Source organism: Mesoplodon mirus, assembly GCF_964341445.2.
Source record: "Mesoplodon mirus genome assembly, chromosome: 3".
Lineage (NCBI taxonomy): Eukaryota > Metazoa > Chordata > Mammalia > Artiodactyla > Ziphiidae > Mesoplodon > Mesoplodon mirus.
Genome location: NC_138978.1, coordinates 81728448 through 81800536, shown reverse-complemented (window position 1 = coordinate 81800536; position 72089 = coordinate 81728448). Strand labels below are relative to the sequence as shown.

Below are 72089 nucleotides of genomic sequence, written 5' to 3'. Positions count from 1 at the left end.
GAGGGACATTGGCACGACATAGCTATGTCGTGAGCTTGGTGTCTGTTGGCCGTAGGACGGAGTGGTGTATCTGGTGTCATCTGTGGGCTTTTCATGTGCGTGGGGGGGGATACTGGAGCGGTGTCTGTATACAGGGGTGTGGAGTATGGTGGTGAGGGCTGTAGTATGTGAGGGATGCGGCTGGATGCGTGTACGACGAGGAGTGTGAGTTTGGGAATATCGGTGGTGCATTCCTTGTGGAATGGTGCTGTGGTGCAGGAGAGTACTGTGGAGCACGTGCTTGGGGTTGATGTGCACTGAGAAGGGCTGTGCCTGGAGGGCACGTGTATGTGTGAGCTGTGTGCAGCTGAGCTGGATGGTCCTGCTCTCAGGCTGGAGGTGTATGATGCAGAACTCTGTCCTTCTCTGGAAGCAAAGGCAAAGACAAAGCCTACATTTTCCTCTGAAGATGCTTAATCTGGTCCCTCTTCCCTCCACCTCAAGCCCAGACCTTTCCGGCCCCTGCTCCTTGACTTCCCCACCATGGTAGTCGCAGTATTCACTCACACACACCCAGACTCAGCTGGCATCCACGCCCTCGGAACAGCTCAGCCATCCTGCCCAGGCTCCTCCACAGAGCCCTCATCACCTCTGATGACCCTGGATTTCCTCTCAGCCTCCCTGGGATCTGTGTGCCTCCTGCCTCACAGCCAAGCACCCCCTCACCTGAGGAGCCCCGCGCCCTTACCAGCGTAGCTGAGCTTGCGCAGATTAGAAGTACGGAAGAAGTATTTAGAGGCAGAGGAGACCTCCCCTGCCCCTGGGCTGCAGCCTTGGGCCACCACAGTGGATCCAAGCCGAGGGGGATCCTCTTGTGACTTCGAGATTCCTGAGGGCGGAATGAAAGGCTCAGGGTGGGTTCATCAGTCCTCTGTCCACAAATATTTACTGAGTGTGTGACACGTGTCAGGTGCAGTGAATACACACAGTTGAGAGTGTGGTTCCCAGTGGATCCTCCAGGATTTAATTCCAATCAATACTTATTCTCTCACTGTCTAGTTGGTAATGTAGGCCTCGGTGGTGACTGTGAGTGTGTGGGAAGAGTGAGTGATGTGTATCAGTTAAGTCTGTGGTAATTGTGGGGTTGGCATGGGGAGCACAGTGCAGACGTGTCTATCTGTGTCTGTGGCCTTTGTGTGCATGGTTTCTGTTCACAAGTCAGTAATTCTGGGACATGTAACTTTTCCTCATTACATGGTGTGGCTTGTATTTATGGTGCGTGTTCATTCATTCATTCACCAAGATTCAGTAAGCAGCTACTCCTGTGTATCCGGCACTCTTCCATTGTTGTAGTCTTTGGTAACGCTGCACATTCTAGTAGGGGAAGACACACACTAAACAAAACTACAATAACTATATAATACATCAGCTGGTGGTAAGTATATAAGGGTTGCGAGACTTAGCGAACAAGAATACAAGGCACCCAGTTAAATTTCACTTTCAGATAAACCCAGAATAATTTTTTAATGTAAGTATTCCCATGCAGTATTTGGCCTGACTTAGTTTTAGTGTAAGTATGGCCCATACAATATGTGGGACATACGGATACTGAAAAATTACTTGTTGTTTATCTGGAATTCAAATTGAACTGGATAGCCCATATTTTCTCTGGCAATCCTGACATGGGTTACTGAGACTGTGGTTTACTGTGGTTTGTACAAAGCAGGTCTGGCATTACTCGAGAATGTGTTATAAGTGTGGTGTGTAAGACACGTGACTGGTTCTTACAGAGGTATTTAGAGATGGCTGAAGTTAGCTGTGTTTGTGCAAGAGTTGAGGAGATACATGTATATATAGTGTGTGTTTGTGTGTGTGTCCTATATATATAGTGTGTGTGTCTATATATATATCTCATCTCCAGCGTTTGGTGTTGGAGGAGAGGATTGTGATACAGGTGGGTTGTATGAGAACGTAGTACAGGAGGGATCCGTGTATATACCTCCATGTGCTGTGTGTGGTTTAGTAAGGAAGTTATATGTGGGGTGTGTGATATTTTTGCTGCATCAGAGTGTACATGGGTGTATGAGTTACTGTCTCATAAAACACCCCTAACAAGAATTCTGTATACACTCTTACGTACACCGAGTGTCAGCCAGGTCCAGGCAGGGTGACAAGAATTTTACCATGCAGACTTTATATCTGGTAAGCACTCTACCCCCATTCATCTCGCTCTTCTCTGCACTACCACACACACACACACACACACACACACAGACACACACACACACTCACACACACACACACACACACAGGAACATAGAGCAAAATATTCTGAATGGTCAGGGGCAGTCATTGCCTTCCCCAGCCTGTCCCAGCCACTGCCTGGAAATCTGCCTGCTGTCTAGAGCTCCATTCCCAGGGCCCATCGTACAGTCTCCAGGGCCCTGGGCCTGGTAGGAGCTACTGGGCTCTAATCTGGGGCAGAGGCCTCTAGCTGGAGCTCTGGGGTGACCACCCCTCTCCCAGGGCAAGCTACTCGCCTACATTTAATGCACGCAGGTACCACGTGGCCCGTGGCTCTCAGAGCTCCCCGCAGGACCCTGAGGACATTTCTCACCCCCACTCACGCGGTCTCAGTCTCTGGAAAACCCTTCCCTTCCCTTGATCTCCTTTGGGAAATTCTTCCTGTTGAAGGAATAAAACCTCCTTGCTTTCAATAGGACACCATCCCTAGACAAACAATCTTCTTTCAAAGTGCATTCCACTTGTCAAGATATTTTTCAACAGGGCCTTCAACTCATGGGGCTTCTCTTTCCACTTTGGTAAAAGAGGCCAAGCAACTCATGGGTCTCTCTCAGCATCCTTGCATCCTTCACATCCCCCACCTCATGACCCCAGGCAAAGATCCAAGAGAATAAGAGAGAAATCGGGGACTGAGAAAAGCTGCACCTCTAGGTCTGTGCAAGCAGGATGCAGCCTGCTATGAGTCCGACAAAGCTCCAGGCCCGGCTGCCCCAGGAGAGAGTCCTCAGAGCAGCGGAGCTGACCTCCCATCTCCCAGGGGGCATCTGGCCGTTCTGTGCCGTCTCACACCACAGGGACCCTCCGGATAGATACGGCAGCATCAGTGAGACAAGGTCTCTCGCTCCCTGCTTCACAGGTGACACGTTCTCAGTCCCCCGCTTCCTAGAGAAGCTTCAGTTTGGCAGAAACCCATGTGCCCCAGACAAGTTGCCCCCCACATACCTCCTCCGTTCTCGGCAGTTTCCTGGGACTCTTCATTTCCCAGATGTTTCCTCTTTTGTCGCCGTTCCATCATACCAACTAGAAGTCTCCCTTAGAAGATGCCTCAAGAGATGTCCAACTCCTCCTCTTCCCTACAGGTTGGCCCTTCTTGGCTCTTGGGCAATCCGTTGAAATGATTCAATACAAATACAAATGGTCAAGTCTCCTAAATGGCTGAAAAACTTGTACCACTTGGTGAACCACCAGTACTGCCTAGTGCTCACCACGGCTGTTATGTTTGCAAGGTTGCCAGGCGCACAGTGGAATTCTGTGACCTCAGTGATGACATCAGAGCATTCGGTGGACCTAGGTTGAGCACAGTGTCTGCAGTAGCACAGGCCCCATTTTCAAGAACAATTCCTTTTTCCCAGCCGAAGCTTTCCCGTGAAAGGGAAAGGTTCATACCATATCTATTATAAATTGTATCATACCATGTCTATTATAAAATTCACATTTTGATTGGAGATCTTTTAATGTCTTTTCTAGAGAGCTTTAATATGAATATTTTAAATGGTCTCCAGTTTCCCTGTGGATTATTGACATTTTAAACTCTGCACTTCAATTTTCCCTCAATACGTGTAATTTTGTCACGGCTATTTCTGTACTTAAAGATGAGGAACTATATAATTGATGTCTTCATTTTTTCCCCATCTCTTTCCAAGGTGCTGCATTTGATTGTGTCTTGCGACTGAGTGAAAAATGCTAGTCCTTGAGTCAGGACATTGGGCCCTTTAGCAAGTAACTCAACCTATCTGGGCTTCAGCTTCTGTATGTGTGATCAAGAGGCTTGGACTAGCTGACTTTTCAAATGCTGTGTTTCTTTGATCCACTCTCACTTACTGATCTGCTCCTTAAGAAGAGGGTCTGTTCTCATAAAGTAACAACAGTCTTTTCCTAACCTTAGGTTGGGCGGAGTTTATCTGTTCGTACTCAGTTTGTTAGTTATATTGCCTTCTACGTATGCTTAGCTCTAAATAATTTATATGGCTCTTGTGAAAATTTTTAGATCTTCTTTTTTTCTTATTTTCTTTTACAGTTTCTAATTTGTTATCGCCAGTGTAGAGGAGCCTGATTGACTTTTAAAATTTAGTGATCTTGTATGTGTGTGCCTTGTTGAACCGTCTTATTAGTTCCTGCTAGTTTATCTGTGGGTTCTTTTGGGTCTCCTAGATAAATGAGCCTATTAAATGTAAATAATGTGTTCTTTGGATAAAGTTTATTTTCTTGCATCTCTCTATATAGAAGCAATATGTTGAATTGATTTAAATATTTAAATACTTACATACCTGTTATCACAATCTAACATTCTTTATCTTATTTTCTTTCAATCAATATTATGTTTTCAAGATTTATCCACGTGAATCCATATAGATCTAGGTCTTTGATTTTTGACTGTTTGATATTATTTGATCACATGCATATAGCATCATTTATTTTCCATTCAAGCATTATTGGACAATTGGATTGTTTCCCTCCCTTCTCTAGAACAAACAACATTTCCTAGAATATCCCTGAAGATGTCTGACAGTCGAGAAGGGCCAGGCTGCCCGAAGGATTGCTACTTGCTTTTAGCCACCTTCCAACAGGCCGTCTCCAGCCAGCAATTTGAAGCACAGCTGAAATGAGAACTGCCCCAAATGTGAAGATCTTAGGAGCTTCCTAGAAGGTGGGAGGTTCATGATAGGCATCCTGCTGGGATCCCAGGGGAGTCTGAGCTGGCCTGAAGCTCATCTTCCTCCTCCACCTCGCAAGAGAAATGTGGAGGAAAGAAGACTTCAAAAACTGTGAGCAGGCAGAGGGAGAGATATTGGGGGCCGAAGCTGTAACTGAGGTCTTGGAGTGGGCTGTGAGCACGCAGAGCCTCTAGAGAGCCAGGCTCTGCCTTCTGAGAACTTCTCCCCTAAGGCTGCTCATAATTCACGTGATACCAGCCATATAGATCCGACTTGGCCCACACTGTCACAGAAAGCCTTATCAGAATCTCTTCTTCTTCATACACTCTTGTGTCTGTTACTTGGTTATTGCCTTTGGTACTCCACTGATGTGATCCACAGTCACCAGGGGATGGAGGACACTAGTGACCCATCTTGCTCTGTGGCCTCAGTCCACAGCTTGAGGGTAAGGGAAGAGGCCAAATGAAGGTCAAGAAGGAAAGATGGAGTTTGAAGAGAAGACCTGAGTTAAGGGTGTCTTCTCAAGTCTTGATGAATGAAATGTAGCTCCAGTACCTGAAGTCCTGCTTGTTCTCAAGGCTGACCACGGGGCTGGGTGCACTCAGTGAAGGAACCGTATACACTTAGTAATTCCTTGCTTGCTCACACTTGCCCTCCTCTGATACACCCTCTGCAAGACTGATCTTCCCCTGAAACAACTTTCCACCTGCCACTGTCATCTCATGAACATTTGCTTCCCCTTCCTAGTGTCCCCCTAGAATGCCATTGCAGCCAATTCCTAATTTGATAATCATGCTGCTTAGCATATTCTCAGCAACTTCTGATAAATTTTATTCACTTTATTCCATAGTCTTCACCCATCAATAATCTTCCTTAACTTCCTAGCTGCAGGTTAACCCATTCGGAATCATTTCTTTTTCTTTCTCTTCTTTGGCAAATCCTTTCTATCTTTTAAGGTCTTTTTCTTGTCTCTCTACCATCCTGCCTTCCTGAACTTCTTTTTTTTTCCGTTTAAGTAACCTTTCAATCTCCTTCCCCAGTTTCCTCATACACATTGAGAGTTTATTCCTCACACGTTAGACAGCGGTTTATGAATGGCCAGGCATAACGGACTCAGAATGAGTTGGCACCCCCGAGGTACCTGTCTTGCTGGGGAACCACAGGTGAAGGGCTGGCTGCTGGACACATGTTTGCATGGAGTCAGGCTGAGTGGCCTCAGGGTGTTTGCCCTGCACTTGTGTGTGTTTCTCCCTTGTTGGTTTCCTTGTCCAGCAACCTGTGACCTCCCTCCATCCAGCCCAGGGAATCCTTCTCATCACAGGGGTAGGATGTTTGTCTCATTTTCCATCACATCCTTTCCCCAAAGTTTGGTTGTGAGTTGTTCCCATTCCAAAGACCTTTCCTCTTTGAAGAGAAAAGAGAAAATCTTGTCTCTCCTTTCCTCTCACTTCACTTCTGCTCTATTATCTCCTCCGTCCAGAATGGCCCACTGACTCACATGGGTGTAGTTCCGAAGATGGCAAGAACTGCCAGCAATTCTGAGATAATAATACGGATGGATCAGGAAAACTTGAAAACCTTTATCCCGCCACATTAAAAAAAATTGCACTTCCAGTGTATTCAGAGTCTCAGTGTAGAAACACAAATGATAGAGAAATGGAATTACACTCAAGTTTTTCTTTCCTCCTTTCCTGATTTATTCTAATCCTCCATGCTAACATGATGAACTATTTGTTAGGTAAAGTTTCAGACATTTTCTACCCATGCACACTTTTCTTCTTTTCACATAAGAGTGTGAACTAGGTCACTTTCAACATGCTGTGATTCTGTGATTCCCTGTCTCCCACCGAGTCATCCACTGATAAAGTCATCTGTTTCACGGCGAACTATTTCCAATAGCTAATAGCCAATGTCTGTGGAGTGCTTACTCTGTGTCGGTTTCTTCTAACTACTTTACAGATCATTTGTACAACGTAGCCATGGACCAGGTACAATTATAAATCCCAAGGGACAGAAAAGGGCAGATAAGTACAAATAAATACAGAGGCCAAGTGACTTGCCCAAGACACTGGAGCAAATCAAAATCCATGCCTCTGTAATCATTTTGCTCTATTGCCTCTGTCTGGGAGGCTTGATGATTTGGCAACTAAAACCTTAAATATCATGTTCCATTTTTATATCTGTGACACAAGCGTGGGCTGTGATATGGGGTAACTAACCTGACTACTTTTGAAAACCCTTATGCACCTGGATGAAAGTAAGCCAGGGACTGCAAGCTATAGATTTAAGGTTTCCTACCAACTTTTAAAAATAGCTTCTTGAATGCAATTTACGTAGTGTCAAGTCTAGGATGTAGTCCAAATAGTAACAGAAAAATGGAGATATGTAGAAAAATACTTAAAGTTGACAAGTATTGGGAGTGTAGTATTTTTGGGGCCAGCGTGTAGACCACAGGAAAACTTGCTGTTTCCATCCCAAAGGGAAGAGCCCTACGTTGCAACTGCCAAGGTCCCTGGGGCAGCAAGTGTGCTCACTGCTTAGTAAAGAAGCATCCTCAGTTTGATAGAATCATATGGGAGCCTTACATTTGGTTAGCAGTTCTACATTCTTGATGTAATAATATTTTCAGGGTGTGGGAGGGTATCAAGCTCTGAAAATACCCTTGGAGAGATTTGCTTATTAAGTTTGGCTTTTTCAATCTCCCTACTACTTCTTGACTAAACACCAGGCGGTTTCCTTCACTTTTCAGAACCATGTTGTTTTTCCCTTGTCTAATGAGCTTTGAAAGACTTTTGATTGAGCTATTAAGTTTGGGGAAAAATAAACATCTCTTTAAAATAAGGCAGATAATAACAATGACAAGTAGAAAAAGCTCTAAAACAGAGAATATCCTCCATTCTAGCCAATGACTGGGAGTGGAAGGTGCGTGCTCGCTGTCCAGGACGTAGAAGTAAAAGCTGAGGAGGCGCTGAGGCGACTCCTGGATCTCTATGAGCCTCCATCATTTCTGCTGAGTAGGGTTGACAGATAAAAAATAGGCTGTTTAGTTAAATATGAATGTTTGAAAAACAACGAGTACATTTTGAAGATAAGTATGCCCCAAATAGTTCATAGGATCTACTTATACTAAAAATAATGACTTATTATTCATGTGAAGTTCAAGTTTAACTGGGTATCCTGTATTTTTATTTACTAAATCTGACAGCCCTACTGATGATCCACAATGGAGGCAGTTGAGGAGCGGTACATGCTGGCTCTCGGACAGTCAGAAATGGCTTCAGCAGATCCAGGTACAGTATGAAATTCTTTTTGGATGTAGCTCAGAAGCCATGGCCAGCCCTTGACTGCAAGTACTGCCTCGGGTTTCCCTGAGGTGGGGTAAACCTTCCTCTTAATGGCCTTTTGGTAAGTCTGGAAGACCATATCCAAGGGGAGCCCCAAAGTCAGTTTCATCCTCACAACCATGTTTCCAATTCCTGGAATTGGCTGCATGTGACTCACAAGAGCTGAGGGGGTTTGTGGAAATTGGGAGTGTCATAGCTTGAACCCTTTGTAGGTAAAGTTTTGCTGTTGTGAGAGTTTTAACAGGAGCAATGTGAAAGACTCCAGGTCCCCAGGTAGATAGAAATAATCCTGTTCTACCTGTGTGTATGTGACAAGTCTCTAATAGTTCAGAGAGCAAGTATCTGGTCTTAGAAAGACTGATCCAAGCTTGGATGTTTCTGGTGACAAGGCAAGGTCCTGAGTTTCAAGTTCACCTTTTATGGTTGAGGAGACAATAAGGTGGTCAGAAGGGAAATCATGGAGGAGACCTTGGCTTCATCCATCGTGCAGGCTTGTATATGTGGTTCTATGTAGATTGTGTTTCAAAGGTGGAGCTTGTTTACAACTATGAACATTCTCCGATGTGCTTTTTGGACCTTCATTCCCAGAGCGAGAGCAGTGCCGAGGCTCTAGAAATGCCATGGATATTCTGAGCTGTCAGTGGCATTTCCCCGGTACTGTTCCCTTGGTGCCGCTCCTTGAAATGTCCAAAGGGATTATCATGTGTCTTGTGGCGGGTCCTAGCATTGTGAAAGGAAGCTGCTGCACCTGGCTCAGAGGATTTCGGATGTGGTGGGAGGAGTAGTAGTACTACGACTATAAATTGTATCACAGCATATCAATTCCATCTTGAGAGTGGAGTTGGGGGGTTATGAAGGGGGGCTTTTATTGTACTTTTATACATTGTACCCTTGAAACTAATTCAATTTTTTAAAATTAATTAATTTATTTTGGGCTGCATTGGGTCTTTGTTGCTGCTAGCAGGCGTTCTCTAGTTGCAGTGAGCCGGGGCTCCTCTTGGCTGTGGTGCACGGGCTTCTCATTGCAGTGGCTTCTCTTGTTGCGGAGCATGGGCTCTAGGCACGCAGGCTACCATAGTCGTGGCACGTGGACTCGGTTGATGTGGCACACGGGCTCTAGAGCGCAGGCTCAGTAGTTGTCGCGCACGGGCTTATTTACTCCGTGGCACGTGGGATCTACCCAGACCAGGGCTCGAACCCATGTCCCCTGCATTCGCAGGCATATTCTTAACTACTGCTCCACCAGAGAAGCCCAATAATTCAGTTTTTTATAAAGAGAAGATTCCTAATATTATTCCAAAATTTTAAAAATATGTAGTTGGATAACACTATGAAAAATTAACTGATATATTCTTTTATTATTTCTCTTTGCTCCCTGGATTTCTTTTCCTCATCCAGTCAGCTAGGCACTGTGAGCTCACTGCATTAGGAAGGTAAAGACTCAGCAGAAATGAGGCAGAAAAAGAGAAAATTCTCAGCTTTGGAATGTTCACAACGGAGGCCACAGTAAAACAGGTGAGAATTCTGTGAACAAAAAATAAATCTCGTCTCAAATGCAAAAAAGTATTCTCTGCACCGGGAGGCAGGAGAGGGAGGGAGGGAAGGACTGAAGGAGAGAGATCAGTGTGGCCAGGGACATGGAAACTGTGCTTGAGGACGATATGCCCAGGAAGAGAATCAGAATCTGGAGAAGATTCAGCCTGCACGTGATCATTGCCTCCAGCCAGCACCCTCATCTCAGACGTTGGGAAATTCAGAGAGAGAGTGGGAGTACGTCAGGAGGGCCACGCGCAGAGTCTGTGTGGCAGGGGTTGTGGCCGTTCCCTATTTGTGAGGAGTCCCCAGCAATTTGCAGGCCTCTTCTGGAAAATGCTGGCGGACGTCTCTAGTGCTTATGTGAAAGCTTGTTCACAAACCTTGAAAGATACAGATGTAGATGACAGATAGATGCATAGATAGAAAAATGTCATTAAATAAAAGCTCCAGGAAAGGTTTGGAAAATGCCCTTTATTGCATAGGACGCTTCTATTGTCATATGATGTTAGACTGAGTGCCGTTCCCTTCATCCTCCTTCAGACCATGTCATTCTGTCTGCTACTCTCCCGAGGGTCCTTTCTTCTCCCTGGAAGGGATAAAACAAATGAGGTAGAACAGGAAGAGACAAGAAGCACTCCAAGCTCTGCTGGTCAGGGTTACCCTCCAGCATTGCCTTAATGCTCAGAGCCACACACACCACAGTGAGCTTGGCTCCAGATCAACTACCACGCAACGAAGGTTCTGGAACATTTCCATATCTCGGGGGACCTCATTTCCACGTGACTCTCTTTCATATTCCCCTTTGTCACAGCAGGCTAGGTACAGTGGTCAGGGTGAGATCTCGGCTCAGGCCCAAGGCTCTCAGACCTCAAAGTTATGGTCCTGCAAGGGCCCCTGTCCTCTCTTGAGACCACTCCTGGCTCTCTCTGCCGAGAAGGAGCTGCTGGCAGTACGTCCTCTAAGAGTTGAGGTCCATCGTGCAGACCCTGAGAAAACTCCTAGGAAAAGGCTCCACCTTCTTGTTTACATCAACAGAGGTCAATGCCTTTGTTAGTGCTGGGTGTGTCCCATTTGATGCAACTGCAGAGCCATTAGGTAAACCAGCACATGTGTGCGGCCCCTTCCCTTAGACTCCTCTGGGCCCTCGTGACATAGGCTCAGAAGACTGCCAGCCTCAAGCCTTACCTCTTCCAAGGGACGGCCACACCGTCTTCCAGGATCTTCTGTCCCATGAATCTCAGTTGCTGTTTGGAACTCAAAGGAGAGAAAAGACCCTGCCTGCGGGGTCTCTTTGGGCTGGGGCCTTCCCCCGTGGGCTGCTCTCCCTCATTCTCCTTTTCTTCTTGCTTCTCTTCCTCTTCCTCCTCCTCCTCCTCCTCCTCCTCGTTCTCCTCCTCCTCCTCCTCGTCCTCCTCCTCAGGGGTGCTCTCGGATTCCACATTGCCCATCCACTGGGCCATGTTGAGATGAAAGACACGGCAGCTGAAGCCCTGCAGGACGCCGAACTTCACGTGCTGCTGGAGGATCTCCAAGGTGTGGAAGACCCGGCAGCAGGCCATGCACCTGAAGCCGGTCTCCATGGTCAGCATCCAGTCCGCTGTCTTGGCGCTGGGTCTCTCCTCGACGGCAGGGGGCCCTGATGGGCTGCCTGGCTCTGCCCTTTCCTCATACTCTTTCTCCTCCCCAGTGGGCTCACTGTCAGACAGGAGGCTTTCGGTGGACACATCAGAAGAGGGGTCAGTGGCTACTGCGCACACATCCTCAGGAAGGGTCACTTCTTCTATCCTCAGCTGCTTTTCAGGCAACTCCAAGGGTTTCTTTGTCTTCCAGGAGACAGCGACACCCTTGTTCACTTGTACCTGCATGTAGTATATTTTCATGCCCCTTTCCTCTTTGTCTGGGTGCAGATAGTTCTTACAGGGTGAAGAGGGTGAGGAGGAGACACAGTGTGATGGGGAAGCGGTCTCTCCTTCTTCCTGATCCTGGGCTAGGGGTGGTCTAGGCTGGGCAGTGTCTCGATGAAATCTCCGGATTCCTGAAAAAGGAAATTAAAATCATAATAACATGCATGGGCCCTGCCGGAAGCTGAGGGAGCAGGTGTGGTAGACGAGAGAGGGACATTGGCACGACATAGCTATGTCGTGAGCTTGGTGTCTGTTGGCCGTAGGACGGAGTGGTGTATCTGGTGTCATCTGTGGGCTTTTCATGTGCGTGGGGGGGGATACTGGAGCGGTGTCTGTATACAGGGGTGTGGAGTATGGTGGTGAGGGCTGTAGTATGTGAGGGATGCGGCTGGATGCGTGTACGACGAGGAGTGTGAGTTTGGGAATATCGGGGGTGCATTCCTTGTGGAATGGTGCTGTGGTGCAGGAGAGTACTGTGGAGCACGTGCTTGGGGTTGATGTGCACTGAGAAGGGCTGTGCCTGGAGGGCGCGTGTATGTGTGAGCTGTGTGCACCTGAGCTGGATGGTCCTGCTCTCAGGCTGGAGGTGTATGATGCAGAACTCTGTCCTTCTCTGGAAGCAAAGGCAAAGACAAAGCCTACATTTTCCTCTGAAGATGCTTAATCTGGTCCCTCTTCCCTCCACCTCAAGCCCAGACCTTTCCGGCCCCTGCTCCTTGACTTCCCCACCATGGTAGTAGCAGTATTCACACACACACCCCCAGACTCAGCTGGCATCCACGCCCTCGGAACAGCTCAGCCATCCTGCCCAGGCTCCTCCACAGAGCCCTCATCACCTCTGATGACCCTGGATTTCCTCTCAGCCTCCCTGGGATCTGTGTGCCTCCTGCCTCACAGCCAAGCACCCCCTCACCTGAGGAGCCCCGCGCCCTTACCAGCGTAGCTGAGCTTGCGCAGAGTAGAAGTACGGAAGAAGTATTTAGAGGCAGAGGAGACCTCCCCTGCCCCTGGGCTGCAGCCTTGGGCCACCACAGTGGATCCAAGCCGAGGGGGATCCTCTTGTGACTTCGAGATTCCTGAGGGAGGAATGAAAGGCTCAGGGTGGGTTCATCAGTCCTCTGTCCACAAATATTTACTGAGTGTGTGACACGTGTCAGGTGCAGTGAATACACACAGTTGAGAGTGTGGTTCCCAGTGGATCCTCCAGGATTTAATTCCAATCAATACTTATTCTCTCACTGTCTATTTGGTCATGTAGGCCTCGGTGGTGACTGTGAGTGTGTGGGAAGAGTGAGTGATGTGTATCAGTTAAGTCTGTGGTAAGTGTGGGGTTGGCATGGGGAGCACAGTGCAGACGTGTCTCTCTGTGTCTGTGGCCTTTGTGTGCATGGTTTCTGTTCACAAGTCAGTAATTCTGGGACATGTAACTTTTCCTCATTACATGGTGTGGCTTGTATTTATGGTGCGTGTTCATTCATTCATTCACCAAGATTCAGTAAGCAGCTACTCCTGTGTATCCGGCACTCTTCCATTGTTGTAGTCTTTGGTAACGCTGCACATTCTAGTAGGGGAAGACACACACTAAACAAAACTACAATAACTATATAATACATCAGCTGGTGGTAAGTATATAAGGGTTGCCAGACTTAGCGAACAAGAATACAAGGCACCCAGTTAAATTTCAGTTTCAGATAAACCCAGAATAATTTTTTAGTGTAAGTATTCCCATGCAGTATTTGGCCTGACTTACTTTTAGTGTAAGTATGGCCCATACAATATGTGGGACATACGGATACTGAAAAATTACTTGTTGTTTATCTGGAATTCAAATTGAACTGGATAGCCCATATTTTCTCTGGCAATCCTGACATGGGTTACTGAGACTGTGGTTTACTGTGGTTTGTACAAAGCGGGTCTGACATTACTCAAGAATGTGTTATAAGTGTGGTGTGTATGACACGTGACTGGTTCTTACAGAGGTATTTAGAGATGGCTGAAGTTAGCTGTGTTTGTGCAAGAGTTGAGGAGATACATGTATATATATTGTGTGTTTGTTTGTGTGTCCAATATATATAGTGTGTGTGTCTATATATATATCTCATCTCCAGCGTTTGGTGTTGGAGGAGAGGATTGTGATACAGGTGGGTTGTATGAGAACGTAGTACAGGAGGGATCCTTGTATATACCTCCATGTGCTGTGTGTGGTTTAGTAAGGAAGTTATATGTGGGGTGTGTGATATTTTTGCTGCATCAGAGTGTACATGGGTGTATGAGTTACTGTCTCATAAAACACCCCTAACAAGAATTCTGTATACACTCTTACGTACACCGAGTGTCAGCCAGGTCCAGGCAGGGTGACAAGAATTTTACCATGCAGACTTTATATCTGGTAAGCACTCTACCCCCATTCATCTCGCTCTTCTCTGCACTACCACACACACACACACACACACACACAGACACACACACACACTCACACACACACACACACACACAGGAACATAGAGCAAAATATTCTGAATGGTCAGGGGCAGTCATTGCCTTCCCCAGCCTGTCCCAGCCACTGCCTGGAAATCTGCCTGCTGTCTAGAGCTCCATTCCCAGGGCCCATCGTACAGTCTCCAGGGCCCTGGGCCTGGTAGGAGCTACTGGGCTCTAATCTGGGGCAGAGGCCTCTAGCTGGAGCTCTGGGGTGACCACCCCTCTCCCAGGGCAAGCTACTCGCCTACATTTAATGCACGCAGGCACCACGTGGCCCGTGGCTCTCAGAGCTCCCCGAAGGACCCTGAGGACATTTCTCACCCCCGCTCACGCGGTCTCAGTCTCTGGAAAACCCTTCCCTTCCCTTGATCTCCTTTGGGAAATTCTTCCTGTTGAAGGAATAAAACCTCCTTGCTTTCAATAGGACACCATCCCTAGACAAACAATCTTCTTTCAAAGTGCATTCCACTTGTCAAGATATTTTTCAACAGGGCCTTCAACTCATGGGGCTTCTCTTTCCACTTTGGTAAAAGAGGCCAAGCAACTCATGGGTCTCTCTCAGCATCCTTGCATCCTTCACATCCCCCACCTCATGACCCCAGGCAAAGATCCAAGAGAATAAGAGAGAAATCGGGGACTGAGAAAAGCTGCACCTCTAGGTCTGTGCAAGCAGGATGCAGCCTGCTATGAGTCCGACAAAGCTCCAGGCCCGGCTGCCCCAGGAGAGAGTCCTCAGAACAGCGGAGCTGACCTCCCATCTCCCAGGGGGCATCTGGCCGTTCTGTGCCGTCTCACACCACAGGGACCCTCCGGATAGATACGGCAGCATCAGTGAGACAAGGTCTCTCGCTCCCTGCTTCACAGGTGACACGTTCTCAGTCCCCCGCTTCCTAGAGAAGCTTCAGTTTGGCAGAAACCCATGTGCCCCAGACAAGTTGCCCCCCACATACCTCCTCCGTTCTCGGCAGTTTCCTGGGACTCTTCATTTCCCAGATGTTTCCTCTTTTGTCGCCGTTCCATCGTACCAACTAGAAGTCTCCCTTAGAAGATGCCTCAAGAGATGTCCAACTCCTCCTCTTCCCTACAGGTTGGCCCTTCCTGGCTCTTGGGCAATCCGTTGAAATGATTCAATACAAATAAAAATGGTCAAGTCTCCTAAATGGCTGAAAAACTTGTACCACTTGGTGAACCACCAGTACTGCCTAGTGCTCACCAGGGCTGTTATGTTTGCAAGGTTGCCAGGCGCACAGTGGAATTCTGTGACCTCAGTGATGACATCAGAGCATTCGGTGGACCTAGGTTGAGCACAGTGTCTGCAGTAGCACAGGCCCCATTTTCAAGAACAATTCCTTTTTCCCAGCCGAAGCTTTCCCGTGAAAGGGAAAGGTTCATACCATATCTATTATAAATTGTATCATACCATGTCTATTATAAAATTCACATTTTGATTGGAGATCTTTTAATGTCTTTTCTAGAGAGCTTTAATATGAATATTTTAAATGGTCTCCAGTTTCCCTGTGGATTATTGACATTTTAAACTCTGCACTTCAATTTTCCCTCAATACGTGTAATTTTGTCACGGCTATTTCTGTACTTAAAGATGAGGAACTATATAATTGATGTCTTCATTTTTTCCCCATCTCTTTCCAAGGTGCTGCATTTGATTGTGTCTTGCTACTGAGTGAAAAATGCTAGTCCTTGAGTCAGGACATTGGGCCCTTTAGCAAGTAACTCAACCTATCTGCGCTTCAGCTTCTGTATGTGTGATCAAGAGGCTTGGACTAGCTGACTTTTCAAATGCTGTGTTTCTTTGATTCACTCTCACTTACTGATCTGCTCCTTAAGAAGAGGGTCTGTTCTCATAAAGTAACAACAGTCTTTTCCTAACCTTAGGTTGGGCGGAGTTTATCTGTTCGTACTCAGTTTGTTAGTTATATTGCCTTCTACGTATGCTTAGCTCTAAATAATTTATATGGCTCTTGTGACTCTTTTTAGATCTTCTTTTTTTCTTATTTTCTTTTACAGTTTCTAATTTGTTATCGCCAGTGTAGAGGAGCCTGATTGACTTTTAAAATTTAGTGATCTTGTATGTGTGTGCCTTGTTGAACCGTCTTATTAGTTCCTGCTAGTTTATCTGTGGGTTCTTTTGGGTCTCCTAGATAAATGAGCATATTAAATGTAAATAATGTGTTCTTTGGATAAAGTTTATTTTCTTGCATCTCTCTATATAGAAGCAATATGTTGAATTGATTTAAATATTTAAATACTTACATACCTGTTTTCACAATCTAACATTCTTTATCTTATTTTCTTTCAATCAATATTATGTTTTCAAGATTTATCCACGTGAATCCATATAGATCTAGGTCTTTGATTTTTGACTGTTTGATATTATTTGATCACATGCATATAGCATCATTTATTTTCCATTCAAGCATTATTGGACAATTGGATTGTTTCCCTCCCTTCTCTAGAACAAACAACATTTCCTAGAATATCCCTGAAGATGTCTGACAGTCGAGAAGGGCCAGGCTGCCCGAAGGATTTCTACTTGCTTTTAGCCACCTTCCAACAGGCCGTCTCCAGCCAGCAATTTGAAGCACAGCTGAAATGAGAACTGCCCCAAATGTGAAGATCTTAGGAGCTTCCTAGAAGGTGGGAGGTTAATGATAGGCATCCTGCAGGGATCCCAGGGGAGTCTGAGCTGGCCTGAAGCTCATCTTCCTCCTCCACCTCTCAAGAGAAATGTGGAGGAAAGAAGACTTCAAAAACTGTGAGCAGGCAGAGGGAGAGATATTGGGGGCCGAAGCTGTAACTGAGGTCTTGGAGTGGGCTGTGAGCACGCAGAGCCTCTAGAGAGCCAGGCTCTGCCTTCTGAGAACTTCTCCCCTAAGGCTGCTCATAATTCACGTGATACCAGCCATATAGAGCCGACTTGGCCCACACTGTCACAGAAAGCCTTATCAGAATCTCTTCTTCTTCATACACTCTTGTGTCTGTTACTTGGTTATTGCCTTTGGTACTCCACTGATGTGAACCACAGTCGCCAGGGGATGGAGGACACTAGTGACCCATCTTGCTCTGTGGCCTCAGTCCACAGCTTGAGGGTAAGGGAAGAGGCCAAATGAAGGTCAAGAAGGAAAGATGGAGTTTGAAGAGAAGACCTGAGTTAAGGGTGTCTTCTCAAGTCTTGATGACTGAAATGTAGCTCCAGTACCTGAAGTCCTGCTTGTTCTCAAGGCTGACCACGGGGCTGGGTGCACTCAGTGAAGGAACCGTATACACTTAGTAATTCCTTGCTTGCTCACACTTGCCCTCCTCTGATACACCCTCTGCAAGACTGATCTTCCCCTGAAACAACTTTCCACCTGCCACTGTCATCTCATGAACATTTGCTTCCCCTTCCTAGTGTCCCCCTAGAATGCCATTGCAGCCAATTCCTAATTTGATAATCATGCTGCTTAGCATATTCTCAGCAACTTCTGATAAATTTTATTCACTTTATTCCATAGTCTTCACCCATCAATAATCTTCCTTAACTTCCTAGCTGCAGGTTAACCCATTCGGAATCATTTCTTTTTCTTTCTCTTCTTTGGCAAATCCTTTCTATCTTTTAAGGTCTTTTTCTTGTCTCTCTACCATCCTGCCTTCCTGAACTTCTTTTTTTTTCCGTTTAAGTAACCTTTCAATCTCCTTCCCCAGTTTCCTCATACACATTGAGAGTTTATTCCTCACACGTTAGACAGCGGTTTATGAATGGCCAGGCATAACGGACTCAGAATGAGTTGGCACCCCCGAGGTACCTGTCTTGCTGGGGAACCACAGGTGAAGGGCTGGCTGCTGGACACATGTTTGCATGGAGTCAGGCTGAGTGGCCTCAGGGTGTTTGCCCTGCACTTGTGTGTGTTTCTCCCTAGTTGGTTTCCTTGTCCAGCCACCTGTGACCTCCCTCCATCCAGCCCAGGGAATCCTTCTCATCACAGGGGTAGGATGTTTGTCTCATTTTCCATCACATCCTTTCCCCAAAGTTTGGTTGTGAGTTGTTCCCATTTCAAAGACCTTTCCTCTTTGAAGAGAAAAGAGAAAATCTTGTCTCTCCTTTCCTCTCACTTCACTTCTGCTCTATTATCTCCTCCATCCAGAATGGCCCACTGACTCACATGGGTGTAGTTCCGAAGATGGCAAGAACTGCCAGCAATTCTGAGATAATAATACGGATGGATCAGGAAAACTTGAAAACCTTTATCCCGCCACATTAAAAAAAATTGCACTTCCAGTGTATTCAGAGTCTCAGTGTAGAAACACAAATGATAGAGAAATGGAATTACACTCAAGTTTTTCTTTCCTCCTTTCCTGATTTATTCTAATCCTCCATGCTAACATGATGAACTATTTGTTAGGTAAAGTTTCAGACATTTTCTACCCATGCACACTTTTCTTCTTTTCACATAAGAGTGTGAACTAGGTCACTTTCAACATGCTGTGATTCTGTGATTCACTGTCTCCCACCGAGTCATCCACTGATAAAGTCATCTGTTTCACGGCGAACTATTTCCAATAGCTAATAGCCAATGTCTGTGGAGTGCTTACTCTGTGTCGGTTTCTTGTAACTACTTTACAGATCATTTGTACAACGTAGCCATGGACCAGGTACAATTATAAATCCCAAGGGACAGAAAAGGGCAGATAAGTACAAATAAATACAGAGGCCAAGTGACTTGCCCAAGACACTGGAGCAAATCAAAATCCATGCCTCTGTAATCATTTTGCTCTATTGCCTCTGTCTGGGAGGCTTGATGATTTGGCAACTAAAACCTTAAATATCATGTTCCATTTTTATATCTGTGACACAAGCGTGGGCTGTGATATGGGGTAACTAACCTGACTACTTTTGAAAACCCTTATGCACCTGGATGAAAGTAAGCCTGGGACTGCAAGCTATAGATTTAAGGTTTCCTACCAACTTTTATAAATAGCTTCTTGAATGCAATTTACGTAGTGTCAAGTCTAGGATGTAGTCCAAATAGTAACAGAAAAATGGAGATATGTAGAAAAATACTTAAAGTTGACAAGTATTGGGAGTGTAGTATTTTTGGGGCCAGCGTGTAGACCACAGGAAAACTTGCTGTTTCCATCCCAAAGGGAAGAGCCCTACGTTGCAACTGCCAAGGTCCCTGGGGCAGCAAGTGTGCTCACTGCTTAGTAAAGAAGCATCCTCAGTTTGATAGAATCATATGGGAGCCTTACATTAGGTTAGCAGTTCTACATTCTTGATGTAATAATATTTTCAGAGTGTGGGAGGGTATCAAGCTCTGAAAATACCCTTGGAGAGATTTGCTTATTAAGTTTGGCTTTTTCAATCTCCCTACTACTTCTTGACTAAACACCAGGCGGTTTCCTTCACTTTTCAGAACCATGTTGTTTTTCCCTTGTCTAATGAGCTTTGAAAGACTTTTGATTGAGCTATTAAGTTTGGGGAAAAATAAACATCTCTTTAAAATAAGGCAGATAATAACAATGACAAGTAGAAAAAGCTCTAAAACAGAGAATATCCTCCATTCTAGCCAATGACTGGGAGTGGAAGGTGCGTGCTCGCTGTCCAGGACGTAGAAGTAAAAGCTGAGGAGGCCCTGAGGCGTCTTCTGGATCTCTATGAGCCTCCATCATTTCTGCTGAGTAGGGTTGACAGATAAAATATAGGCTGTTTAGTTAAATATGAATGTTTGAAAAACAACGAGTACATTTTGAAGATAAGTATGCCCCAAATAGTTCATAGGATCTACTTATACTAAAAATAATGACTTATTATTCATGTGAAGTTCAAGTTTAACTGGGTATCCTGTATTTTTATTTACTAAATCTGACAGCCCTACTGATGATCCACAATGGAGGCAGTTGAGGAGCGGTACATGCTGGCTCTCGGACAGTCAGAAATGGCTTCAGCAGATCCAGGTACAGTATGAAATTCTTTCTGGATGTAGCTCAGAAGCCATGGCCAGCCCTTGACTGCAAGTACTGCCTCGGGTTTCCCTGAGGTGGGGTAAACCTTCCTCTTAATGGCCTTTTGGTAAGTCTGGAAGACCATATCCAAGGGGAGCCCCAAAGTCAGTTTCATCCTCACAACCAGGTTTCCAATTCCTGGAATTGGCTGCATGTGACTCACAAGAGCTGAGGAGGTTGGTGGAAATTGGGAGTGTCATAGCTTGAACCCTTTGTAGGTAAAGTTTTGCTGTTGTGAGAGTTTTAACAGGAGCAATGTGAAAGACTCCAGGTCCCCAGGTAGATAGAAATAATCCTGTTCTACCTGTGTGTATGTGACAAGTCTCTAATAGTTCAGAGAGCAAGTATCTGGTCTTAGAAAGACTGATCCAAGCTTGGATGTTTCTGGTGACAAGGCAAGGTCCTGAGTTTCAAGTTCAACTTTTATGGTTGAGGAGACAATAAGGTGGTCAGAAGGGAAATCATGGAGGAGACCTTGGCTTCATCCATCGTGCAGGCTTGTATATGTGGTGCTATGTAGATTGTGTTTCAAAGGTGGAGCTTGTTTACAACTATGAACATTCTCCGATGTGCTTTTTGGACCTTCATTCCCAGAGCGAGAGCAGTGCCAAGGCTCTAGAAATGCCATGGATATTCTGAGCTGTCAGTGGCATTTCCCCGGTAATGTTCCCTTGGTGCCACTCCTTGAAATGTCCAAAGGGATTATCATGTGTCTTGTGGCGGGTCCTAGCATTGTGAAAGGAAGCTGCTGCACCTGGCTCAGAGGATTTCGGATGTGGTGGGAGGAGTAGTAGTACTACGACTATAAATTGTATCACAGCATATCTATTCCATCTTGAGAGTGGGGTTGGGGGTTATGAAGGGGGGCTTTTATTGTACTTTTATACTTTGTACCCTTGAAACTAATTCAATTTTTTAAAATTAATTAATTTATTTTGGGCTGCATTGGGTCTTTGTTGCTGCTAGCGGGCGTTCTCTAGTTGCAGTGAGCCGGGGCTCCTCTTGGCTGTGGTGCACGGGCTTCTCATTGCAGTGGCTTCTCTTGTTGCGGAGCATGGGCTCTAGGCACGCAGGCTACCGTAGTCGTGGCACGTGGACTCGGTTGATGTGGCACACGGGCTCTAGAGCGCAGGCTCAGTAGTTGTGGCGCACGGGCTTAGTTACTCCGTGGCACGTGGGATCTTCCCAGACCAGGGCTCGAACCCATGTCCCGTGCATTCGCAGGCATATTCTTAACTACTGCTCCACCAGAGAAGCCCAATAATTCAGTTTTTTATAAAGAGAAGATTCCTAATATTATTCCAAAATTTTAAAAATATGTAGTTGGATAACACTATGAAAAATTAACTGATATATTCTTTTATTATTTCTCTTTGCTCCCTGGATTTCTTTTCCTCATCCAGTCAGCTAGGCACTGTGAGCTCACTGCATTAGGAAGGTAAAGACTCAGCAGAAATGAGGCAGAAAAAGAGAAAATTCTCAGCTTTGGAATGTTCACAACGGAGGCCACAGTAAAACAGGTGAGAATTCTGTGAACAAAAAATAAATGTCGTCTCAAATGCAAAAAAGTATTCTCTGCACCGGGAGGCAGGAGAGGGAGGGAGGGAAGGACTGAAGGAGAGAGATCAGTGTGGCCAGGGACATGGAAACTGTGCTTGAGGACGATATGCCCAGGAAGAGAATCAGAATCTGGAGAAGATTCAGCCTGCACGTGATCATTGCCTCCAGCCAGCACCCTCATCTCAGACGTTGGGAAATTCAGAGAGAGAGTGGGAGTACGTCAGGAGGGCCACGCACAGAGTCTGTGTGGCAGGGGTTGTGGCCGTTCCCTATTTGTGAGGAGTCCCCAGCAATTTGCAGGCCTCTTCTGGAAAATGCTGGCAGACGTCTCTAGTGCTTATGTGAAAGCTTGTTCACAAACCTTGAAAGATACAGATGTAGATGACAGATAGATGCATAGATAGAAAAATGTCATTAAATAAAAGCTCCAGGAAAGGTTTGGAAAATGCCCTTTATTGCATAGGACGCTTCTATTGTCATATGATGTTAGACTGAGTGCCGGTCCCTTCATCCTCCTTCAGACCATGTCATTCTGTCTGCTACTCTCCCGAGGGTCCTTTCTTCTCCCTGGAAGGGATAAAACAAATGAGGTAGAACAGGAAGAGACAAGAAGCACTCCAAGCTCTGCTGGTCAGGGTTACCCTCCAGCATTGCCTTAATGCTCAGAGCCACACACACCACAGTGAGCTTGGCTCCAGATCAACTACCACGCAACGAAGGTTCTGGAACATTTCCATATCTCGGGGGACCTCATTTCCACGTGACTCTCTTTCATATTCCCCTTTGTCACAGAAGGCTAGGTACAGTGGTCAGGGTGAGATCTCGGCTCAGGCCCAAGGCTCTCAGACCTCAAAGTTCTGGTCCTGCAAGGGCCCCTGTCCTCTCTTGAGACCACTCCTGGCTCTCTCTGCCGAGAAGGAGCTGCTGGCAGTACGTCCTCTAAGAGTTGAGGTCCATCGTGCAGACCCTGAGAAAAGTCCTAGGAAAAGGCTCCACCTTCTTGTTTACATCAACAGAGGTCAATGCCTTGGTTAGTGCTGGGTGTGTCCCATTTGATGCAACTGCAGAGCCATTAGGTAAACCAGCACATGTGTGCGGCCCCTTCCCTTAGACTCCTCTGGGCCCTCGTGACATAGGCTCAGAAGACTGCCAGCCTCAAGCCTTACCTCTTCCAAGGGACGGCCACACCGTCTTCCAGGATCTTCTGTCCCATGAATCTCAGTTGCTGTTTGGAACTCAAAGGAGAGAAAAGACCCTGCCTGTGGGGTCTCTTTGGGCTGGGGCCTTCCCCCGTGGGCTGCTCTCCCTCATTCTCCTTTTCTTCTTGCTTCTCTTCCTCTTCCTCCTCCTCCTCCTCCTCCTCCTCGTTCTCCTCCTCCTCCTCCTCGTCCTCCTCCTCAGGGGTGCTCTCGGATTCCACATTGCCCATCCACTGGGCCATGTTGAGATGAAAGACACGGCAGCTGAAGCCCTGCAGGACGCCGAACTTCACGTGCTGCTGGAGGATCTCCAAGGTGTGGAAGACCCGGCAGCAGGCCATGCACCTGAAGCCGGTCTCCATGGTCAGCATCCAGTCCGCTGTCTTGGCGCTGGGTCTCTCCTCGACGGCAGGGGGCCCTGATGGGCTGCCTGGCTCTGCCCTTTCCTCATACTCTTTCTCCTCCCCAGTGGGCTCACTGTCAGACAGGAGGCTTTCGGTGGACACATCAGAAGAGGGGTCAGTGGCTACTGCGCACACATCCTCAGGAAGGGTCACTTCTTCTATCCTCAGCTGCTTTTCAGGCAACTCCAAGGGTTTCTTTGTCTTCCAGGAGACAGCGACACCCTTGTTCACTTGTACCTGCATGTAGTATATTTTCATGCCCCTTTCCTCTTTGTCTGGGTGCAGATAGTTCTTACAGGGTGAAGAGGGTGAGGAGGAGACACAGTGTGATGGGGAAGCGGTCTCTCCTTCTTCCTGATCCTGGGCTAGGGGTGGTCTAGGCTGGGCAGTGTCTCGATGAAATCTCCGGATTCCTGAAAAAGGAAATTAAAATCATAATAACATGCATGGGCCCTGCCGGAAGCTGAGGGAGCAGGTGTGGTAGACGAGAGAGGGACATTGGCACGACATAGCTATGTCGTGAGCTTGGTGTCTGTTGGCCGTAGGACGGAGTGGTGTATCTGGTGTCATCTGTGGGCTTTTCATGTGCGTGGGGGGGGATACTGGAGCGGTGTCTGTATACAGGGGTGTGGAGTATGGTGGTGAGGGCTGTAGTATGTGAGGGATGCGGCTGGATGCGTGTACGACGAGGAGTGTGAGTTTGGGAATATCGGTGGTGCATTCCTTGTGGAATGGGTCTGTGGTGCAGGAGAGTACTGTGGAGCACGTGCTTGGGGTTGATGTGCACTGAGAAGGGCTGTGCCTGGAGGGCGCATGTATGTGTGAGCTGTGTGCACCTGAGCTGGGTGGTCCTGCTCTCAGGCTGGAGGTGTATGATGCAGAACTCTGTCCTTCTCTGGAAGCAAAGGCAAAGACAAAGCCTACATTTTCCTCTGAAGATGCTTAATCTGGTCCCTCTTCCCTCCACCTCAAGCCCAGACCTTTCCGGCCCCTGCTCCTTGACTTCCCCACCATGGTAGTAGCAGTATTCACACACACACACCCAGACTCAGCTGGCATCCACGCCCTCGGAACAGCTCAGCCATCCTGCCCAGGCTCCTCCACAGAGCCCTCATCACCTCTGATGACCCTGGATTTCCTCTAAGCCTCCCTGGGATCTGTGTGCCTCCTGCCTCACAGCCAAGCACCCCCTCACCTGAGGAGCCCCGCGCCCTTACCAGCGTAGCTGAGCTTGCGCAGAGTAGAAGTACGGAAGAAGTATTTAGAGGCAGAGGAGACCTCCCCTGCCCCTGGGATGCAGCCTTGGGCCACCACAGTGGATCCAAGCCGAGGGGGATCCTCTTGTGACTTCGAGATTCCTGAGGGCGGAATGAAAGGCTCAGGGTGGGTTCATCAGTCCTCTGTCCACAAATATTTACTGAGTGTGTGACACGTGTCAGGTGCAGTGAATACACACAGTTGAGAGTGTGGTTCCCAGTGGATCCTCCAGGATTTAATTCCAATCAATACTTATTCTCTCACTGTCTAGTTGGTCATGTAGGCCTCGGTGGTGACTGTGAGTGTGTGGGAAGAGTGAGTGATGTGTATCAGTTAAGTCTGTGGTAAGTGTGGGGTTGGCATGGGGAGCACAGTGCAGACGTGTCTCTCTGTGTCTGTGGCCTTTGTGTGCATGGTTTCTGTTCACAAGTCAGGAATTCTGGGACATGTAACTTTTCCTCATTACACGGTGTGGCTTGTATTTATGGTGCGTGTTCATTCATTCATTCACCAAGATTCAGTAAGCAGCTACTCCTGTGTATCCGGCACTCTTCCAGTGTTGTAGTCTTTGGTAACGCTGCACATTCTAGTAGGGGAAGACACACACTAAACAAAACTACAATAACTATATAATACATCAGCTGGTGGTAAGTATATAAGGGTTGCCAGACTTAGCGAACAAGAATACAGGGCACCCAGTTAAATTTCAGTTTCAGATAAACCCAGAATAATTTTTTAGTGTAAGTATTCCCATGCAGTATTTGGCCTGACTTAGTTTTAGTGTAAGTATGGCCCATACAATATGTGGGACATACGGATACTGAAAAATTACTTGTTGTTTATCTGGAATTCAAATTGAACTGGATAGCCCATATTTTCTCTGGCAATCCTGACATGGGTTACTGAGACTGTGGTTTGTACAAAGCGGGTCTGGCATTACTCAAGAATGTGTTATAAGTGTGGTGTGTAAGACACGTGACTGGTTCTTACAGAGGTATTTAGAGATGGCTGAAGTTAGCTGTGTTTGTGCAAGAGTTGAGGAGATACATGTATATATAGTGTGTGTTTGTGTGTGTGTCCTATATATATAGTGTGTGTGTCTATATATATATCTCATCTCCAGCGTTTGGTGTTGGAGGAGAGGATTGTGATACAGGTGGGTTGTATGAGAACGTAGTACAGGAGGGATCCGTGTATATACCTCCATGTGCTGTGTGTGGTTTAGTAAGGAAGTTATATGTGGGGTGTGTGATATTTTTGCTGCATCAGAGTGTACATGGGTGTATGAGTTACTGTCTCATAAAACACCCCTAACAAGAATTCTGTATACACTCTTACGTACACCGAGTGTCAGCCAGGTCCAGGCAGGGTGACAAGAATTTTACCATGCAGACTTTATATCTGGTAAGCACTCTACCCCCATTCATCTCGCTCTTCTCTGCACTACCACACACACACACACACACACACACACACACAGACACACACACACACTCACACACCCACACACACACAGGAACATAGAGCAAAATATTCTGAATGGTCAGGGGCAGTCATTGCCTTCCCCAGCCTGTCCCAGCCACTGCCTGGAAATCTGCCTGCTGTCTAGAGCTCCATTCCCAGGGCCCATCCTACAGTCTCCAGGGCCCTGGGCCTGGTAGGGGCTACTGGGCTCTAATCTGGGGCAGAGGCCTCTAGCTGGAGCTCTGGGGTGACCACCCCTCTCCCAGGGCAAGCTACTCACCTACATTTAATTCACGCAGGCACCACGTGGCCCGTGGCTCTCAGAGCTCCCCGCAGGACCCTGAGGAAATTTCTTACCCCCGCTCACGCGGTCTCAGTCTCTGGAAAACCCTTCCCTTCCCTTGATCTCCTTTGGGAAATTCTTCCTGTTGAAGGAATAAAACCTCCTTGCTTTCAATAGGACACCATCCCTAGACAAACAATCTTCTTTCAAAGTGCATTCCACTTGTCAAGATATTTTTCAACAGGGCCTTCAACTCATGGGGCTTCTCTTTCCACTTTGGTAAAAGAGGCCAAGCAACTCATGGGTCTCTCTCAGCATCCTTGCATCCTTCACATCCCCCACCTCATGACCCCAGGGAAAGATCCAAGAGAATAAGAGAGAAATCGGGGACTGAGAAAAGCTGCACCTCTAGGTCTGTGCAAGCAGGATGCAGCCTGCTATGAGTCCGACAAAGCTCCAGGCCCGGCTGCCCCAGGAGAGAGTCCTCAGACCAGCGGAGCTGACCTCCCATCTCCCAGGGGGCATCTGGCCGTTCTGTGCCGTCTCACACCACAGGGACCCTCCGGATAGATACGGCAGCATCAGTGAGACAAGGTCTCTCGCTCCCTGCTTCACAGGTGACACGTTCTCAGTCCCCCGCTTCCTAGAGAAGCTTCAGTTTGGCAGAAACCCATGTGCCCCAGACAAGTTGCCCCCCACATACCTCCTCCGTTCTCGGCAGTTTCCTGGGACTCTTCATTTCCCAGATGTTTCCTCTTTTGTCGCCGTTCCATCGTACCAACTAGAAGTCTCCCTTAGAAGATGCCTCAAGAGATGTCCAACTCCTCCTCTTCCCTACAGGTTGGCCCTTCTTGGCTCTTGGGCAATCCGTTGAAATGATTCAATACAAATAAAAATGGTCAAGTCTCCTAAATGGCTGAAAAACTTGTACCACTTGGTGAACCACCAGTACTGCCTAGTGCTCACCACGGCTGTTATGTTTGCAAGGTTGCCAGGCGCACAGTGGAATTCTGTGACCTCAGTGATGACATCAGAGCATTCGGTGGACCTAGGTTGAGCACAGTGTCTGCAGTAGCACAGGCCCCATTTTCAAGAACAATTCCTTTTTCCCAGCCGAAGCTTTCCCATGAAAGGGAAAGGTTCATACCATATCTATTATAAATTGTATCATACCATGTCTATTATAAAATTCACATTTTGATAGGAGATCTTTTAATGTCTTTTCTAGAGAGCTTTAATATGAATATTTTAAATGGTCTCCAGTTTCCCTGTGGATTATTGACATTTTAAACTCTGCACTTCAATATTCCCTCAATACGTGTAATTTTGTCACGGCTATTTCTGTACTTAAAGATGAGGAACTATATAATTGATGTCTTCATTTTTTCCCCATCTCTTTCCAAGGTGCTGCATTTGATTGTGTCTTGCGACTGAGTGAAAAATGCTAGTCCTTGAGTCAGGACATTGGGCCCTTTAGCAAGTAACTCAACCTATCTGCGCTTCAGCTTCTGTATGTGCGATCAAGAGGCTTGGACTAGCTGACTTTTCAAATGCTGTGTTTCTTTGATTCACTCTCACTTACTGATCTGCTCCTTAAGAAGAGGGTCTGTTCTCATAAAGTAACAACAGTCTTTTCCTAACCTTAGGTTGGGCGGAGTTTATCTGTTCGTACTCAGTTTGTTAGTTATATTGCCTTCTACGTATGCTTAGCTCTAAATAATTTATATGGCTCTTGTGAAAATTTTTAGATCTTCTTTTTTTCTTATTTTCTTTTACAGTCTGTAAATTGTTATCGCCAGTGTAGAGGAGCCTGACTGACTTTTAAAATTTATTGATCTTGTATGTGTGTGCCTTGTTGAACCGTCTTATTAGTTCCTGCTAGTTTATCTGTGGGTTCTTTTGTGTCTCCTAGATAAATGAGCATATTAAATGTAAATAATGTGTTCTTTGGATAAAGTTTATTTTCTTGCATCTCTCTATATAGAAGCAATATGTTGAATTGATTTAAATATTTAAATACTTACATACCTGTTATCACAATCTAACATTCTTTATCTTATTTTCTTTCAATCAATATTATGTTTTCAAGATTTATCCACGGGAATCCATATAGATCTAGGTCTTTGATTTTTGACTGTTTGATATTATTTGATCACATGCATATAGCATCATTTATTTTCCATTCAAGCATTATTGGACAATTAGATTGTTTCCCTCCCTTCTCTAGAACAAACAACATTTCCTAGAATATCCCTGAAGATGTCTGACAGTCGAGAAGGGCCAGGCTGCCCGAAGGATTGCTACTTGCTTTTAGCCACCTTCCAACAGGCCGTCTCCAGCCAGCAATTTGAAGCACAGCTGAAATGAGAACTGCCCCAAATGTGAAGATCTTAGGATCTTCCTAGAAAGTGGGAGGTTAATGATAGGCATCCTGCAGGGATCCCAGGGGAGTCTGAGCTGGCCTGAAGCTCATCTTCCTCCTCCACCTCTCAAGAGAAATGTGGAGGAAAGAAGACTTCAAAAACTGTGAGCAGGCAGAGGGAGAGATATTGGGGGCCGAAGCTGTAACTGAGGTCTTGGAGTGGGCTGTGAGCACGCAGAGCCTCTAGAGAGCCAGGCTCTGCCTTCTGAGAACTTCTCCCCTAAGGCTGCTCATAATTCACGTGATACCAGCCATATAGAGCCGACTTGGCCCACACTGTCACAGAAAGCCTTATCAGAATCTCTTCTTCTTCATACACTCTTGTGTCTGTTACTTGGTTATTGCCTTTGGTCCTCCACTGATGTGAACCACAGTCGCCAGGGGATGGAGGACACTAGTGACCCATCTTGCTCTGTGGCCTCAGTCCACAGCTTGAGGGTAAGGGAAGAGGCCAAATGAAGGTCAAGAAGGAAAGATGGAGTTTGAAGAGAAGACCTGAGTTAAGGGTGTCTTCTTAAGTCCTGATGACTGAAACGTAGCTCCAGTACCTGAAGTCCTGCTTGTTCTCAAGGCTGACCGCGGGGCTGGGTGCACTCAGTGAAGGAACCGTATACACTTAGTATTTCCTTGCTTGCTCACACTTGCCCTCCTCTGATACACCCTCTGCTAGACTGATCTTCCCCGAAACAACTTTCCACCTGCCACTGTCATCTCATGAACATTTGCTTCCCCTTCCTAGTGTCCCCCTAGAATGCCATTGCAGCCAATTCATAATTTGATAATCATGCTGCTTACCATATTCTCAGCAACTTCTGATAAATTTTATTCACTTTATTCCATAGTCTTCACCCATCAATAATCTTCCTTAACTTCCTAGCTGCAGGTTAACCCATTCGGAATCATTTCTTTTTCTTTCTCTTCTTTGGCAAATCCTTTCTATCTTTTAAGGTCTTTTTCTTGTCTCTCTACCATCCTGTCTTCCTGAACTTCTTTTTTTTCCGTTTAAGTAACCTTTCAATCTCCTTCCCCAGTTTCCTCATAAACATTGAGAGTTTATTCCTCACACGTTAGACAGCGGTTTATGAATGGCCAGGCATAATGGACTCAGAATGAGTTGGCACCCCCGAGGTACCTGTCTTGCTGGGGAACCACAGGTGAAGGGCTGGCTGCTGGACACATGTTTGCATGGAGTCAGGCTGAGTGGCCTCAGGGTGTTTGCCCTGCACTTGTGTGTGTTTCTCCCTAGTTGGTTTCCTTGTCCAGCCACCTGTGACCTCCCTCCATCCAGCCCAGGGAATCCTTCTCATCACAGGGGTAGGATGTTTGTCTCATTTTCCATCACATCCTTTCCCCAAAGTTTGGTTGTGAGTTGTTCCCATTCCAAAGACCTTTCCTCTTTGAAGAGAAAAGAGAAAATCTTGTCTCTCCTTTCCTCTCACTTCACTTCTGCTCTATTATCTCCTCCGTCCAGAATGGCCCACTGACTCACATGGGTGTAGTTCCGAAGATGGCAAGAACTGCCAGCAATTCTGAGATAATAATACGGATGGATCAGGAAAACTTGAAAACTTTTATCCCGCCACATTAAAAAAAATTGCACTTCCAGTGTATTCAGAGTCTCAGTGTAGAAACACAAATGATAGAGAAATTGAATTACACTCAAGTTTTTCTTTCCTCCTTTCCTGATTTATTCTAATCCTCCATGCTAACATGATGAACTATTTGTTAGGTAAAGTTTCAGACATTTTCTACCCATGCACACTTTTCTTTTTTTCACATAAGAGTGTGAACTAGGTCACTTTCAACATGCTGTGATTCTGTGATTCACTGTCTCCCACCGAGTCATCCACTGATAAAGTCATCTTTTTCATGGAGAAATATTTCCAATAGCTAATAGCCAATGTCTGTGGAGTGCTTACTCTGTGTCGGTTTCTTCTAACTACTTTACAGATCATTTGTACAACGTACCCATGGACCAGGTACAATTATGACCCCCAAGTGACAGATAAGTGCAGATAAGTACAAATAAATACAGAGGCCAAGTGACTTGCCCAAGACACTGGAGCAAATCAAAATCCATGCCTCTGTAATCATTTTGCTCTATTGCCTCTGTCTGGGAGGCTTGATGATTTGGCAACTAAAACCTTAAATATCATGTTCCATTTTTATATCTGTGACACAAGCGTGGGGCTGTGATATGGGGTAACTAACCTGACTACTTTTGAAAACCCTTATGCACCTGGATGAAAGTAAGCCAGGGACTGCAAGCCATAGATTTAAGGTATCCTACCAACTTTTAAAAATAGCTTCTTGAATGCAATTTATGTAATGTCAAGTCTAGGATGTAGTCCAAATAGTAACAGAAAAATGGAGATATGTAGAAAAATACTTAAAGTTGACAAGTATTGGGAGTGTAGTATTTTTGGGGCCAGCGTGTAGACCACAGGAAAACTTGCTGTTTCCATCCCAAAGGGAAGAGCCCTAAGTTGCAACTGCCAAGGTCCCTGGGGCAGCAAGTGTGCTCACTGCTTAGTACAGAAGCATCCTCAGTTTGATAGAATCATATGGGAGCCTTACATTTGGTTAGCAGTTCTACATTCTTGATGTAATAATAATTTCTGGGTGTGGGAGGGTATCAAGCTCTGAAAATACCCTTGGAGAGATCTGCTTATTGAGTTTGGCTTTTTCAATCTCCCTACTACTTCTTGACTAAACACCAGGCGGTTTCCTTCACTTTTCAGAACCATGTTGTTTTTCCCTTGTCTAATGAACTTTGAAATACTTTTGGATGAGCTATTAAGTTTGGGAAAAAATAAACATCTCTTTAAAATAAGGAAGATAATAACAATGACAAGTAGAAAAAGCTCTAAAACAGAGAATATCCTCCATTCTAGCCAATGACGGAGTGGAAGGTTCATGCTCGCTGTCCAGGATGTAGAAATAAAAGCTGAGGAGGCGCTGAGGTGTCTTCTGGATCTCTATGAGCCTCCATCATTTCTGCTGAGTAGGGTTGACAGATAAAATATAGGCTGTTTAGTTAAATATGAATGTTTGAAAAACAACGAGTACAGTTTGAAGATAAGTATGCCCCAAGTAGTTCATAGGATCTACTTATACTAAAAATAATGACTTATTATTCATGTGAAGTTCAAGTTTAACTGGGTATCCTGTACTTTTATTTACTAAATCTGACAGCCCTACTGATGATCCACAATGGAGGCAGTTGAGGAGCGGTACATGCTGGCTCTCGGACAGTCAGAAATGGCTTCAGCAGATCCAGGTACAGTATGAAATTCTTTTTGGATGTAGCTCAGAAGCCATGGCCAGCCCTTGACTGCAAGTACTGCCTCGGGTTTCCCTGAGGTGGGGTAAACCTTCCTCTTAATGGCCTTTCGGTAAGCCTGGAAGACCATATCCAAGGGGAGCCCCAAAGTCAGTTTCATCCTCACAACCAGGTTTCCAATTCCTGGAATTGGCTGCATGTGACTCACAAGAGCTGAGGAGGTTTGTGGAAATTGGGAGTGTCATAGCTTGAACCCTTTGTAGGTAAAGTTTTGCTGTTGTGAGAGTTTTAACAGGAGCAATGTGAAAGACTCCAGGTCCCCAGGTAGATAGAAATAATCCTGTTCTACCTGTGTGTATGTGACAAGTCTCTAATAGTTCAGAGAGCAAGTATCTGGTCTTAGAAAGACTGATCCAAGCTTGGATGTTTCTGGCGACAAGGCAAGGTCCTGAGTTTCAAGTTCACCTTTTATGGTTGAGGAGACAATAAGGTGGTCAGAAGGGAAATCATGGAGGAGACCTTGGCTTCATCCATTGTGCAGGCTTGTATATGTGGTTCTATGTAGATTGTGTTTCAAAGGTGGAGCTTGTTTACAACTATGAACATTCTCCGATGTGCTTTTTGGACCTTCATTCCCAGAGCGAGAGCAGTGCCGAGGCTCTAGAAATGCCATGGATATTCTGAGCTGTCAGTGGCATTTCCCCGGTACTGTTCCCTTGGTGCCGCTCCTTGAAATGTCCAAAGGGATTATCATGTGTCTTGTGGCGGGTCCTAGCATTGTGAAAGGAAGCTGCTGCACCTGGCTCAGAGGATTTCGGATGTGGTGGGAGGAGTAGTAGTACTACGACTATAAATTGTATCACAGCATATCTATTCCATCTTGAGAGTGGGGTTGGGGGGTTATGAAGGGGGGCTTTTATTGTACTTTTATACATTGTACCCTTGAAACTAATTCAATTTTTTAAAATTAATTAATTTATTTTGGGCTGCATTGGGTCTTTGTTGCTGCTAGCGGGCGTTCTCTAGTTGCAGTGAGCAGGGGCTCCTCTTGGCTGTGGTGCACGGGCTTCTCATTGCAGTGGCTTCGCTTGTTGCGGAGCATGGGCTCTAGGCACGCAGGCTTCCGTAGTCGTGGCACGTGGGCTCGGTTGATGTGGCACACGGGCTCTAGAGCGCAGGCTCAGTAGTTGTGGCGCGCGGGCTTAGTTACTCCGTGGCACGTGGGATCTTCCCAGACCAGGGCTCGAACCCATGTCCCCTGCATTCGCAGGCATATTCTTAACTACTGCTCCACCAGAGAAGCCCAATAATTCAGTTTTTTATAAAGAGAAGATTCCTAATATTATTCCAAAATTTTAAAAATATGTAGTTGGATAACACTATGAAAAATTAACTGATATATTCTTTTATTATTTCTCTTTGCTCCCTGGATTTTTTTTCCTCATCCAGTCAGCTAGGCACTGTGAGCTCACTGCATTAGGAAGGTAAAGACTCAGCAGAAATGAGGGAGAAAAAGAGAAAATTCTCAGCTTTGGAATGTTCACAACGGAGGCCACAGTAAAACAGGTGAGAATTCTGTGAACAAAAAATAAATGTCGTCTCAAATGCAAAAAAGTATTCTCTGCACCGGGAGGCAGGAGAGGGAGGGAGGGAAGGACTGAAGGAGAGAGTTCAGTGTGGCCAGGGACATGGAAACTGTGCTTGAGGACGATATGCCCAGGAAGAGAATCAGAATCTGGAGAAGATTCAGCCTGCACGTGATCATTGCCTCCAGCCAGCACCCTCATCTCAGACGTTGGGAAATTCAGAGAGAGAGTGGGAGTACGTCAGGAGGGCCACGTGCAGAGTCTGTGTGGCAGGGGTTGTGGCCGTTCCCTATTTGTGAGGAGTCCCCAGCAATTTGCAAGCCTCTTCTGGAAAATGCTGGCGGACGTCTCTAGTGCTTATGTGAAAGCTTGTTCACAAACTTTGAAAGATACAGATGTAGATGACAGATAGATGCATAGATTAAAAATGTCATTAAATAAAAGCTCCAGGAAAGGTTTGGAAAATGCCCTTTATTGCATAGGACGCTTCTATTGTCATATGATGTTAGACTGAGTGCCGGTCCCTTCATCCTCCTTCAGACCACGGCATTCTGTCTGCTACTCTCCCGAGGGTCCTTTCTTCTCCCTGGAAGGGATAAAACAAATGAGGTAGAACAGGAAGAGACAAGAAGCACTCCAAGCTCTGCTGGTCAGGGTTACCCTCCAGCATTGCCTTAATGCTCAGAGCCACACACACCACAGTGAGCTTGGCTCCAGATCAACTACCACGCAACGAAGGTTCTGGAACATTTCCATATCTCGGGGGACCTCATTTCCACGTGACTCTCTTTCATATTCCCCTTTGTCACAGAAGGCTAGGTACAGTGGTCAGGGTGAGATCTCGGCTCAGGCCCAAGCCTCTCAGACCTCAAAGTTCTGGTCCTGCAAGGGCCACTGTCCTCTCTTGAGACCACTCCTGGCTCTCTCTGCCGAGAAGGAGCTGCTGGCAGTACGTCCTCTAAGAGTTGAGGTCCATCGTGCAGACCCTGAGAAAACTCCTAAGAAAAGGCTCCACCTTCTTGTTTACATCAACAGAGGTCAATGCCTTTGTTAGTGCTGGGTGTGTCCTATTTGATGCAACTGCAGAGCCATTAGGTAAACCAGCACATGTGTGCGGCCCCTTCCCTTAGACTCCTCTGGGCCCTCGTGACATAGGCTCAGAAGACTGCCAGCCTCAAGCCTTACCTCTTCCAAGGGACGGCCACACCGTCTTCCAGGATCTTCTGTCCCATGAATCTCAGTTGCTGTTTGGAACTCAAAGGAGAGAAAAGACCCTGCCTGCGGGGTCTCTTTGGGCTGGGGCCTTCCCCCGTGGGCTGCTCTCCCTCATTCTCCTTTTCTTCTTGCTTCTCTTCCTCTTCCTCCTCCTCCTCCTCCTCCTCCTCGTTCTCCTCCTCCTCCTCCTCGTCCTCCTCCTCAGGGGTGATCTCGGATTCCACATTGCACATCCACTGGGCCATGTTGAGATGAAAAACACGGCAGCTGAAGCCCTGCAGGACGCCGAACTTCACGTGCTGCTGGAGGATCTCCAAGGTGGGGAAGACCCGTCAGCAGGCCATGCACCTGAAGCCGGTCTCCATGGTCAGCATCCAGTCCGCTGTCTTGGCGCTGGGTCTCTCCTCGACGGCAGGGGGACCTGATGGGCTGCCTGGCTCTGCCCTTTCCTCATACTCTTTCTCCTCCCCAGTGGGCTCACTGTCAGACAGGAGGCTTTCGGTGGACACATCAGAAGAGGGGTCAGTGGCTACTGTGCACACATCCTCAGGAAGGGTCACTTCTTCTATCCTCAGCTGCTTTTCAGGCAACTCCAAGTGTTTCTTTGTGTTCCAGGAGACAGCGACACCCTTGTTCACTTGTACCTGCATGTAGTATATTTTCATGCCCCTTTCCTCTTTGTCTGGGTGCAGATAGTTCTTACAGGGTGAAGAGGGTGAGGAGGAGACACAGTGTGATGGGGAAGCGGTCTCTCCTTCTTCCTGATCCTGGGCTAGGGGTGGTCTAGGCTGGGCAGTGTCTCGATGAAATCTCCGGATTCCTGAAAAAGGAAATTAAAATCATAATAACATGCATGGGCCCTGCCGGAAGCTGAGGGAGCAGGTGTGGTAGACGAGAGAGGGACATTGGCACGACATAGCTATGTCGTGAGCTTGGTGTCTGTTGGCCGTAGGACGGAGTGGTGTATCTGGTGTCATCTGTGGGCTTTTCATGTGCGTGGGGGGGATACTGGAGCGGTGTCTGTATACAGGGGTGTGGAGTATGGTGGTGAGGGCTGTAGTATGTGAGGGATGCGGCTGGATGCGTGTACGACGAGGAGTGTGAGTTTGGGAATATCGGTGGTGCATTCCTTGTGGAATGGGGCTGTGGTGCAGGAGAGTACTGTGGAGCACGTGCTTGGGGTTGATGTGCACTGAGAAGGGCTGTGCCTGGAGGGCGCGTGTATGTGTGAGCTGTGTGCACCTGAGCTGGATGGTCCTGCTCTCAGGCTGGAGGTGTATGATGCAGAACTCTGTCCTTCTCTGGAAGCAAAGGCAAAGACAAAGCCTACATTTTCCTCTGAAGATGCTTAATCTGGTCCCTCTTCCCTCCACCTCAAGCCCAGACCTTTCTGGCCCCTGCTTCTTGACTCCCCCACCATGGTAGTAGCAGTATTCACACACACGCACCCAGACTCAGCTGGCATCCACGCCCTCGGAACAGCTCAGCCATCCTGCCCAGGCTCCTCCACAGAGCCCTCATCACCTCTGATGACCCTGGATTTCCTCTCAGCCTCCCTGGGATCTGTGTGCCTCCTGCCTCACAGCCAAGCACCCCCTCACCTGAGGAGCCCCGCGCCCTTACCAGCGTAGCTGAGCTTGCGCAGAGTAGAAGTACGGAAGAAGTATTTAGAGGCAGAGGAGACCTCCCCTGCCCCTGGGATGCAGCCTTGGGCCACCACAGTGGATCCAAGCCGAGGGGGATCCTCTTGTGACTTCGAGATTCCTGAGGGCGGAATGAAAGGCTCAGGGTGGGTTCATCAGTCCTCTGTCCACAAATATATACTGAGTGTGTGACACGTGTCTGGTGCAGTGAATACACACAGTTGAGAGTGTGGTTCCCAGTGGATCCTCCAGGATTTAATTCCAATCAATACTTATTCTCTCACTGTCTAGTTGGTAATGTAGGCCTCGGTGGTGACTGTGAGTGTGTGGGAAGAGTGAGTGATGTGTATCAGTTAAGTCTGTGGTAAGTGTGGGGTTGGCATGGGGAGCACAGTGCAGACGTGTCTATCTGTGTCTGTGGCCTTTGTGTGCATGGTTTCTGTTCACAAGTCAGGAATTCTGGGACATGTAACTTTTCCTCATTACATGGTGTGGCTTGTATTTATGGTGCGTGTTCATTCATTCATTCACCAAGATTCAGTAAGCAGCTACTCCTGTGTATCCGGCACTCTTCCATTGTTGTAGTCTTTGGTAACGCTGCACATTCTAGTAGGGGAAGACACACACTAAACAAAACTACAATAACTATATAATACATCAGCTGGTGGTAAGTATATAAGGGTTGCCAGACTTAGCGAACAAGAATACAAGGCACCCAGTTAAATTTCAGTTTCAGATAAACCCAGAATAATTTTTTAGTGTAAGTATTCCCATGCAGTATTTGGCCTGACTTAGTTTTAGTGTAAGTATGGCCCATACAATATGTGGGACATATGGATACTGAAAAATTACTTGTTGTTTATCTGGAATTCAAATTGAACTGGATAGCCCATATTTTCTCTGGCAATCCTGACATGGGTTACTGAGACTGTGGTTTACTGTGGTTTGTACAAAGCGGGTCTGGCATTACTCAAGAATGTGTTATAAGTGTGGTGTGTATGACACGTGACTGGTTCTTACAGAGGTATTTAGAGATGGCTGAAGTTAGCTGTGTTTGTGCAAGAGTTGAGGAGATACATGTATATATATTGTGTGTGTGTGTGTGTGTCCTATATATATAGTGTGTGTGTCTATATACATATCTCATCACCAGCGTTTGGTGTTGGAGGAGAGGATTGTGATACAGGTGGGTTGTATGAGAACGTAGTATAGGAGGGATGCGTGTATATACCTCCATATGCTGTGTGTGGTTTACTAAGGAAGTTATATGCGGGGTGTGTGATATTTTTGCTGTATCAGAGTGTACATGGGTGTATGAGTTACTGTCTCATAAAACACCCCTAACAAGAATTCTGTATACACTCTTACGTACACCGAGTGTCAGCCAGGTTCAGGCAGGGTGACAAGAACTTTACCACGCAGACTTTATATCTGGTAAGCACTCTACCCCCATTCATCTCGCTCTTCTCTGCACTACCACACACACACACACACACACACACACACACACACAGGAACATAGAGCAAAATATTCTGAATGGTCAGGGGCAGACATTGCCTTCCCCAGCCTGTCCCAGCCACTGCCTGGAAATCTGCCTGCTGTCTAGAGCTCCATTCCCGGGGCCCATCCTACAGTCTCCGAGGCCCTGGGCCTGGTAGGAGCTACTGGGCTCTAATCTGGTACAGAGTCCTCTAGCTGAAGCTCTGGGGTGACCACCCCACTCCCAGGGCAAGCTACTCGCCTACATTTAATGCACGCAGGCACCACGTGGCCCGTGGCTCTCAGAGCTCCCCACAGGACCCTGAGGACATTTCTCACCCCCGCTCACGTGGTCTCAGTCTCTGGAAAACCCTTCCCTTCCCTTGATCTCCTTTGGGAAATTCTTCCTGTTGAAGGAATAAAACCTCCTTGCTTTCAATATGACACCATCCCTAGACAAACAATCTTCTTTCAAAGTACATTCCACTTGTCAAGATATATTTCAACAGGGCCTTCAACTCATGGGGCTTCTCTTTCCACTTTGGTAAAAGAGGCCAAGCAACTCATGGGTCTCTCTCAGCATCCTTGCATCCTTCACATCCCCCACCTCATGACCCCAGGGAACGATCCAAGAGCATAAGAGAGAAATCGGGGACTGAGAAAAGCTGCACCTCTAGGTCTGTGCAAGCAGGATGCAGCCTGCTGTGAGTCCGACAAAGCTCCAGGCCCGGCTGCCCCAGGAGAGAGTCCTCAGAGCAGCGGAGCTGACCTCCCATCTCCCAGGGGGCATCTGGCCGTTCTGTGCCGTCTCACACCACAGGGGCCCTCCGGATGGATACGGCAGCATCAGTGAGACAAGGTCTCTCGCTCCCTGCTTCACAGGTGACACGTTTTCAGTCCCCCGCTTCCTAGAGATGGTTCAGTTTGGCAGCAACCCATGTGCCCCAGAAAAATTTCCCCCCACATACCTCCTCCGTTCTCGGCAGTTTCCTGGGACTCTTCATTTTCCAGATGTTTCCTCTTTTGTCACCGTTCCATCGTACCAACTAGAAGTCTCCCTTAGAAGATGCCTCAAGAGATGTCCAACTCCTCCTCTTCCCTACAGGTTGGCCCTTCTTGGCTCTTGGGCAATCCGTTGAAATGATTCAATACAAACAAAAATGGTCAAGTCTCCTAAATGGCTGAAAAACTTGTACCACTTAGTGAACCAGCAGTACTGCCTAGTGCTCACCAGGGCTGTTATGTTTGCAAGGTTGCCAGGCACACAGTGGAATTCTGTGACGTCAGTGCTGACATCAGAGCATTCGGTGGACCTAGGTTGAGCACAGTGTCTGCAATAGCACAGGCCCCATTTTCAAGAACAATTCCTTTTTCTCAGCCGAACCATTCCCGTGAAAGGGAAAGGTTCATACCATGTCTATTATAAATTTTATCATACCATGGCTAATATAAAATTCACATTTTGATTGGACATCTCTTAATGTCTTTTCTAGAGAGCTTTAATATGAATATTTTAAATGGTCTCCAGTTTCCCTGTGGATTATTGACATTTTAAACTCTGCACTTCAATTTTCCCTCAATACGTGTAATTTTGTCACGGCTATTTCTGTACTTAAAGATGAGGAACTATATAATTGATTTCTTCATTTTTTCCCCATCTCTTTCCAAGGTACTGCATTTGATTGTGTCTTATGAATGAGTGAAAAATGCTAGTCCTTGAGTCAGGACATTGGGCCCTTTAGCAAGTAACTCAACCTATCTGGGCTTCAGCTTCTGTATGTGCGATCAAGAGGCTTGGACTAGCTGACTTTTCAAATGCTGTGTTTCTTTGATTCACTCTCACTTACTGATCTGCTCCTTAAGAAGAGGGTCTGTTCTCATAAAGTAACAACAGTCTTTTCTAACCTTGTGTTGGGCGGTGTTTATCTGTTCGTACTCACTTTGTTAGTTATATTGCCTTCTACGTATGCTTAGCTCTAAATAATTTATATGGCTCTTGTGACTATTTTTAGATCTTCTTTTTTTCTTATTTTCTTTTAGAGTTTCTAATTTGTTATCGCCAGTGTAGAGGAGCCTGATTGACTTTTAAAATTTATTGATCTTGTATGTGTGTGCCTTGTTGAACCGTCTTATTAGTTCCTGCTAGTTTATCTGTGGGTTCTTTTGGGTCTCCTAGATAAATGAACATATTAAATGTAAATAATGTGTTCTTTGGATAAAGTTTATTTTCTTGCATCTCTCTATATAGAAGCAATATGTTGAATTGATTTAAATATTTAAATACTTACATACCTGTTATCACAATCTAGCGTTCTTTATCTTATTTTCTTTCAATCAATATTATGCTTTAAAGATTTATAAACGTGAATCCGTACAGATCTAGGTCTTTCATATTTGAGTGTTTGATATTATTTGATCACATGCATATAGCATCATTTATTTTCCATTCAAGCATTATTGGACAATTGGATTGTTTCCCTCCGTTCTCTAGAACAAACAATATTTCCTAGAATATCCCTGAAGATGTCTGACAGTCGAGAAGGGCCAGGCTGCCCGAAAGATTGCTCCTTGCCTTTAGCCACCTTCCAACATGCCATCTCCAGCCAGCAATTTGAAGCACAGCTGAAATGAAAACTCCCCCAAATGTGTAGATGTTAGGGGCTTCCTAGAAGGTGGGAGGTTAATGATAGGCATCCTGCTGGGATCCCAGGGGAGTATGAGCTTGCCTGAAGCTCATCTTCCTCCTCCACGTCTCAAGAGAAATGTGGAGGAAAGAAGACTTCAAAAACTGTTAGTAGGCAGAGGGAGAGAGATTGGAGGCTGAAGCTGTAACTGAAGTCTTGGAGTGGGCTTTGAGGACACAGAGCCTCTAGAGAGCCAGGCCCTGCCTTCTGAGAACTTCTCCCCTAAGTCTGCTCATAATTCAGGTGATACCAGCCATATAGAGCCGACTTGGCCCACACTGTCACAGAAAGCCTTATCAGAATCTCTTCTTCTTCATACACTCTTGTGTCTGTTACTTGGTTACTGCCTTTGGTGCTCCACTGATGTGAACCACAGTCTCTCAGGGATGGAGGACACTAGTGATCCATCTTGCTCTGTGGCCTCAGTCCACAGCTTGAGGGTAAGGGAAGAGGCCAAATGAAGGTCAAGAAGGAAAGATGGAGTTTGAAGAGAAGACCTGAGTTAAGGGTGTCTTCTCAAGTCTTGATGACTGAAATGTAGCTCCAGTACCTGAAGTCCTGCTTGTTCTCAAGGCTGACCACGGGGCTGGGTGCACTCAGTGAAGGAACCGTATACACTTAGTATTTCCTTGCTTGCTCACACTTGCCCTCCTCTGATACACACTCTGCAAGACTTATCTTCCCCTGAAACAACTTTCCACCTGCTACTGTCATCTCAGGAACATTTGCTACCCCTTCCTAGTGCCCCCCTAGAATGCCATTGCAGCCAATTCATAATTTGATAATCATGCTGCTTACCATATTCTCAGCAATTTCGGATAAATTTTTTTCGCTTTATTCCATAGTCTTCACCCATCAATAATCTTCCTTAACTTCCTAGCTGCAGGTTAACCCATTCGGAATCATTTCTTTTTCTTTCTCTTCTTTGGCAAATCCTTTCTATCTTTTAAGGTCTTTTTCTTGTCTCTCTACCATCCTGCCTTCCTGAACTTCTTTTTTTTCGTTTAAGTAACTTTTCAATCTCCTTCCCCAATTTCCTCATACACATTGAGAGTTTATTCCTCACACTTTAGACAGCGGTTTATGAATGGCCAGGCATAATGGACTCAGAATGATTTGGCACCCCCGAGGTACCTGTCTTGCTGGGGAGCCACAGGTGAAGGGCTGTCTGCTGGACATATGTTTGCATGGAGTCAGGCTGAGTGGCCTCAGGGTGTTTACTCTGCACTTGTGTGTGTTTCTCGCTAGTTGGTTTCCTCGCCAGCCACCTGTGACCTCCCTCCATCCAGCCCAGGGAATCCTTCTCATCACAGGGGTAGGATGTTTGTCTCGTTTTCCATCACATCCTTTCCCCAAAGTTTGGTTGTGAGTTGTTCCCATTCCAAAGACCTTTCCTCTTTGAAGAGAAAAGAGAAAATCTTTTCTCTCCTTTCCTCTCACTTCACTTTTGCTCTATTATCTCCTCCGTCCAGAATGGCCCACTGACTCAAATGGGGGTAGATCCGAAGATGGCAAGAAATGACAGCAATTCTGAAATAATAATATGGATGTATCAGGAGAACTTGTAAACCTTTATCCCGCCACAGTAAAAAAAATTGCACTTCCAGTGTATTCAGAGTCTCAGTGTAGAAACACAAATGATAGAGAAATTGAATTACACTCAAGTTTTTCTTTCCTCCTTTCCTGATTTATTCTAATCCTCAAAGTTAACATGATGAACTATTTGTTATGTAAACTTTCAGACATTTTCTACCCATGCACACTTTTCTTTTTTTCACATAAGAGTGTGAACTAGGTCACTTTCAACATGCTGTGATTCTGTGATTCACTGTCTCCCACCGAGTCATCCACTGATAACGTCATCTGTTTCATGGAGAAATATTTCCAGTAGCTAATAGCCAATGTCTGTGGAGTGCTTACTCTGTGTCACTTTCTTGTAACTACTTTACAGATCTTTTGTACAACTTACCCATGGACCAGGTACAATTATAACCCCCAAGTGACAGATAAGTACAAATAAATACAGAGGCCAAGTGACTTGCCCAAGATACTGGGAAGGGCTTCATGTGGAGCCTGAACCTCGACATGCATCGGAAGGTCCCCACAGGAGAGAAACCATATAAGTGTGGGGAGCGAGGTAAGCACTTCAGTCAGGCCTCAAGTCTTCAGCTTCATCAGAGCATCCACACTGGAGAGAAGCCTTACAGATATGATGTGTGTGGTAAAGTCTTTAGTCGGTGTTCACAGCTTCAGTATCACAGGCGAGTTCATACAGGGGAGAAACCTTACCAGTGTGAGACGTGTGGTAAAAGCTTCAGTTGGCGCTCCAATCTTATAAGTCATCACAAAATGCATTCTGGGGATACATTTTATGAAAGCAGCGAGAGTGGTAAGAACATCAAGGAACTGTCAGAGGATAGAAGTTCTACAAAATGTTGTTTTCAAAAAACTCACGTGCAACGTGAATTCTTGCAAGCGTCAGGTCTCATAGGAGAGAAAGTATTTTAAATTAGTTGGTGTTGAAGCAGTAGCTAAACAGATCCTAGTGTTCAGCAGAGCACACAGCAGAGATCCCTTCTGAGTGGTGCAGTAAGGGCTGCATTCAGAACTTTGACATTTATCAGATGTCACTTAGGAGATAGCACTTAGAAAGGAAAAGAGTTTGGTCTGGGCCTTAACAAAAGTGTAAGGATGAGCTAGTCAAAATTGATGTCCATGAGAATGTGCACTCCATGAGGGCAGGGACTTGGCTGCTGAATCTACACAACCTTATCATTGACTAGTGCTTTTAGGTGTGCTCAGTACTTGTGTTTTAAATAAACCAAAAGGGGGAAATGTATAATATATGAAAGTTGTATCCAGATGGGGAAACCTGCAAAATAAAATTAATTCAGGACATGAACTTTTGTTGAAATACTGAAAACCACTGCAGAAAACCAATCTGCAATATATATTTTTTTAAATTTATTTTTGGCTGCCTTGGGTCTTTATTGCTGCACGCAGGCTTTCTCTAGTTGCAGTGAGTGGGGGCTACTTTTCATTGAAGTGTGTGGGCTTCTCATTGCAGTGGCTTCTCTTTGTGGAGCACGGGCTCTAGGTGTGCAGGCTTCAGTAGTTGTGGCATGCGGCTGAGCTGCTGTGCAGCATGTGGGATCTTCCTGGACCAGGGCTCAAACCCGTGTCCCCTGCATTGGCAGGCAGATTCTTAACCACTACGCCACCAGGGAAGGGAAGCCCCCCAATCTTCAATATTAATATGCTATTAGCCTATTGCAACTGGCTCCTTGCCTCCCGCAGCCTCTGTTCTCAAGTTGGGTGGTTATTTGAGACCCCGTCTAGTTTTCCAAGGACTGTGTTCAGTAGAAATTGAACTACCTTGTGATTTTTTTTTCTGAAGGTACAGAGTGAAAAAACATGATTAACTTTGCAACAACAGTAACTGCATAGTATACAATTGATTTTTTGTCTGTCAATATTAAGGCAGGGTTTACTGTAACACTTTGAAAGTGTCACAAAAATTGTTTGTCCCTAGAAAAAAAAATTTTAGTTGACCTTGAACTTACTGATTTCTAATTCTCTGCATTTTCATCCAGACTTTGAAATGTTTGCCTTCTAATTATTGTAGCATTTCTTCTAAACTTCTCAGGTAGGGGCTATGCCATATTCTTCCCCCACATCCATGAGGCAAATACCCAGAAAACTTGTAGGAATTTGATAAAATTATCCAGTGTACTATTGAGACAAGACTGACATTTATGTGCTTTTCCCTATTGGTTGCAGTAAAGCATGGTTTCAGGAAAGGAGTATATATATCAGAATATATTAGATCTCTTTGATTTAGAAATCATAGAATTGGAAGTTATGGATTATGAGATTAAAATACCAAAAAGATGAACACCACATCAATGATGTCACTAAATTTTTTAATGGAAATTAGTGTACAGCTGTAAGAATTTGAGTTTTGATAGATTCCTATATTAATCTGAAGCCGGTAAAATGATGACAGGGACTTCCCTGGTGGTACAGTGGCTAAGAATTCGCCTGCCAATGCAGGGGACACGGGTTCGAGCCCTGGTCCAAGAAGATCCCACATGCTGTGGAGCAACTAAGCCCGTGTGCCACAACTACTGAGGCTGTGTGCCACAACAACTGAAGCCTACGTGCTTAGAGCCTGTGCTCCGCAACAAGAGAAGCCACTGCAATGAGAAGCCCGCGCACCGCAACGAAGAGTAACCCACACTCACTGCAACTAGAGAAAGCCCGCACGCAGCAACGAAGACCCAATGCAGCCAAAAATAAATTAATTAAATAAAAAATTTATTTTAAAAATTTATGACATATCATAATCGCAGGAGATACACAATATGGGCTTTGAGAGGTCACAGATTGTAGCCTTCATAGTATAATCAACCATAAATCTTTGTTAGTGTTTGTGTATGTGTGCATGTGCACACATGTATGTGTACATGCATAAGATCGTGTGTAAAGGGATACTCTTCCAGAGTGGTTTTCCTAGGCAAGGAGCATTTTGTGATCTTTTTCCATTTTATAACTTCATGTTATATTTTTTTCATTGAATAGTGGGTATTGCCAAAGCAGGAAATTATTTTAATAGAATTTGAAAAAGTATTAAATAATTATCCCTTGCAGTTAAGACCTCATATGATTGTTCTATATTGTCATAAGGCATATAAGATCAAAATTATGGTATGAACTCTGGAAGCCAATTTCAAAAACAAAACAGTTCTCAGATTATTTTGCATACACAGAAAAATTCATGAGTTTCAACAGTTGAAGCTTTATTATTTATGCTGTGCTTTAACTACAGATCCATAATAGGGAGAGGGAAAATCCTGGAGCTAGAAACAAAAGTGGATATACCTACATTGTGGAGGTTTAAAAAAAAAAGTTTCTCTTGTTGAAAAGATGCACATGAGGAGAGAACTGAGCATAATAGCAGAGGACCCTCTGGATGTGGAACCAGTAAGGACAAAGCAGGTTTGGATGGCATTCCATACGCAGACCAATGGTGGTATTTTTAATATAGTTGGTTAAAGGGCTTTATTTAGCAAGTTACAGTTGACCCTTGAACAGTATGGGTTTGAACTGGGCAGGTCCACTTATATGCAGGTTTTTTTTTAAATAGTAATTACTACAGTACTACATGATCTGTGGTTGGTTGAACCCATGGTTGCAGAATTGCAGATACAGAGGAACCACGGATATGGAAGTCTGACCATAAGTTATTTATACAGATCTGTCTACCCATCCATCCATCCGTCCACCCATCTGTAGAGAGAGAGAGGGAGTGAGTGCACGTGCTAGGTATTTACAGAAGTAGATATGGAAGTGCGAGGATATACAAACACACACATGTGTATGTGATGTATATAAGCATGTATATCCACGTTTCTATTTCAGGGCTGGAGCAAGAAAAGTGTAGAATGATCCTGGAGAAAATTTACTGTGCCAGAAAGTAGGAAAGAGTGGTGGGACGTGTAAAAAGATCCAGCTTGAAGAGACTCACACTGGGTAAATCTGAGCAATTTGACCATAAAATAAATAATTATCATACAGAATATGAATAAAAAAAGAGGAAGGGAGGGAAGGAAGGGCTCTCATAATAGAATGCCAAACCATAAATATATAGAAGGAATGACGTAATGTAAAAATCATTATTTACAACCATCATAGTAATGATAGGTTCTGGCGAGAGTAATCAATGAATTATAAAACTACTGGTTGAAAGTTTACAAGGAGCAGGATGCTACAAAACCCAAAATATCTCTCCACAAAGTATTGATCACAACAAGAAATACAGTAGGTATAAATTTGGTGAACACTACCTTAGCCAAGAGGTGAACATTATCAATAACAGAACAAACGAACGTTTTAGATCTCTGGGGTATGATATACTGAGAAGGACGCAACGTTGTTTCAGTATTATTTCTGACAGAAATAAACAACCAGATCTTATCACAAGGAAGCATCCACATTGAGAGTCTCCTGTTTCACAGTTATGACCACAGGGAGCATAACTGGCCAAAGGTCCCAGCTGCTGCTCTTAACTCCATCACCACGTTTGCCTGGAGGCCGGCCTTGCCCCTGATTGCTCCTAGCCAGCACAGCAGGGATCCTAAGGCAGGCCATTTCTTGGAGACCAGGATTCCTCTGTCCAGTGACCTTTTTTCAAGGACTCTGACAGCCTTGAAGGATTTTACGTAGATGACAAGGCAGTCTCGGATGATTTACCAAATCTTTCTTCCAAATCTTCACTCAGGGTCAGACTTGCACTATGCGCTGATAGTTCTGCCAGCCTTCCAGAGCTCCCTGCCATTTTCTCTCCGATGTTTCCCCTAATGAAATATTTGTTCATTAAAGTCTTTCTCAGCACTTTGCCGTCTAGTTCTTGGAGGACCAGGACAAACCCCAAACCCTAGAAGCATCCCTTTTTGGCTCTTTCTAGTAACCTTCCTTTCCATATGGTAGCCACTAATTTGTAATGGTGTAGATTCACTTAGCCTATTTTGTACTTGATATAAATGGAGTCAGGTAATAGGTGCTATTTTGTGTTGGCTTCATTTGCTCCACAGAATATCCATGACATTTATCCATATTGATGGGAGTGGATACCGTTGATTCATTTTCATTGGTGGATATTATTGCAGTGTGTAAACATATCAAAATCTATTTATTAATCCCATTATTGGTGGGTATTGGGTACTTCCCCATTCTTGGCTATCACAGTTAGTGGTGATGTGAGCAATCTAGAATGTGCCTTGTGCACTTGTTTGAGGGATATTTCTATGGGTGGAACCAAAGGGTTATAGGGTATATGTTCAACTTTGGTAGATACAGTTGACCCTTGAAGAATGCATGGGCATGAGGGATGCATCTGAGTCTTTTATTCCATAGATGTTTTTAAAATCTCTCTCACTTTTGGCCCAAGAGTGCTGCGTTTGGGTTTACGGTGTTTCTTAACTTTGAAATAGTCCAATTTTTCAATTTTTTCTTTCACAGTTGGTGATTTTTTTGGTCTTAAGAAATTCTTCCTACTCCAAGGCAAAAAGGCTGTTATCTTACGTTTCTGTCCTAAAGCATCATTGTTTACTTTTCAAATTTAAGTCTGCAGATCTTCTGGAATTTATATTTTTATATCCTATGCAGTAATGATTAATATTTTTCCCATATGGATATCCAGCTGACTGAGAACCAATAGTTGACCCTTGGACAACATGGGTTTAAACTACACAAGTGCACTTATACGAGGATTTTTTTTTAATAGTAAATACTGCACTACTACACGATCCAAGGTTGGTTCAATCCTCAGATGCAGAATTGCCGATTATGGAGGAACCATGTACGTACAGAGGACTGGCTATAAGTTATACTTGGATTTTCAACTTAGCAGAGGGTTGGCACCCCTAACCCCCTTGAACCCTAGTTCAAGGATCAACTGTATTAACAAGAGTTCTTTCCCCTCTCTGCTGCAGTGTTTTCTTTTCTTTCTTTTTTTCTTTTGGCCGTGCTGCGTGGCTTGCAGGATCTCAGTTCCCTGACCAGGGATTGAACCAGGGTCACCACAGTGAAAGCGCCAAATCCTTACCACTAGACCACCAGGGAGCTCCCTGCAGTGTTTTCTTTTTACACGTTGTTATAATGTCTGTTTCAACATGGATTTTGATGTCTATTATCTTGTCTATCCTTGAGCAAACACCAGACTATCTTATATTGTAGATTTATAGTAAGATTTAATGTGACTAATATCTTTCTTTTCATTCTTCTTTCAGATTGTCCCAGCTCTTCTTTTATTTTTTATTTTTATGTTTTTTTTAGATGTTGGGGGTAGGAGTTTATTTACTTATTTTTGCTGTGTTGGGTCTTCGTTTCTGTGCGAGGGCTTTCTTTAGTTGTGGCAAGCGGGGGCCACTCTTCATCGTGGTGCGTGGGCCTCACTATCACGGCCTCTTGTTGGGGAGCACAGGCTCCAGACGCGCAGGCTCAGTACGTGGCTCACGGGCCTAGTTGCTCCGTGGCATGTGGGATCTTCCCAGACCAGGGCTCAAACCCGTGTCCCCTGCATTAGCAGGCAGATTCTCAACCACTGCGCCACCAGGGAAGCCCCCAGCTCTTCTTGTAGCTCTTTGCTTTCCCACATAATATTTGTAAACATCTCATCAATTTCCAAGGGAAAAAATGCTGATGTTTTTATTGGGGTTTGATTGAGCCTATAGATCATTTTGAGGATTACTGATATCTTTGTAATATTGAATCTTCAAGCCATGAATATCACTATTTTTAAGAATTTCTCTTGGAGGAAAATAAAAGTGGATCCCATGTTAGAAAATGTACATAAATAGACTCCAAAATATTTAAAGGACCTACATGTGAAAGATAAGCCTAGAAAGTTAATTTTTAAAAGGTAGAAATATATTTTTTCACCTGAGGAGTTTCAGAAGCACAGATATTAAGAAATTATTGGTTTATTATCTTATAATTAAAGATTTCTATTCCATGAAGAGCACAATAGAAAAATTTTAGAAACACGTGCCCAATTAGGAAAGGATACTTGTAATTGGTAAAACTGAAAAGGTATTAATAATCAGAATATGTAATAGAAATGAGGAAGAAAAAGATAGCATCCACATTAGAAAATGGGGCAAAAGTTTTAAGTAGACACTTATAGATGAAGCTACCAAGCATTTGAAAAAAAGATCAAACTTATTAGAAATCAGAGAAATTTAACTAAAACAAGATACTACTATACATTTAATACACTAGCAAAATGGTGATGAGTCGTCCAAATGAAGGTAAGTGGTTGCACAAAAACCTGACGTGCAACTCTTTGGTAATCTGGACTGGTGTAGCCGTTCAGGAAGTCAATCTGGCTATATTATTAAAGTATACATATTTGCTATGAAATAATTTCCCTCGGGTATGTATTCCAAAGAAATTCTCAGATACGTCTATAAACAAATGTAAGAAGATGTTTATTTTATTATCATTGGCATGGCAGTTGGAAGAGTACAGGTAAAATGTGGGTGCAGAAAATGGAACTCTATGAAACAAATTAGATAGATGGGTGAATGTTTTTTTTGTTTGTTTGTTTTTCTGCGGTACGTGGGCCTCTCGCTGTTGTGGCCTCTCCCGCTGCGGAGCACAGGCTCCGGACGTGCAGGCTCAGCAGCCATGGCTCACGGGCCCAGCTGCTCCATGGCATGTGGGATTTTCCCAGACTGGGGCATGAACCCGCGTCCCCTGCATCGGCAAGCAGACTCTCAACCACTGTGCCACCAGGGAAGCCTGGATGGGTGAATCTTAAAAATATACTCCTGAATGAAGGAAATAAACACCAGAATGAATTTTATGACACAATCTTATTTATATGAATTGAAAATATACACAAGTGCACATTTTGCACAAGAACACACCCAAAAGAAAACACATCAAACAAATTAGAATGGTAGCTTACGGGGTAGAGAAGGGAGTGGAGGGTGCCATAGGGAACAGGAGGTGAATAAATAAAACTTAATCATGTTACCGTATTTCATCATGCTATATCCAAGATTTCACTTTACTTGTAGTGGAAAGAAATCCTGTGTGCTATGTTGGCTTAAGTCAGGAATAGTTCTTGGAGGATATTTTCCTGAAAGAATTTGGAACACATTTTTGAAAAAATCTTTGTTTATACTATGGATGATCTTTTTTTGTTTGTTTTGTTTGTTTCTTTAATTTCTGTTTTGTGGGTGTGTGTGGGATCTACTTTATTTTGTATTTCATTCATCTGATCTTATATTTTTCCATCTGCCTTCTTCAGTTTTATTATTCATTTATTAATTTCCTGAAATGGATGTTTTCTGAATCAATTTTCAACTTCCTTTCTACTTTATTTGTTTTGTTTTGTTTTGTTTTTGTTTTCCTTGCTGTACGCGGGCCTCTCACTGTTGTGGCCTCTCCCGTTGCGGAGCACAGGCTCCGGACGCCCAGGCTCAGCGGCCATGGCTCACGGGCCCAGCCGCTCCGTGGTATGTGGGATCTTCCCGGACCAGGGCACGAGCCCGTGTCCCCTGCATCGGCAGGCGGACTCTCAACCACTGCGCCACCAGGGAAGCCCCCCTTTCTACTTTAATATATGCTTTTAAGGCTCAACATCTCCCTCTATGTATGTGTTCAAATCTCCAGATCCAATTATGAATTTGAATGTTTCTCTTCATGGTTCTGTCAATGTTTGCTTTATAAAGTATCAGCTGAAGTTATTAGTTTCTGAGAATTTGAAACTTTTATGACTGTGAAGTGTCCCTCCGTATGTCAAGTAATGCTTTTTCCTTCCCCTTAAAGTTCACTTGGTCAAATAGCAATGCCACAGATTTTATAATTTTATAATTACAGAAATAACTTGAGACCTAGGATGTTGATGTCTGTCTCTAGAAAGGATTTTCCCTTGCTTCTGCACGGGTTGTACACAATTTCAGGGAATGAGGTGTTTTGGCGTTTGGCTTCAGTCCCTGCCAAAGAAAGCCCAGTTTCCTTCTCCCCTTATTCCAATGGTGCAACTCTTTGGGGTTTACCAGGAAGCCTTCGTGGCTGGTAATGCTTTTATGTCGCTTAGCCTCTTGAAGACGTCCAAAATTCTACTGAGTTTGTACGCCTTTCAATGAACAGAATCTACACTCTTCTGAGGCCTACACAGTAGAACGGCAAGACGGCCTGAGACCTTCTCAGGGATTCCGGAAAGTGAAAACCAGAGTGAAAACATGTAGTCCAGAGCTCCTGCCGGTAGACACCCCCGCACCCAGCCTTGCATTCTGGGACATGTAGTCCAGAGCTCGTAAACTCGTGTAGTCCCATATACTGCAGCTACAGTAACGCCTCGCTGTAAAGGTTTACCCGCGGAATTCTGGGAAATATGGTCCAGGAGTTCCGGGTTAGTCGCAGGCACTTCCGCCCCAGGAGGACACGCAGCAGCCATGTTTTGCCTGATGACGGTGTTTCAGGTCCGCTCTTCACGACCCATTCAAGCTTCCCCTTTGCAGACCTTTCATTTGGGGAGAAAGAGGAGGAGCGGCTAAAAGCGGAGGTTTGAGGGCCTGGAGTGGTGATGTACGTCCCGCGGGCGGAGCTTCTTTGCGTTTGGTAACGTACCCGGGATGGGGTGGGCTCAGGTCGTGCCTCCTGGGGTTTGAGGGTCTCCCCGGTTTTCTTCACCCCTAACCTGACCCCGTCCCCCACCTATGAGCTAGCCCTACCGCTTCATACGGCGTCACACTGGGTGAGTTGCTTAACTCCTCTGTGCCTCCGTTGCTGTTCGGTAAAAGGGGGGAAAAAGGAATGCCTTGTTAATATAGTGTTGTGAGAAGAAACGAGATAGCACAAGTAAAAGGTCTACAACTGCCTGATACATTGTTGGTATTAATACTACGCTAATTCGGGAGGCACCCATTTCGCAGCGGGATTCTGTGAGCCCAGGAAGCTGAATTGTCCTGGACTCCTGGCCTGTTTTGGGAGGAGAGGACTTGTAGCTGGTACGGGGGCGGAAGGGGGTGCGGTATGAATTAGTGGGGATGGAAACACAGCCCTGGTATTTCACAGTCTCCTTTCCTTCCCCAGCCCTGGCTTCTCAAAAAGCACTGCACGGAGGAAGAGGCCACAGAGCCCCACGTGAGTAGGACTTGGCATTCTTCTACTTAAGATATTCCTATAAATTGTAGAACGTATGAGACATGGGTAACGATGATAACTGAGCCTTGGTCACTAATTTCCATTCTAAAAGCTTTATGCAAATGAACACATTTCCATCAGGCGGTGGCTCTGTGAATTGGTACTGCTGTTTTCTCTACTTTAAGGCTGAGGAGCTGGGGGCAGGGAACACAACCCTGTTGGCCCATCCTCACCCAGATGGTAGGAGGCAGAGCTGGGGTTGGGACCCAGGCAGTTTGAGTCCAGCAGCTGAGTTTGCTAATCCCTTTGGTATATTCTCTTTGAGCATAGGGTACTGGCTAGAATCATATCATGAAAGGAGGTTGGGACTTAATTGTGGGGACCTTGAGAGCAAGGTTTAGGCTATTTTATGAGTTTTTTAAGATAGTTTTCTCAACTGGGTCATTTATTTTATTTCAAATAATATGTATATCATAGAAGTAGCATAATCATTATGGAAGAATGCAGATATATACATAAAGAAAAATTTTAATTATCTGTAACTTTAGGATGTAAAGATAACAGTTGTTAATGTTTTAGTGCCTTTTTGTCTGGTTACTCTTTGTGTATGTTTCTGTGTAGTGGAGGCTGTTTTTTGTGGGACTGAAGTTACACTGCAGTGCTACTCAAATTGTGTTCCACAAACCAGCGGCATTGGCATCACTTGGATAGAAATGCCCAGCCTTGAGCCCCATTCGAGACCTTCTGATTTATAATTTCTGCGTAGGGGGTCCAGGAGGCTGCGTTCCAACAAGATCCCGCAGTAATTCACATGCACGTGAAAATTCGAGAAGCTCAAGAGAGGGTCTTTTCTGGAAACTGAGGCCGAGGAAATTGACCCTGCTGGATGTCACAGATAAAAGTGAGCTGGATTCACCAAAGGCCTACTTAGTCCAATGATTTTATTCCCCCACTAATTATTGTCAACTGTCAGGGCCCCTTTCAGAATCCTGAATTGAGCAGAAGACAGCTAGCAAGTGTAGAGTCAAAATGGAGGTCGTTAGAAGTTGTGAAGATATCTCTCTCCCAAGCTTTGGGGAGTGGAATCATTGCCATCTTTTGTACTAGATCGAACCCGGGCCCCCTGCATTGGGAATGTGGAGTCTTATCCACTGCACCACCAGGGAAGTCTCCCATTTATTTCTTAAACTTTCCTATATTTATAATGATATAATTACAATTCAGATTCCTGTCTTTTTTTCATTTGAAGTAGGTATGGACTGTCAAACTATTTTTTACGGTTGTTGCAGAATCCTGGCTTTTATTAGTTCTCTTTACCTCTGTGCATAATTGTCAAAAGGGTACTTCCTGTTTAAAAAGAAACTTAACGTATTTTTTATACCTTTTGTAAAAAGTTGTCCATGTCAATTTAAATATTATTGTTGCAGTCACAAAATCTTTAGGAAGACAAGCAGAGATTTTCAGAAGTCTATAAAGACTCTCACATAACAGGGCAACAACGTATGACCTCCACATGTGTGACAGTCTTCTGTTGGTAGAAATCACATCTCTAAGGATAATTTCTAACTAAAATATCATCTGCTTTACCGCAGTTGCTAAGAAATAAGAAACCCTGACAGTGGTGTTCTCAGAGCTTCCTACCTTATGACGATCTCACGAGGTGGATGCCCGTGTTCTCCCCTACTGGCAGAGGACAGAACTGAGGCGAAGAGATGTGAATAATTTGCCCAGGGTGACACTGCTAGTGAATGGCGTAGCCTGATCAGAGCCCATGCATATTGACTCCAAAACCTACTCTGACTTACATGGTCTCTGTTTACACCATACCCAGAATAAGAATGACCCCTGTGGAAGCTGCAGGCACACTGTGAGGGGGCCACTGTGTATGGATGGGCAGGTCATTCCTCACACAGCCACTGAGGGGGTTCACGGGGGCATCTGGTATCTGCGTGGGGCTCTGCTCATCAAGCATAATCAGCTGTAGCCACCCCGAGGACTGGGAGCCTTGGTAATTCACAATGAGCACCACGTGGGTTAGTGACTTCTTTTTCTTTAAACCAGTTTCCAGTTTGACTTCTTCTTTCCCTGTCTGTCTTGCTAGGACTCTGCACTGCCCCAGAAGGAGAGAGAAAATGAGCACATTCCAGGTGAGTAGAGCTTGCCTTTCTTGCTGTTAAAAACGCCATTTTTATACTCAGGTTGGACACAGGTTTTCCTCTTTTTTTTCTTTTTCTTTTGTTTTTTTGATTGGAGTATAGTTGATTTACAATGTATTAATTTCAGGTGTACAGCAAAGTGATTCAGTTATACATATATATACATATATTTTCAGATTCTTTTCCCTTATAGGTTATTACGAAATATTGGGTATAGTTCCATATGGGTTTTCTCTTTCAAGGAGAGTCTAAGCATATGAGGACCTGAGTGTGCCATGTGTGCTTTTTTAAAAATTCCTGTTAAATTTAATTGGTTTCGGTTTTAATTTTTGTTTTATTTCATCATTTTTTTATTTTACAAGTAAAAGAAAAATTAAGGGAAATGAAGGACATCTTCCAGTCTACTGCTTACCTGCTTACAAATTAGCTGCTTTTATATTTCTGTAATCTCTTCATCATATGTATTCATGGATGTGTATTTGTATTTATAACATAGATACAGTTTTAAATTGTTTTTTTCATTTAATACTAGCTAACATTCACTTTTAATTGCTTTATCATGTTCCTGCAAACTTATGCACCTATTTTTTTTTTTTCCTGGTATGCGGGCCTCTCACTGTTGTGGCCTCTCCCGTTGCGGGGCACAGGCTCCGGACGCGCAGGCTCAGCGGCCGTGGCTCACGGGCCCAGCTGCTCCGCGGCATGTGGGATCTTCCCGGACCGGGGCACGAACCCGTGTCCCCTGCATCGGCAGGCGGACTCTCAACCACTGCGCCACCAGGGGAGCCCTGCACCTATTTTTTAAACTATTCTTTATTCACAGACATTTAGTTTAAAGACTTCTCCTGTTTTAGGAGGACTACAGTGACAGTGTTCCTGATTTAACCTTTTTCTCAAAATATCTGTTCTGAAGAATATTGCCCCTTTTTGCCCTTAATATAGTAGGTTTAGGTATTCAGAATTTAAGAGGTATGTTTTACATGTGGTGCCTTGGATGTTTTTTGGTAGAATATCCAAATACGGCAGAGCACAGCAGGATCAAACTGCTGCTTCACGCAGAAGAAATCATGTATTGTTAGAAGTTTTCTCACGACCAGAGTTAGATTCAGTCTTCCCCATGCTTGAGTCAGACCCTTTGTGTATTTTATTTACTGGTTTGTTTCTTTTTCCATCTTATATTTTTTTCTAATCAGAGTAATACATGACCTTAGCTTAAAAAGTCCAGTGGTACTTAAAGCACTTGTCACTGCATAGACAGCTCAGAACAATTGTATAAAGAGGTGCTTGGTTTCATCTTTGTTTTAAATATAAAGAATCGGGGTTGTGAAAAAAGGAGGAACCAACTCCGACTCACCCAGAAAACCAAGGGTCTGGAGTCAGAGTATTGCATTCAAGCGAAAGACAGAAACGGGGAAAGAGAGAGTTTTCATTCAGAGACCTGGCATGGCCTTTTGGTTAGTTTCCACATATAACACTCCTTCTCAGCTGGTTCCCACCTCAGTGAGAAAGCAGGTGCCATCAAATACTGCCAGGACTAAATTGGTAACTGTTTCTGGGGCACTTGGCAATAATAATTAAACAGTGAAAGCTTTTTAGTTCAGGATCCAGTGGTTAGAATTCTAGGGAGTTTACTTATGAGTTGTCTGAGAGCCCCAGGTAAATACACAAAGCTTTCTCTTTCATAGCTGCACGTCCGGTGAGGCTGAGGAAAGTCAGTGTGTGGCATTGGCAGGATGGAAGGAGGGGGTGCTGGGCAGTCTGCACACCTCACAGGAGCCGGAGCAACTTCCCATCCTCCTCGTCTCCTCGGGGCTGCCCCTCTTCCACTGGCCACTGGGTATAAGATTGAGGTGGTGTTGTTTGTCGTAGGAGGCGGTGACCTTCAAGGACGTGGCCGTGGCCTTCACAGAGGAGGAGCTGGGGCTGCTGGACTCGGCCCAGAGGAAGCTGTACCAGGATGTGATGGTGGAAAACTTCCGGAACCTGGTCTCAGTGGGTGAGGACAGCCTTTCTCTGCGAGTGTCTTTGTGACCTTGGTGTTTCAAGGCTTTGGGCCTCTTGAGGTGGTTCCCTGAGTTTGGGGACCAGACTTTTGCAATTCCTGTGGGACACGAGAGGATGTCTCTGGTCTTTCCAAACAGTGTGTTTCAGGTCCTTTTCAATTATTTTGTAAAAGAACTGTAAATCGACAGTATCTTGCTGTACCTTGTGTATTCTTCTTCAGATTTCCCTCCCCGCCATTAGTGGATCATAAAGCCAATTTATTGAGCCCTACGTGTGATTTTTTAATGAAATAAAATAGTATAGAAAATATCAGAGTTTCTTAGGAAGAGTACAACACATTGCAGCAGAAACTCTGGGCGATGGCATGAGTGGTGTGAGAGCCAGTGGGAACAGATTTCATGAAAAGAGACATTGGTTAGATATAGGTCATTCAAGCTTCGTTTTAGTAATGTATACTTTTCTACCTGTGTATCTAGGTTGTGAAATAAATGCTGTTTCTTCAGTGGGTCGTGATACAAAGTTTGAAAAACGCAGCTTTCAATACCTTGAATATGCAGTTGGAACTCAAATTTCTAGTAAACTTTCGCTCTAGCCCGTTCATGTTAACTTGTGACTTTGCATGTTCTCATTCTTCAAACGAGATACAAAACATATAGCAAGAGAAGAGAGGCTTTGGTTGATGAATTCAGCAACCCAGATAGAAATTTAGGTGAGAACCAAGCAGCCGTGAGTTCCTGTGGTTAGCTCTCTATCTGTTTTGCTTCTCACCAGCCCTGTGCTGTCCATCACCTGGTCCCAGTTGGAAATCTCTTTCCAGGATTATTGCATAGTCTTTGTACTGGTCACCTGTTGCCACCCTTCTCCTCCCACAGTTTGTTCTTTAGGTGGCAAAGTGATCTTTTGTAACTTTAAGTCAGGTTATGTTCTTGTTTCAAAATTCTCTTGTGGCTTCTTTTACTTAGAATAAAAACCACTTAAAGTGGCTTCTAGAGCCTTCTGTGGGCTGCTGTTGGTTCTCCACCACCTCCCTGAATACACCACCTCTCCTCCCTCTTACCCTATCTTTTCCAGACCTGCAAAGGATGCTTCTGCCACAGAGCCTTTTCCTGGTCCTTCTCTCTGCCTGGAATACTCTTTCACCTGTAATCTTTTAGGCCTCTACTTCTTTCAGTCAGTCCCCTTAAAGATGAGGAGGTGGCTGTCCTCTGACCACCCTATGGAAAATACAGTCCTCTCTTTCTTACTCTCTCTGCGCTGCCTTGTTTTGTCTCTAAGCGTTTCACTCATGTACATTTTGTTCACCTGTTTCTCACCTCTCTTTCTTCCACTGGAGGGTAATCCAGGAGTGCAGGAGGAATTCGGTCTGTTATATGTTTATTGCTCACTAGCCTCAGTGCTTAGCATAGTCTTGGTACATGACAGGAACTCTTAAATATTTCTTGAATAAACGAATGAGTTAATGGATAGAGAAATTAGCCTTCCATGAAAATAGCTAGTAGGCGGTGAACAAATCCGAGTGAATAAGGGATATTGCTAAATGTTTTTTTGTCTTCAAATGAATTCCTAGCCTGATTCTAACTTCTCAGGTGCCCATGATGTGTGTATGTGTGTGTTTGCCTTTCTGTACAAGTTGGCCCTCATCAACTTGCACAAAAAATATGTATAGAACCTGTAATTATAACCAAACTGAGTAAAATGCTTTCCCTGTGACTTTCCTTGAGCTCTCAGTAGCAGAGCAAATTCATTTGGGGAGGAAATACTGTTTTGAATGAGGATTCTTATGTCTACTTCTTAGGTAACCCTCCCATAGAAGGAAAGAAATTTCTATTTCCTTATCCCTTATACCAGGGGAGAACAGGTCTCAGAAAACAGCCAGCTGGTGAGTTAGCCTTTCCCTTAAAAGATTTGCCCCGCTGCGTCCCATTTGCCTCCTCCAAAGCCCACCTCACTAATAAGAAATCGATCTTTGTTAGCTCTACAAACATTTTGTGTGTGTGTGTGTGTGCATTTGTATGTATCTTGTAGAAGGCATTTTAGATAATGTCACCTTGAGTGCTTTGATCATTCTTTAATAGTTTCTAGTCTGTTTCTTCTCAATACTTATCACAGGCTATGGAATTTATTCCCAGCTCACTCATAAAGCCCATTCTTCACTTTGGAACTCATTCTTGTTAAAGACCAATGTATCTGTGTCCAGAAATTTTCCATGCTGTTTTTAAAGAGACAGCATTCTTCCCTAGCCTCTAAATTTTGACTCCTGCTTGGCAGGGGGAGTGGAGGAACATATTAGGCAGCACAAATGCCTGAGAAGGATCCAGTGCATAGGTCTTCATGCTTTTTTTTAACCCCACTGATTCTTAGACCCTTTTTTAAAATTAATTAATTGTTGGTTGCATTGGGTCTTCGTTGCTGCATATGGGCTTTTCTCTAGTTGTGGTGAGTGGGAGCAGCTCTTCGTTGTGGTGCGCAGGCTTCTCATTGCAGTGGCTTCTCTTGTTTCAGAGCACGGTCTCTAGGAACGCGGGCTTCAGTAGTTGTGGCACGTGGGCTCAGTAGTTGTGGCTCACGGGCTTAGTTGCTCTGCGGCATGTGGGATCTTCCCGGACCAGGGCTCGAACCTGTGTCCCCTGCACTGGCAGGCAGATTATTAACCACTGTGCCACCGGGGCAGTCCCGGTTTTTAGCCCCTTTCATATCCTCCTCAGCACTAACCCCCTTGGTGTGCTGCCGCCTCGGGTGCAGCCTTTCAACTTAAGCAAAACTGTACTTTCCAGTCCTTTTCCTGTATCTGATACCTGACTTGTAAAAGCTGTTTTGCTTCTCTGACTTGGTTCAAACTTAACCTGGGATTCAGAATTGTAGAGAATCCTAGAAATCAAACTGAGTTCACCTGTGCATGCATTTCTTGAGCCCTGACTAACTGCTAGGCACTGTTAAAGCTGTGAGCACAGCAAAATGCTTGTCTTTATTGATACTGTGTTATGGTAGGAATGACATGTAATTTTTTTTTTTTTTAAATTTTTTTTATTTTTTTTTTATTTTTTGCCTTATAACAAATTTAATCAGTTATACATATACATATGTTTCCATATCCCCTCCCTTTTGCGTCTCCCTCCCAGCCTCCCTATCCCACCCCTCCAGGCGGTCACAAGGCACCAAGCTGATCTCCCTGTGCTGTGCGGCTGCTTCCCACTAGCTATCTACCTTACGTTTGGTAGTGTATATATGTCCATGCCGCTCTTTCACTTTGTCACAGCTTACCCTTCCCACTCCCCATATCCTCAAGTCCATTCTCTAGTAGGTCTGTGTCTTTATTCCTGTCTTACCCCTATGTTCTTCATGACATTTTTTTTTTTCTTAAATTCCATATATATGTGTTAGCATACAGTATTTGTCTTTCTCTTTCTGACTTACTTCACTCTGTATGACAGACTCTAGGTCTATCCACCTCATTACAAATAGCTCAATTTCATTTCTTTTTATGGCTGAGTAATATTCCATTGTATACATGTGCCACATCTTCTTTATCCATTCATCCGATGATGGACACTTAGGTTGTTTCCATCTCCGGGCTATTGTAAATAGGGCTGCTATGAACATTTTGGTACATGTCTCTTTTTGAATTATGGTTTTCTCAGGGTATATGCCCAGTAGTGGGATTGCTGGGTCATATGGTAGTTCTATTTGTAGTTTTTTAAGGAACCTCCATACCGTTCTCCATAGCGGCTGTACCAATTCACATTCCCACCAGCAGTGCAAGAGTGTTCCCTTTTTTCCACACCCTCTCCAGCATTTATTGTTTCTAGATTTTTTGATGATGGCCATTCTGACTGGTGTGAGATGATATCTCATTGTAGTTTTGATTTGCATTTCTCTAATGAGTAAAGATGTTGAGCATCCTTTCATGTGTTTGTTGGCAGTCTGTATATCTTCTGTGGAGAAATGTCTATTTAGGTCTTCTGCCCATTTTTGGATTGGGTTGTTTGTTTTTTTGTTATTGAGCTGCATGAACTGCTTATAAATTTTGGAGATTAATCCTTTGTCAGTTGCTTCATTTGCAAATATTTTCTCCCATTCTGAGGGTTGTCTTTTGGTCTTGTTTATGGTTTCCTTTGCTGTGCAAAAGCTTTTAAGTTTCATTAGGTCCCATGTGTTTATTTTTGTCTTTATTTCCATTTCTCTAGGAGGTGGGTCAAAAAGGATCTTGCTGTGATTTATGTCATAGAGTGTTCTGCCTATGTGTTCCTCTAAGAGTTTGATAGTGTCTGGCCTTACATTTAGGTCTTTAATCCATTTTGAGCTTATTTTTGTGTATGGTGTTAGGGAGTGATCTAATCTCATACTTTTACATGTCCCTATCCAGTTTTCCCAGCACCACTTATTGAAGAGACTGTCCTTTCTCCACTGTACATTCCTGCCTCCTTTATCAAAGATAAGGTGACCATATGTCCGTGGGTTTAACTCTGGGCTTTCTATCCTGTTCCATTGATCTATCTTTCTGTTTTTGTGCCAGTACCATACTGTCTTGATTACTGTAGCTTTGTAGTATAGTCTGAAGTCAGGGAGCCTGATTCCTCCAGCTCCATTTTTCGTTCTCAAGATTGCTTTGGCTATTCGGGGTCTTTTGTGTTTCCATACAAATTGTGAAAGTTTTTGTTCTAGTTCTGTGAAAAATGCCAGTGGTAGTTTGATAGGGATTGCATTGAACCTGTAGATTGCTTTGGGTAGTAGAGTCATTTTCACAATGTTGATTCTTCCAATCCAAGAACATGGTACATCTCTCCATCTATTTGTATCATCTTTAATTTCTTTCATCAGTGTCTTATAATTTTCTGCATACAGGTCTTTTGTCTCCTTAGGTAGGTTTATTCCTAGATATTTTATTCTTTTTGTTGCAATGGTAAATGGGAGTGTTTCCTTGATTTCACTTTCAGATTTTTCATCATTAGTATATAGGAATGCCAGAGATTTCTGTGCATTAATTTTGTATCCTGCAACTTGACCAAATTCATTGATTAACTCTAGTAGTTTTCTGGTAGCATCTTTAGGATTCTCTATGTATAGGATCATGTCATCTGCAAACAGTGACAGCTTTACTTCTTCTTTTCCGATTTGGATTCCTTTTATTTCCTTTTCTTCTCTGATTGCTGTGGCTAAAACTTCCAAAACTAGGTTGAATAAGAGTGGTGAGAGTGGGCAGCCTTGTCTTGTTCCTGATCTTAGTGGAAATGGTTTCAGTTTTTCACCATTGAGGACGATGCTGGCTGTGGGTTTGTCATATATGGCCTTTATTATGTTGAGGAAAGTTCCCTCTATGCCTACTTTCTGCAGGGTTTTTATCATAAATGGGTGTTGAATTTTGTCGAAAGCTTTCTCTGCATCTATTGAGATGATCATATGGTTTTTCTCCCTCAATTTGTTAATATGGTGTATCACGTTGATTGATTTGCATATATTGAAGAATCCTTGCATTCCTGGAATAAACCCCACTTGATCATGGTGTATGATCCTTTTAATGTGCTGTTGGATTCTGTTTGCTAGTATTTTGTTGAGGATTTTTGCATCTATGTTCATCAGTGATATTGGCCTGTAGTTTTCTTTCTTTGTGACATCCTTGTCTGGTTTTGGTATCAAGGTGATGGTGGCCTCGTAGAATGAGTTTGGGAGTGTTCCTCCCTCTGCTATATTTTGGAAGAGTTTCAGAAGGATAGGTGTTAGCTCTTCTCTAAATGCTTGATAGAATTCGCCTGTGAAGCCATCTGGTCCTGGGCTTTTGTTTGTTGGAAGATTTTTTATCACAGTCTCAATTTCAGTGCTTGTGATTGGTCTGTTCATATTTTCTATTTCTTCCTGGTTCAGTCTTGGCAGGTTGTGCATTTCTAAGAATTTGTCCATTTCTTCCAGGTTGTCCATTTTATTGGCATAGAGTTGCTTATAGTAATCTCTCATGATCTTTTGTATTTCTGCAGTGTCAGTTGTTACTTCTCCTTTTTCATTTCTAATTCTATTGATTTGAGTCTTCTCCCTTTTTTTCTTGATGAGTCTGGCTAATGGTTTATCAATTTTGTTTATCTTCTCAAAGAACCAGCTTTTAGTTTTATTGATCTTTGCTATCGTTTCCTTCATTTCTTTTTCATTTATTTCTGATCTGATTTTTATGATTTCTTTCCTTCTGCTAACTTTGGGATGTTTTTGTTCTTCTTTCTCTAATTGCTTTAGGTGCAAGGTTAGGTTGTTTATTCGAGATGTTTCCTGTTTCTTAAGGTGGGATTGTATTGCTATAAACTTCCCTCTTAGAACTGCTTTTGCTGCATCCCATAGGTTTTGGGTCGTCGTGTCTCCATTGTCATTTGTTTCTAGGTATTTTTAAATTTCCTCTTTGATTTCTTCAGTGATCACTTCATTATTAAGTAGTGTATTGTTTAGCCTCCATGTGTTTGTATTTTTTACAGCTCTTTTCCTGTAATTGATATCTAGTCTCATAGCATTGTGGTCGGAAAAGATACTTGATACAATTTCAATTTTCTTAAATTTACCAAGGCTTGATTTGTGACCCAAGATATGATCTATCCTGGAGAATGTTCCATGAGCACTTGAGAAAAATGTGTATTCTGTTGTTTTTGGATGGAATGTCCTATAAATATCAATTGAGTCCATCTTGTTTAATGTATCATTTAAAGCTTGTGTTTCCTTATTTATTTTCATTTTGGATGATCTGTCCATTGGTGAAAGTGGGGTGTTAAAGTCCCCTACTATGAGTGTGTTACTGTCGATTTCTCCTTTTATGGCTGTTAGTATTTGCCTTATGTATTGAGGTGCTCCTATGTTTGGTGCATAAATATTTACAATTGTTATATCTTCTTCTTGGATCGATCCCTTGATCATTATGTAGTGTCCTTCTTTGTCTCTTCTAGTAGTCTTTACTTTAAAGTCTATTTTGTCTGATATGAGAATTGCTACTCCAGCTTTCTTTTGGTTTCCATTTGCATGGAATATCTTTTTCCATCCCCTTACTTTCAGTCTGTATGTGTCTCTAGGTCTGAAGTGGGTCTCTTGTAGACAGCATATATATGGGTCTTGTTTTTGTATCCATTCAGCCAATCTGTGTCTTTTGGTGGGAGCATTTAGTCCATTTACATTTAAGGTAATTATTGATATGTATGTTCCTGTTCCCATTTTCTTAATTGTTTTGGGTTCGTTATTGTAGGTCTTTTACTTCTGTTGTGTTTCTTGCCTAGAGAAGTTCCTTTAGCATTTGTTGTAAAGCTGGTTTGGTGGTGCTGGACTCTCTGAGCTTTTGCTTGTCTGTAAACCTTTTAATTTCTCCATCAAATCTGAATGAGATCCTTGCTGGGTAGAGTAATCTTGGTTGCAGGTTTTTCTCCTTCATCACTTTAATTATGTCCTGCCACTCCCTTCTGGCTTGTAGAGTTTCTGCTGAGAGATCAGCTGTTATCCTAATGGGGATTCCCTTGTGTGTTATTTGTTGTTTTTGCCTTGCTGCTTTTAATATGATTTCTTTGTGTTTAATTTTTGACAGTTTGATTAATATGTGTCTTGGCGTATTTCTCCTTGGATTTATTCTGTATGGGACTCTCTGTGCCTCCTGGACTTGATGAACTATTTCCTTTCCCATATTAGGGAAGTTTTCAACTATAATCTCTTCAAATATTTTCTCAGTCCCTTTCTTTTTCTCTTCTTCTTCTGGAACCCCTATAATTCGAATGTTGGTGCGTTTAATGTTGTCCCAGAGGTCTCTGAGACTGTCCTCTGTTCTTTTCATTCTTTTTTCTTTATTTTGCTCTGCAGCAGTTATTTCCACTATTTTATCTTCCACCTCACTTATCCGTTCTTCTGCCTCAGTTATTCTGCTATTGATCCCATCTAGAGTATTTTTTATTTCATGTATTGTGTTTTTAATCGATGCTTGATTCATCTTTAGTTCTTCTAGGTCCTTGTTAACTGTTTCTTGCATTTTGTCTATTCTATTTCCAAGATTTTGGATCTGGGAAATAGAATCTTGGATCATCTTTACCATCATTATTCTGAATTCTTTTTCAGGTAGACTGCCTATTACCTCTTCATTTGTTAGATCTGGTGGGTTTTTATCTTGCACCTTCTCCTGCTGTGTGTTTTTCTGTCTTCTCATTTTGCTTATGTTACTGTGTTTGGGGTCTCCTTTTTGCAGGCTGCAGGTTCGTAGTTCCCGTTGTTTTTGGTGTCTGTCCCCAGTGGCTAAGGTTGGTTTAGTGGGTTGTGTAGGCTTCCTGGTGGAGGGGACTAGTGCCTGTGTTCTGGTGGATGAGGCTGGATCTTGTCTTTCTGGTGGGCAGGTCCACGTCTGGTGGTGTGTTTTGGGGTGTCTGCAGACTTTTTATGAGTTTAGGCCACCTCTCTGCTAGTGGGTGGCGTTGTGTTCCTGTCTTGCTAGTTGTTTGGCTTAGGGTGTCCAGCACTGTAGCTTGCTGGTCGTTGAGTGAAGCTGGGTGCTGGTGTTGAGATGGAGATCTCTGGAAGATTTTCGCCGTTTGATATTATGTGGAGCTGGGAGGTCTCTTGTGGACCAGTGTCCTGAAGTTGGCTCTCCCACCTCAGAGGCACAGCACTGACTCCAGGCTCCTCAATTTGGGATGATGTGTTGTCTATTCATGTATTCCACAGATGCAGGGTACATCAAGTTGATTGTGGAGCTTTAATCCGCTGCTTCTGAGGCTGCTGGGAGAGGTTTCCCTTTCTCTTCTTTGTTCTCACAGCTCCTGGGTCTCAGCTTTGGATTTGGCCCCGCCTCTGCGTGTAGGTCGCCGGAGGGCGTCTGTTCTTCGCTCAGGCAGGACAGGGTTAAAGGAGCAGCCTCTTCGGGGACTCTGGCTCACTCAGGCCGGGCGGGAGGGAGGGGCACGGAGTGCGGGGCGAGCCTGCAGCGGCAAAGGTCGGCGTGACGTTGCACCAGCACGAGGCGCGCCGTATGTTCTCCCAGGGAAGCCGCCCCTGGATCCCGGGACCCCGGCAGTGGCGGGCTGCACAGGCTCCCGGAAGGGCGGTGTGGGCAGTGACCTGTGCTCGCACACAGGCTTCTTGGCGGCAGCAGCAGCAGCCCCAGCGTCCCACGCCCGTCTCTGGGCTCCGCGCTTTCAGTCGCGACTCGCGCCCGTCTGTAGAGCCCCTTTAAGCAGCGCTCTTAATCCCCTCTCCTCGCGCACCAGGAAACCAAGAGGGAAGAAAAAGTCTCTTGCCTCTTCGGCAGCTCCAGAGTTTTCCCGGACTCCCTCCCGGCTAGCTGTGGCACATTAGCCCCCTTCAGGCTGAGTTCTCGCCGCCAGCCCCAGTCCTCTCTCTGCGCTCTGACCGAAGCCCGAGCCTCAGCTTCCAGCGCTGCGCGCCCCAGCGGGCGAGCAGACAAGCCTCTCGGGCTGGTGAGTGCCGCTCGGCACTCATCCTGTGTGGGGATCTCTCCGCTTTGCCCTACCCAGGTATGTGGGGGGTTTCTTGCCTTTTGGGAGGTCTGGGGTCTCCTGCCAGCGTTCAGTAGGTGTTCTGTAGGAGTTGTTCCACGTGTAGCTGTATTTCTGGTGTATCCGTGGGGAGGAAGGTGATCTCCGCGTCTTACTCTTCCGCCATCTTACCCGGAAGTCCCGACATGTAATTTTTGAAAGATGATTTAAATAGTATGTCAGAGTAGTCATTTGGTTTTAAATGGGTTTCATTAATGCTAAGTATTTGGGAGTTTAACAGACCATCTCTTGGTTTCTGTTAGTATATAAACCAGAGAACTTCATTTGTCGTGCGAAAGATAAGCTGAACCATCCTGAGGCTCATTAAAGTCTCATACTGTGTCTTAAGTGTAAAACCTTGAATCTTTGAACAAAGCTTTCACGTGTCCACATCTCTGAATTCTCTGTCCTTCTAGAAGAAAACAATCAAAGTGAGTTGAGGGCCGTTCAAGACAGAGGATCACGTGAAGAGCTTTCCTGCTGGCAAATCTGGCAACAAATTGCACATGACTTAACCAGATGCCAAGACTCCATGATAACTAGGTGTCAGTTCCACAAACAAGGTGATTCCCCCTGCCAGATTGGGGCAGGACTCTATTCAAATTTCTGAAGATGAGAACCGTATATTAAATGATAAAGCAGGTGATCCCAGTAGTACTGGAAATGCAAGGTTTGCAACTTTGAGAGCCCAGGATTCTTGGAGGAAAACTTCATTGGCTGAGTCACAGAATTATCAGAATAGACACCAGCAAATTTCCATGAAAAATAAACTGTGTCAGTGTAAAGAGGATGTTGACACCATCAGTTGGATTTCACATCACCTTGATGCTCATGGAGTACACAAGGGTCAAAAATCTTACGGCTACAGTGATTATAGAAAAGATAGCACGAGGGTTTCAACACTGGATCAGAATACTATGATTCACACAGGACAAAAACCTTACCAGTGTAATGAATGTAAAGAAACCTTCACCGATCTCTCCACCTTTGATCTTCACCAGCAATTGCACTCAAAAGAGAAGTCTCATACGTGCAGTGAGTGTGGAAAAGGCTTCCGTTACAGCTCGGTTCTTCATATTCATCAGAGAGTTCACGTGGGAGGAAAACAGAGTGAGTGTGATGAGTGTGGCAAGGAGTTCAGTCAGAGCTCACAGCTGCAGACTCCTCAGAAAGTCCACACTGTAGAGCAACCATTCAAATGTGGGGAATGTGGGAAAGGCTTCAGCCGTAGGTCAGCACTTAACTATTCATTGTAAAGTCCACACGGGAGAGAAACCTTATAATTGTGAGGAGTGTGGGAGGGCCTTCAGTCAGGCCTCTCACCTTCAGGACCATCAGAGAGTCCACACTGGGGAGAAACCATTCAAATGTGCCACATGTGATAAGAGCTTCAGTCGGAATTCACACCTTCAGTCCCATCAGAGAGTCCATACGGGAGAGAAACCGTACAAATGTGAGGAGTGTGGGAAGGGCTTCATTTGTAGCTCAAATCTATACATTCATCAGAGGGTCCACACAGGAGAAAAACCCTACAACTGTGAGGAATGTGGGAAAGGCTTTAGTCGGCCTTCAAGTCTTCAGGCCCATCAGGGAGTCCACACGAGAGAAATCATACATACGTAATGTGTGTGGTAAAGGCTTTACTCTGAGTTCAAACCTTCAGGCACATCAAAGAGTCCATACAGGAGAGAAACCATACAAATGTAATGAGTGTGGGAAGAGCTTCAGGAGGAACTCCCATTATCAAGTTCATCTGGTTGTCCACACAGGGGAGAAGCCCTATAAATGTGAGGTATGTGGGAAGGGCTTCCATCAGAGTTCATATCTTCAAATCCATCAGAAGGCCCACAGTGTAGAGAAACCTTACAAGTGTGAGGAGTGTGGGCAGGGCTTCAATCAGAGTTCACGACTTCAGATCCACCAGCTGATCCATACCGGTGAGAAGCCATACAAATGTGAAGAGTGTGGGAAGGGATTCAGTCGTAGAGCAGATCTTAAAATTCATTGCAGAATCCACACCGGAGAGAAACCGTATAATTGTGAGGAGTGTGGGAAAGTCTTCAGGCAGGCCTCAAATCTTCTGGCCCATGAGAGAGTCCACAGCAGAGAAAAACCATTCAAATGTGAAGAGTGTGGGAAGAGCTTTGGTCGGAGTTCACACCTTCAAGCCCATCAAAAAGTCCACACTGGAGAAAAGCCATACAAATGTGAGGAGTGTGGGAAGGGCTTCAAGTGGAGCCTGAACCTCGACATGCATCAGAGGGTCCACACAGGAGAGAAACCATATAAGTGTGGGGAGTGTGGGAAGCACTTCATTCAGGCCTCAAGTCTTCAGCTTCATGAAAGCGTCCACACTGGAGAGAAGCCGTACAGATGTGACAGATGCAGTAAGGTCTTCAGTCGGCCTTCACAGCTACAGTCTCATCAAAGAGTGCACACAGGGGAGAAGCCTTACAAGTGTGAGACCTGTGGTAAGAGCTTCAGTTGGCGCTCCAGTCTAACAGTTCATCACAGAATCCATGCTGCTGATAAATCCTATAAAAGTGATAGGAGTGGTAAGACCATCAGAGAGCCCACACACGAGAAAAGTTCCATAAAATGATTAAAACAAAAACAAAAACAACTCAGGTGTCATGTGAATTCTTCCAGTCATCAAGTTCAAAAGAAAAAAAAATCATTTGTTTCATTAAAGTCGGTGTTTCAGCCATAGCTCAACATGTCCCAGTAGTCAGGAGGCCACACGGCAGAGAACTCTGGTAAATGGTGTAGTAAGTTTGAACCTTGACGTCTATTAAATATTAGGGGAGAAGCCTTAGTGTGAGTTTTAGCAGGCCTTGTACAAAAGTATGATGAACATGCCAAAATGTATGCCCATTACAACGTAAATTCCACGAATGCAGCGACGTTTGTTCTGAATCTACAGTCTGAACATTGTCAGCTACTTTGTAGGTGCTCGATATTTGTTCAGTTAATGAATGAGGAAAAACTTTTTGAAAATTATGTTGCAATCCCCTCCAAAATTTCATAAAAATTTGTATTCAGAGCAGTTAACCTAAATCTGGCCTTAAAAGTAATTCAGGGAGACAAAAATTTGAAGTGTTAGAAAAGCACTCAGTATTGCAATTTGTAATATTAATGTGGCATCGTCCTGTTACGATGAGCTCCATTTGTCTCCCCCCAGCCTCGCTTCAAGTTGGATCTTATCTTGGACTTTGTCTATCTAATATTCTGTGAATCTTATACAGTACAAATTTAGTTATCTTTTGTGACAGTATAGACTTACTGAAAATGGATTGTTCATCTTGCAATACAGAAAGCATACTGTTGACCCTTTTTTCAAGAATGTCAAGGCAGAGGTTTAAGTGTCAGAAAGAGTTACTAATGACAGTGACAGAGGACAAACATTTCTTAGTAAATGAACTGATCGTTGGTTTCTTATTCACCACATTTCCGTCTAGGTTTTGATGTGATTGTCTCCCAAGGGTTTTAGCATTACTTTCATCAAGACTTCTTAAGTAGAGAAAAGAGGCTGTTTGAAGTAGATTACTTTTGTCAAGTTCTCTATCTCCTTACTCCTCTCTGGCCTGAGATAAAAAGAAAAAAATTACTTGTTGAAATTTGGTAATTTCATCAAACATATTTATTCAACGACTGACTTGCACACTTTTTCCTAGCCGTGGATTGAAAAATTGATTTTCAAAGTGAAGTTGCTGAGTACATATCAAAACATAGAACGTGCGTCCCTTTGATATAGAAATCACAGAATAGGACCTTATAATTAGGAAATTCAAATAGAAAAGGTGAGTAGCATGCCAATGTTACTAAATTTTGTAAAAGTGAAATATTCAATAGGAATGTCTTTATATTTTAAGATAGTTATGTAATAACAGGTCTGTTAAAATGATGGCTTAAACTTAATGACAGAAGCATGTAACAGTTTAATGTATTTTAGGTAGGTACATCACATACCTTAAACATGTATGTGTGTGTGTTAATGCATCCTATCATCTGTAAAGGGATATTCACCCTTATGTAAACAGTGGCAAGATTTTCAGGGATTTTTTCCACATGTAACTTCCATATTTTAAATTTTTCATTGAGCATCAATTTTCCAGTAAAATACTGTTACTTTTATAGTAACATAGGTAGTAAAATAATGTAAAATATAATATTAAAAATTACTAAGAACATATTAATCCCTCACAGTAAGAAATCCTATCATCATGAGGTATACATATATATGGCCCAAATTAAGGAATAGACCTCTAGAAATCAGTTATAAAAAGAAAAAATGTATATGGTTATTCAAAGATACAGAATAGTAGTCAGTGTAACGGTATATTTATAATTAATGCATTTGAAGTTTAGGATAAATCCATGCAGCCCAGAATATTCTGTTTTAATTCCAACAGTAGAAATTTACACATCCTAGTTCTCCTCATCAGGCTTCCTTACTGGGTGAATGGATGGATAGCTCGGGGTACCGGCTTGTCCTTTCAAGTGCTTGGTCTGACTGGAGAAGTAGCTGGGTCGTTCCAGACACTATGACACAGAGAACCATTAGCTGTGGGAAAAAAGGAATTTACCCCCCAAAAAACTTTTTTAAATTGTTTACAAAGTAACAGTGATTGGGCAAATCCTGAAGATAGAGAGTGGAAATAGGTAAGTTTTAGAGGTAAAATTTATCAACGATTCCCTAAGGAAAAATGTGCATAGGGAAGAAACCTAGAATGATGGGAACAAGTTGTTAAGGAGGAGGTTTGCATACCATTTCCTACTTCTTAGTCATTTCACTGATGTTTAACACTTACTTGGTTAAAGGGCTTTACTCAGCAAAAGATGTATTTAATGTGAGAGGCAGGTTTCCAAGATTGGTTTCCTAGACCACACCTTCACATGTGTATGTAAAGTCCATGCTACCTCAAATTGCATTGCATTAGATGTCAGAAATCCTAGGGCTTTCTTGTTTGGTTTGGTTTGGTAGATATCAAACCACCAACTCTCAAGGTAATTTGTAGTTTAGTGAGTTACGTCAAGGGCTGGAAAACTACCTCCTGTGAGCCCAACCTGGCTCCTTGCCTTTAAGGCTTTATTGGAACATAAAAGCTCTTTATTGGCCCATCCATTTATTTACCATCTTTGAGTGTTTCCCATTGTGCTGACAGTGTTCAGTGGTTGTGACGAGCACTGATGGCCCACAAAACCTAAAATATTTACTTTCTGGCCCTTGAGAGAAAAAGTCTGTTGATCCCTGTGGTAAGCCCAAAAGGTTTGTCTCTGTAAGTGAAAGACCACAAGTAGAGCAGAACTTAGACTTGGTTCAGTGAGGATTCCAGAGAGGTTTCCTTTTTGATTCTCATATCTGCCCTTCTGGTTGACCTTGTTCTTTAGTTTGGTTCAAAGACAGTGGTAGCAACTAGGGACTACCTGTTTCTTTCTTCACATTCAATGAAAGAGCTGCTCTTCCATTCTTAGTGTTGAGTAGTTCACAACTCACTCCCAGTGCATGGCTTCCTCTAACCTTGACTCCCACCTATGCTAAAGACTAAATCTTTAGCTTTGTATCCAGTTCCATTGGCCTTTGTAGGGCCTTCAGTTTCAACTCCCAGTTGATAGCTTGAGCTCGAAATCTGTTTTTACCGTTGGGGATTTTCTGTCTTAGCTTTGAGCTTGGCTACATAGCAACACTTTGGGGGACTTGTTATAATCAGCATTTCTATCTTTCTTTCCTTCCTTTTTATTTATTTATTTTTTTAAGGGGATCCAAAGTCAAATTCAGTCAGTGGCTGAATGACAACACATTGATTCACAACCTTGTAGATTCTCTTATGTCCTAGGGCATCAGTGGGAAGGAGTAGAATCCTGGAAATTTGAGGTGGAAATACATGGGCAGATTCCAACAAAGCTGAGGCCTGTGACCTCTGACCTGTGACCTCTTAGTTGAGCCTGCTGTGCTATTAGAAGGAAGTCTGCTTCTACTCTGAGATAGTTTCCTTGCAGGGTCTGTGGATCCTCAAGACTTGCCTCCACTACCTCTCGTTTTTCCAGACCTAGTAATCAGACTAGAGTCCTTGAAATGGGGACGGGAGCAGGGAAGG

At 44.4% G+C, this 72089-nt stretch overlaps 1 protein-coding gene across 1 annotated transcript; it reads left to right on the top strand.

The window, feature by feature from the left end:
- The first annotated feature begins 46161 nt into the window (after positions 1 to 46161).
- LOC309800818 (zinc finger protein 226-like) lies at positions 46162 to 68603 on the top strand. The gene is made up of 7 exons (XM_082615145.1): positions 46162 to 46214; positions 51677 to 51815; positions 52290 to 52340; positions 53107 to 53241; positions 54442 to 54487; positions 56366 to 56492; positions 66408 to 68603. Exons 5-7 carry the CDS (start codon positions 54473 to 54475, stop codon positions 66599 to 66601), a joined length of 336 nt encoding a protein of 111 aa, XP_082471271.1. The 5' UTR covers positions 46162 to 46214; positions 51677 to 51815; positions 52290 to 52340; positions 53107 to 53241; positions 54442 to 54472; the 3' UTR covers positions 66602 to 68603.
- Positions 68604 to 72089: the final 3486 nt, after the last annotated feature.

What these genes read in the sequence shown, in the direction of transcription:
- LOC309800818 (XM_082615145.1), top strand. An exon ending in CCGGAACCTGGTCTCAGTGG is followed by an intron (nt 56,493 to 66,407) that starts GTGAGGACAGCC and finishes CTGTCCTTCTAG; the next exon opens with AAGAAAACAATCAAAGTGAG.